The sequence below is a fragment of the Anabrus simplex genome, chromosome 6 (genome assembly GCF_040414725.1).
Source record: "Anabrus simplex isolate iqAnaSimp1 chromosome 6, ASM4041472v1, whole genome shotgun sequence".
NCBI classification, from domain to species: domain Eukaryota; kingdom Metazoa; phylum Arthropoda; class Insecta; order Orthoptera; family Tettigoniidae; genus Anabrus; species Anabrus simplex.
In genome coordinates, this window is record NC_090270.1 from 338,592,743 (window position 1) to 338,664,831 (window position 72,089).

Sequence of the window (72,089 nt, forward strand, 5' to 3'; positions counted from 1 at the left end):
CGGGAATGTATCTAATTGACTAGCCTTCTGTATGACCATTAATAAAGCGCAGGGACAAACTCTTGAAAAAGTGGGTGTCTCCTTACCCTAACCAGTATTCAGCGACGGCCAATTGTACGTTGCACTATCGTTTGAAAATGTTAAGATCCCGATACACCCAATGGTAGAAGCACAGAGAATATTGTAAGGAATCATGTGTTATAAACCACATTCATAAAACTATTGAAAAGTGCAGGGAAAATAATATGAATGCGACAGGGATATTAAGAGGGGTTATCTGACTTATTAATAAGGAATTCTGCGGAACAGTTCGGGTCCAATAGTTATTATGATTATTATTATTAATTCACTCATCGATACGGTCATCTGTGGGCGACGTTTACACAATATTCCTGCCCTTCTGCCACACAGGTGAATGCCCTTCTCTTTGTACTCTCGTCAAACACTTTTTAGTCTTTCGCTCCTTCTTTCTCTTTCATTCCGCCGAGATGTTTCGTGGTTCGGCCTGTGGCTTTTCTTATGCATTTCACACTCCCGCCAAATTTTTCCTAAATATTCTTCTGTCCTCTATTTCTTCCTCCTCTGTTATTATTATTATTATTATTATTATTATTATTATTATTATTATTATTATTATTATTATTTTATTATTATTATTATTATTAAGGCACAGCCTCCGGGGCTCAGGCGGCATCCCGCCTGCCTCTCAACGATGGGTTCCGTGGTTCAAATCCCGGTCACCTCACATGATATTTGTGATGGACAAAGTGGAGACGGGACAGATATTTCTCCGGATACTCCCGTTTCCCCTGTCGTCTTTCACTCCAGCTACACTCACCAGTATCATTTAATTTCATCCGTCAGTCATTCATCATTGCCCCAGAGAAATGTGACAGCCTTAAACAACCGACACAATTCCTATCCAAGCCGCAAGATGCGGGCTTCTTTCATTACATTCCTGACGCAGTCGAATGACTGGAAGCAGGCTGAAGATTTTACGTATTATTTCGAATAGTCAACCATGAATGACCACGGCCAACAATAGTGGTAATATTGAAAGGAGCGTTCTGACAGCTAACACAGGAGGAAGGGCCTACTGTGGTGCCGCTAAGTGGTGTGGCCACAATCCTAGATTCCTTTCTCCTTCTCGCTCTCGTGTTCGTTCAGACCGCTGTATTCTGTTGTAGCGTGCAACAAGAACTAAATGAGAAATGAAAGCTTTGGCAACTCCAGACGGACAGCTGGCACGTCTCCTTGTCGACCGCAATGGTTCCTCTCATATTTCCATGGCAACGATACCCCACTCCCTTGTGTCCAGCCAGGCGGGCAGTAAACGGACGCTCCATGCGCTAGCTGTCAGAACGCTTCTTTTAATATTACGGCTATTGCTCTCTATTTATAAAGTCTCTCTTCTCGTCACAGTAGGTAGTACGACTCGCCGGTATTATCTGGATGGCGACAACCCTGCTTGACAACGAACCTTACTTTCACTTCGTCTCTCAAGTCCAGTCACCCCGCACAGCAGTTGCATGCAGACACCTCAACACACGGCAGCTGTTCCTCGGCTCAACTACGGAGAATTTTCGCCCCTCACGCGGTCAACAGTGACTATTAACGTTGCCGCTCCACACAGTGAACTACTTAACACTCACGACTAAAGAGCGACAGCTCAATAGTACTAACAAGCACTACAGTATTATATAGCTGTTAATGGATCTTACGTTCATTAGCATGAAAAATACAGATAAAGTACATAGCAAAATTATAACACACAGAAATTAGTGCGAACGTGACAAGTCGCATGAAACAGATTGCTCACTGTTGATGGACGCTGATAATTTCTCCCTTCCTGTCCCTTTTCAAAATCACAGATTCACGTGTCAGTGGATCCGTCCTTCGCATAAAGCTGTTGTGTGAATGTACAGTATATCGGGGTTCAAGATCGAAACTACATGCTGTATAGAACACCAGTTTAGGCTGTAATAGGCTAGAATGCAAATATAGCAAAGCAAATAACAAGTATACTCCACCCGGACAAGAGTTCTGCTCTGAATTTGCATAAGCATTAGGGTCCTGGCCTATTACAAGCCCTAAAAGTTATGTTACTCTCACTACATTACGGAGGAGCGGGTGGACGGCAGTTCGTAACAGGTGATTTGCATTCTAACCTACTACTGGCTACACATTCCGGCTCTAATCATAAAAAATAAAGAGACTTAAACTACAATGCAACTGAATTCAGAACAGGCAGGTAGCAAGAGATTTCTGTGGACACCTTGAGAGTTCTGTTCCCCAAGTCTTAACAAGGAAGTTCTTTTCAAACAATTAGGTTAACGTTTTCACTAATCCTTTCAGTTCTCACTTAGGTCTGATTTTTGTTCAAAGATCAGTGTTTTTGTGCCAGTAAGACACTAGTTCATCAAGGGGATTGTGTGGCCTAAAAAAATTAAACAGATCATGTTGACATTACATGAGAAAATACACTGTTGAAAACTACATGAGTAAGCTCTTGATTGTAGATTCTATATATTCCCATTATAAATCCTATGGACATGGTGTACCAATTGTAAAATTAGTGTCGGAATATACTGTGATATACAAGTGCCTAATTATTATCGCAGCCTACTCCTCATAGCGCATCGTCTGAGGTAGAGCCAGTCATGTTTTAGAATGGTAATAGCTCTTTGTTTAGAGAAACAAAGTCCCACTCCACTTTGTATCAACACTGCGACGTATACGGTAAGTGTCGCCTTCTGACGTTTGGAATTTAATTATCACGTTCTCTGTGGCCCCCCACCCCTACCCTCACCTCACGCACTTTCCTTTCGGTAATGTATTCATTGTCGATTAATTCACTCGTAATGTCATCGCCCTGCCCTCTCCCTTCTCATCCAGTTGGTTGCAGGGTAAAACATTTTCTGTGCTCAGCAGTAGTCAGAGATATTTCAATAATTAAAAGGGAAATAAACCTTGGTCAGGAAAATAATTAGCGATTTTGTGATCTGAAGAAGTTAGCTGATTATTTGGAATGTCGTTTGTTAGTTTTGTTGTTCATTTACATGGTTGTATGGTTGCATGCTTAATTACTGGATTGGCTGCTTTCATGGCTTTTTTATTGTTGGTTGGTTGGTTGGTTGGTCGGTCGGTCGGTCGGTCGGTCGGTCGGTCGGTCGGTCGGTCGGTCGGTCGGTCGGTCGGTCGGTCGGTCGGTCGGTCGGTCGGTCGGTCGGTCGGTCGGTCGGTCGGTCGGTCGGTCGGTCGGTCGGTCGGTCGGTCGGTCGGTCGGTCGGTCGGTCGGTCGGTCGGTCGGTCGGTCGGTCGGTCGGTCGGTCGGTCGGTCGGTCGGTCGGTCGGTCGGTCGGTCGGTCGGTCGGTCGGTCGGTCGGTCGGTTGGTCGGTTGGTCGGTCGGTCTTGTGTGTACGGTTACTGTCTGTCTCTTGATCGCTTATTTCTTGGAAGCTAGCTTCCTAGTTGATTTAAATGTGGTTATGTCATGTCTTCGCACATTAACAGAAGTTGAGTACAATAACTAGTTTTTCAGTTACGTAAGAACCTCGTTTACCCGGATTAAGTGGGACCGGAACAGATCCGGATTATCGAAAATCCGGATAATATGTAAAACTAAGAAAATAAGTTCTGTACATGTTATTTATTAACGTAAGTTGTACAGTAATATCTTCCTCAACTGTACAAAAAATATAATGACACTTTTCTTTCATTTACGACTCTGTTTTATGCACTAAAATAATATATAAGTTTTTGTTTTACATTTGTATATCGTTTGCGTACAGCACAATCACGAAGACATTTTACCAACACCCTCAATACATAGCTGACACTTTTGGACTAGATGGGAATTAAACTGGGATCCACAAGGTGAAAAGCGGCAATTTTTCTATTTGACGTAGTCAGAAACAATTTCTGACCTCATTCACCTCAGAAAGGATATCGGTTTTTCGGATGTATTTATAGAAGTAATTACAATGTTATTGATATACTGAAAAGTCAATTTCCAACAATGTAGTACATGAAAATGTAATTACTGTTATTCGCTGAATGTCCCACTTTCTTTTGTTTTTTTTTTGTTTTGTTTTGTTTTGTTTAGGGGACGCTGATATTCTGTGCCGCGGGAGTTCCCCATATGCATCGGAATATCTACCAATACGAGGCTTAATGACAGAAAAGGAAGACAAGAAAAGAGACAAAATGTAAGTTGGCAGATCTTCAAATCTTCTCATCACTCCTTAGGATGTGAAGGTCAGTCGATATTGTATAAACTTAGGAATAGAAATGAGGATGATCGGAATAAAACGGTTAGAAATAAATGAGGAAATAAAGCACCATTGAAGAAATAGATAGATTACTTTTGACTTGTTTTTGACATGTTGAACGAATGGATGCAGGTCCAGGAAGTAAGACTAGATGAATGGTCAGAGGGAGACTCAAGTGTTTTATGTATTATTGAAATAGGTTAAGTGTTTCCTGAGAATGCCCTACATATATAAAGATCTCACGAACTTCAGTAGACTCTCGCTATTCCGACTATTCGTCCAACAGGAGCATACTGAAATAAAGAAAGGGCCGGATTATTAAGTGTGTCTGGGAAGTTTAGTTGAATACCTTCTTTCTCAAATACCTTGTTGCAAGGCTTGAGTGGCCCAGACAGTTGAGGCGCTGGCCTTCTGACACCAGCTTGGCAGGTTCCATAGTGGTTCCGTCCGATGGTATTTGAAGGTGCTGAAATACGTCAGCGTGGCTGTAGATTTACTGGCACGTAAAATAGCTCCTGTGGGACAACATTCCGTGACCTCAGTGTTTCCTAAAAAATGCAGTTAGTGGGACTTAAAAACAATAATATCTGCAGTTTCGGCACCAGAAAAGTGAGACATTCTGTCTACTTCTGCCATGTCCTCTACATCATCACTTTCATCTTTACTTTCCTGCAAACCATTCATTAATTCTTCCTCAGTTAAAATATGGTCCATTTCGCAATTGAATGTATTGGTGTAAAAACCAGATAAGTCCACTTTTCTTCATAAACGAGATAGTGGATGCATAATATATTTAAAATGATGTGCAGATTTGGTGCATGAACCGGACTTGTATGGGCTTACCTGAAGGATAAACACCTATTTATAAACATAGCCGTAGTTGTGTTTGGGACAAGAATCTGGTAGGACAAGAAATTGTCTTGTTTTATTTTCAACTGTTTGTTTTTATGCACCTTATACACTAGACCATATTGAAAATATCTTGTGAAGTGAGTGATTGTTTAGATAATCACTATTTATCCCGCCTGAATCTTACAGATATAAAACATAAATTTTAGATTATTAGTGCAAAACAGAATAAGTCCAATTCCAAATACAATATACTGTATTTCTTATAGAAAATGAATACTTATTTCTGGTTCCATTCCTAGTATAAGCCGCAAGACGTATAGAAATCAATCAGTGCAATTGGTTTTCAAAAATTCCAAGATGTTTGCTACTGACCCTCTTTTATTAATTTTCTCACGAAGTGTTAATTTGGACTTGACTTGTTTTAGCATCAATGCCCTAATTGTCCTCGCTTAGCTACGTAGTAACACATTATCTTCAGCTATATCTCCTCCTGAAAGGCTAGAGTTACTGACAAGTACGTTTCAGGAATTAATCATTACTAATATCCGACTTGTTGGTTGAACGGTCAGCGTACTGGCCTTCGGTTCAAAGGGTCCCGGGTTCGATTCCCGCTCGGGTCGGGGATTTTAACCTTAATTGGTTAATTCCAACAGCACGGGGGCTGGGTGTATGTGTTGTGTTCATCATCATTTCATCCTCACCACGACGGGCAGGTCGCCTACGGGAGTCAAATCAAAAGACCTGCACCTGGCGAGCCGAACCCGGCACTAAAAACCATACGACATTCCATTTCATCATTCCTAATTACATTAATTGGCCCATCACCGTCGCTTTGACTCCAACTTGTCTAAAATTTTCACTTTATGCTTCGGATTATAGGTAACTTGCGGTCTGTGTGGAGGCGTGATGTTACACTGTAACGGAAGCCATAATTTCAACATTCGTTGACAGATTATTGGCGTACCTGCAGCACAGATTTTTATAGTGATTTGTAACAGTATAGTTCATCTCTAACATAGGCCTTCTTACTGGGAGACTGGACTCTTGAAGGTCGGAGTAGAGAGAGTTTAGTCCATTCATATAGATAAACCATACAATAAACCGACTGGAAATTAGGTAGAGGCATGAAAACCTGAACAGACACGAAAGAAGCCGTGAAAAATAGAGGTAATGGATCGAAGAAAGAACATCATGAGGGGACTGGAAAATAAGGAGAAACTTACAGAGAAACTTATTTCTCCCAAGTTTTTGAATTCTAATCCTTTCTTGGTAACTAGATAATGATGCTTTCCCAGATGATGCTTACTTCCTGGAAACTTTTAAAGCCTTACTTTTTCACCCCTTAACAACGAAGCCAAGAGTTACCAATTCTCGGGATAGGTAGTGTGACCGTTCACAACGTCACCTATGGTATGTTATGATATCCAGGAGATGGAAAATGCCGTTTTCCGCGTCATTCTACGATAAAAACTGCCCAAGTTAGAATTTTTCTGCCCGCTCCAGGACTCGATTTGCAGTATTCAGAGTCGCGCGACCCAGCTCTAGTTGCTGGTAATTAGCAGCAAGGCGGTGCAAGAGCGCTTGTACGGGAAGTTTTCTTACTCCAACCGCGAGCGAGATGAAAAGATACGCGTTATCACGTGACAAAGAATCTAGGCCACTAGCTGAGCCCAGAGAGTATATCCAACGTGAAAACTAACATTATACCCTGTTTTCCTCGCTCATCCACCACTGCCAACTTATCGCATTCAGCTGTTTTATTTCTGTTAATTTTTATAAATCGCAAAATACCCAATGGATAATTAAGCGCAAACATTCATTTGAATCAAGGAATTTTACGCATAATTATGAGACCGAGAAGTGCTTTACTTAACTGACAGAGCGGTAACTACGCTGTAAACAAGGGCGCGTCTTAATGACTAACAGATGTTGGACCCTAACCGTGACAGCGAACACAAGGAATCCCCTGTGCTCGCCATCATTCACCGCCAGAGACAAAAGGACGCTTTTGAGATTGCTTGAGAATCTACGAAGCTATTTCAAAAACATTCACTCAGAAGAAATGAGAATGCAAGAGCTACAATTTGATATCCTGTTCGTCACGCTACGTTGCGTATTAACGGACCATCGTGTGAGAAAGTGTTGCATTTTCCCCCCGTCTCTCAGCATCCCGACAGCTCGCCTATATAGGAACGATTGAAGAACAGTCACCACCCAGTGCATTTTCTGTGTAACGCCAGTACGGTAGTATTTCGTCGTGGTTTGTGTGTGAGTCGTTTGTGAAGAAATAATCTTGTAATTTGAGCAGTGTAATGCAGTGATTCATTAAAATCTGTGAGCATGTGGAAATAATCACAATCTGAGTGAGATGTCAGCGCGTACAGTGTGCCGCTAATTAAGAAAATAGGAACGGTACGAAACCGTAACAACCGATGTCCGTGTGTAGAAAAGGTCGTACATCAAGCCTCCTATGTGTCTAAGCTAATACGGCTCAGTTAACATATATAGGAACGTACTTGGCGAAGTGTGTGGAGCGAACGTGCTCGATATAAAATGTGAATTACCAAGAAAGTCAGTGAACGGCTCACTGTCGACCTAATTGAGGACAGTGCCACGTTAAAGTAATCCGTAGTTCAGTTGAGAGCTCGACTCACGGCTAAGTGCATTAGAACAGGCCTGAACTAGTATCATGAAATGCGAGAATGCTAATACATTAGTGGCCTAACCACTGTCGTTTCTAGGGAAACTAGTGAAATTTCTGGGCCTATAATAGCTGCCTACAAGAAGATTAGATAAATGAGAAGGGATTAATGTCGGGTTTCTGGGACATTACCGACATCGTGTTGGAATGCACGTGCTAATGAGTGTATCCAACCATATATTCAAATTGTGATGTGTAATAAACTAACGCATTCACATGAGATAACTTCCCCTCATTTACATGTCTGTGAGAATGTCGACATCCAGCTGAATGCCAGAGTTTTGCCTGTGTACCGGAGAGAACGAGACATCTAGCTGCGTGCCGGAATTTCGCCTGGTAGCCGAGAACGTCTGGAACGTCGCTGTCATGTCCGTGACCTGCCAGGAAGTCATAATGGGTCTTCACATCGCCGATGACGTTATGCAAGCAGCTTAAGCCCATGGTGTGCCCTCCTGTAAAGCTGTGAACGTGGTATCCAGAAGGCTGAGTACATTTCCAAGTACTTATATCTTTGAAGGTCATGTCCCATTGTAAATATGTAGATTTTCCACTTAGATGTAACGTAGACTGCAAGCACGCCATTTCAGAGGGATAATAATAATAATTTCATTTTTATTTGCGTCTTTTATAGAATACTTTCATCATGGTTTTGGGACGACCATATTTTACTTCCATCTTTGTATAAGGGTTCGATAATGCATGACGTAATTATAAGGACCTTGGCTTAATTAAGTGTGAAGCGTTGTCAAGTAGAGAGGGCTTAAATATTCTGTGAAAGTGACTCCAGTTATCATATTTCCATAGCATATACGAGTCATCAAGATTTTTCAGTAATTCATTTTTTTGGTGCGCTTCACCTGGTAGAGATCTCTCCTAATTAGTAACTAAGGCACCTAGAACAAGGCATCGAGACAGTGGGTATCTTACATCGCTAATTAATTAGTTCGCGAATGCGCAAGTTAATTTGGACCCGTGTGGCAGGAGTTCATCAATAAATAGCACGGTATTCGAGGTATCGAGAGGAGAAACGAAACGAGTGAGTAGGCCATAGCCGTGGTATATACTGTGAGATAAAAATGTGTTCCCTTGGAACTCTTTAGTAATGTACACGAAGTGGATCTCGTGTTGTGAATATGTTAATTACGGCCGGACATAGCCGATATTGAATGTGAGGCCATTGTGGCTCGAGAAAAAGAAAGCTAGGTCGTTTACCGCGAAGTCATTATATGAAGGCGGCCCAGTGGCCGCCCTTTAGAAATAGGTCTTGGAAGGCCATCAGCTGAATAGATTTACGAGCCTGGCTGTAGGGACGAAGAAAAGTGTTTTCTACACTGAAAGTAAACAGATACAAGTAGCTATTTCGTGCCTCTCGGTGCAACGATTACGTGCATCGATTTAAGTATTATCAACGTCGCGGTGATTCCAGATGAGCATTAAATGAAGGACCCCTCCAATTTATTTCTTTAATTATTCACAGCGTGTAGGGAATTTCAGGTCAGATATACCCTGTCTCAGAAGGTCCTGAGTTCATTGCAGGAGACAGTAAAGCTTACTGTCACAAGCGGCAGGTGATTAAGGCCACCTTTGATTCATTGTGTGTATGTGAAATGTATTTGTTCTTGCCCCTTTTCTTGCAGGAAGTGTTATAAAGCTATGTTTATAATGTTTTGGTATTGAAGTCGCTAAGTGCTTGTCCATAGGTAGCAACGTTGTGTGAATACTGTCGTGTCATGTGTATTGATAAAAATCGTAATGAAATGAGCGTGTTTATTATATTGCCTATTCGGCAATGATTAACATAGGGAAGTGTTGTAAAACGACTTTCAAAGGCTTGGGAGTGTACACACAAGCAACCATCATATATTTCAGTTTATATGTGTTCGTAGGCCTATATCACAACCTGATATAATTTGAATATATTAATTCTCGGCAAACAAACAGAACTACAGCGGGGTATGCCTATGTTGAATAGATTTGTCTGTAAAGTGATCAGTGTAAGTGTAAAGTGAAATAATTAGAGAGAAAACGCCTCTCTAAGTCTGAGGTAGTGTAATAGTTCGAGAGGGAACGCCTTCTTAAGTTTGAATATTTAAACGTATAATGAAGTGTAGAAAAAGACTACCGAACATTTAAACGTCAAGATCACCCAAATTACTGTATGTAAGGTGTTTGTATGGTATACCCATGTAAATAATGTGTTTCACTAGTATAAGTAAAAATTTGTTATACAAGATATTGTCTCTCTTCTCATTAGTAATGAAATGGTATTCCTCTCATAATTAACTTTTCCCCCTACTATAGAGACTATTACTAAAGAACTTACCGCCCCATCGGACAGTCTACAGACCCGAAAATGCAATACCGACTCGGCTAGCGAATTATTCTAGTAGGTGAGGGTGAGGCTTCGACAAACCGGGCTGAGTTCGAGGCTCACCGATGGTGCTCCATTCTAACGTCATACTTATGAACAATGGTAACTGGTTCATGTGCTGATGCCTTGGAACGGTACAGTAGGTACAAAATCCGATTTACTTCACTATAATTTCACTCTCTATACTATCGCTCCTGCTGTATTTGTTAAGCCTATAATGTGCCACATATTCTTATCTATAGCACCATGACTTACTTTTCCTTGTTAGAGAGAGAGAATTTTGAATTTGAATTTATTGATCATGACTTATATGCCACTGAGGCAGAAAAACCCTTTGTGTAGCGTCTTTTTATAATACAATACAGAGAGAGAGAGAAAGATAATTATTAAAAAGATAAATTAATCGCCCGTCCTGCAAGGAGCGTTTTTAATTTATCGTATGGCTTCATCAATGTAAAATGAATATTTACAATAATTATCTCATCATAAAATTTCAAATTAATTTCCAGGTCGAGAACGTAGTCTATTGATCCCTCCATCAAAACTGGGAACTCGGTTGGATTGGCAGGAAAAGCTCTGAAAGGACATTTTTGAACTGCATGGTGAACAGCCTGCGTTTCAGCGCCACAGTCAAAACTTAGAGAAGTTACTTTCTTCTACTTGTGCAGGAAATTGGAACACCTAACAGTGCTGATTCTTACTCGACCAGATCTTGCGTGGAAATTAAACGCCTGGTGGATAGGCCGATGTGCACGTCATCTTGAGTTCTTCGGTCGTAACATTAATCTGCCATGTCTGTCTGCAGCAGTCATTAGTATTAAACCCCTTGCCAACTAGCATCCTTGCAGATTCCAGGGGTGGGTGACAAGAGTGAAGTCTTACTTTACTGAGGGTTGGGATGTCTGCGTGGTCAGGGAGATGAGGATTTTTCTGGAGTTTTATGTATTCCCGTAAAAGTGCTCTGTCCCACCGCATTCGGATCTGGAATACATTCAGGTTATAATTTCAATAAAATTGCAAATATCATAAGTGGACATTTATAACTGTTACTGCAGTTATTTTCTTCTCTTTTATGGAGAAGTATTTCACCATGATAATGAGCACGTCTCGCAAAAACCAGTTTGTGAGAGTCTAACTGTTAAACAAAATCAAAACTTTAGAACGCCAATAATGTTCTTAATATAACTGATCGCATCTATAGACTCCCACCCGTAGAGGTCCAGTCAGGCTTCAACCAACAGTTTTGATTGGTCTACATCGGCTGAGTTAAAGACATAAAATTTGACAAACTCTCCGATTTACAAGTAACAACTCTCATTATTGTTCCGTACTGAAGGTGACGCTAGGCATAGAACCTCACGGATAATTTAATAAAACCACCTATTGAATACTTTCCATCAATTTTTTAGTTGAAATACCTATTGAAACGGTACTTTGCCTGGTTGGCTACAAAATTACAAGTAACAACTCCCATTATTGTTCCGTATTGAAGATTCAATATGTGGTTTTATTCAATCATCATTAAGATTCTATTCCTAAACTCTCCGATGTTAAGAACAATACCAGCTGTCACTGAATACCTTAATGTTTGTCTCTTGAAATTAAGGCTCCCTCTGCGGGTTATTGGTAGGAAGTTCGTCCCCTAAACCCAATATTTCATATTCAAACCCGGCAGAGGTAATCGAATGTTTGATGGGCAGAGAGGACGATCATCCAGCACTCAATGTCGTACCATGTCGGCATGTGAAATATCTCTGGAGACACACGTGATGTCTCCAACCTAGTAAATTGAAGAAACTCTCAGCCACAGATCACTCAACAGAGTTCTGGTTTCCCCGCCATCTAGTAGAGAAAAAGCGGACGTCAAAACAGACATGGAGGCAGCATAAACGACGTCAGTACGAAATACTTATAACATTGTAGTTCCAAATCAACATCGAAGTTGAAACATACCATTTAATGTTCACACATTTAGTGTTCATATTAACGAGTTCAACAGGGCCTAACAGAGCAAGTTGGCCGTGCGGGTAGGGGCGCGCAGTTGTGACCTTGCACTCGGGAGATAGTGGGTTAGAACCCCATAGTCAGCAACCCTGAAGATGGTTTTCCTTTGCTTCCTAATTCCACAGCAGGCAAGTGCTGGGGGCTGTACCTTAATTAAGACCACGGCCACTTCCTTCCCACTCCTAGCTCTTTCCTATCCCACCATTGTCATAAGACGAAAAGTAAAATGTAAAAGGATAAAATAAAAAAATACCGGGCTTGAGTCCGCCTCTGTGGTGTAGTGGTTAGTGTGATCAGCTGCTACCACCCGGAGGTCTTGGTTAGATTCCCTGCTCAGCCAAGGAACTTGAAAAGTTATACAAGAACGGAAATTGGGTCCAGTCAGGCCTCTGGATGTCAACTGAGTAGAGAGGGTTCTGTTCCCACCTCAGCCACCTTCGGTTTCCCAGTTCTTCTCCAGGTAATTGCCCGTATGGAACACGGTGCTCCATTTCCTAACTCTTCCCATTCTCACAAAGCCCATGTTCAGTTTATCGGGTGATACCGCCTGGGCGAAGTACAGATCCTCCTCCCAAGCTTTTCCCCGAACAAATGTCCTTCGCTCCAGGACACTGTCCTTGAAATGGTAGAGGGGAAACCGTCGCTGAGTTCGGGGGAAAATACAAATGTGGACGGTAAAGGGCTTTATTAAACGGGGATTGAAAGGTATTTTAAGTCATAAGAATCCGTTTGCATGAATTTGCTTTCCTTAGAGGAGGGAAGTGTTATGTATAATGGTGCCGATCTCGCAGAGTATTGCGAACAACGCTGAAATTACAGAGAAATATTTACATAACTCACAGACGTTACCTCTGTCCTTAATATGGTCATTCTATGAGAACTGATTTCTGTGCAATGTGTCCCTTCAATAAACTTACAGTACAAATATACGCTTTTCAATCACGAGGATCGCACGTCACCATTAGCGTACACGTCAATAGAGCAATCAGGAGTCCATGAGTAAAACTGACTTTAGTTGAACCTCCATTGGTATTCTAAGGTGTACTGAGAAATGAAGTAAAGCATTTCGGGCTGGAGGCCCATGATCAGGAAATCATCTTCGTTTAGAAATTTCGTCAGCAAATTTGGCAGATATTTTCGGTCTTGGTTGAAGATTACTTGATGTTATTATTGTAGCGACATGCTTCCACAGTTGTCCAGTTTTAATGATTGTACATAATCTTATGGTGCACAGGTTTCCATTGAGAACAGGTATACGTATGTAAAGTACATTTCACTCACGTATTGTGTACAGTAGCATGGGATGTTTTCTAGTCAATTTACTGCATTGTGGACCTTTTACAATAAACGTGATGTAACACTGAATACTTTATTCATCGTTACACAAGAGACACTATAATAAATTTAGTTTTTGCATCTTTTCATGTTCTCGAGGAAGTTACATTTCTCGTATCAATTACAATTTGTTAGATATACAAGAACTGATTTGTGGACATGACCTGTAGGGTTATCATTATTTTCTTTCCTAATGGTCCAAAGACATTAAAATCCACATTTCCAGGGATACGAACTATGAATTTCAGGTAAATAAAATATAATAAATTGTGAGGTTATATTCTTTATTTATTCCTAAAAATTGCAATACGTTTCTTAATCATCGTTATCCGGTCGATTGGATTAGCAGATTACCTTTTTCTACCCCAACGAGCGCTAATTTTAGTCGTGTCTCTTAAGCCCTCATAAATACATTCCGTGTTGATATTTTTCAAAAATAAGAAAAACGCCTGAAGGTATTGAACCAGGAAACTCATTACAGAATGGATTATGTAAATAAGTTAATTTGGCTTGGATTTGAATAACAAACAGGAATCGAGTAAAGAAACAAGTGATTTTAGGCCGTTTTTCTATATCTGCCGTTAGGCCGGAAGTGATTTTCAATTTTTTAAAAATTTTTACTTTGATACACTCACAATTTGAAAGCTTTCCTGGTCCTTTAGCCGTTAAACTTCCGTCACAATTGAGGAAATCGCTTAATTTTATGTGTTTCGTCGTGTGGGGACCAATACTTTTCCTGCTAAGAATTGTTTTGAACATTAAAACGCTTGGCTTATTAGCTCAGAGAGTAGAGTGACTCCAAGTTGGCAGGTTCGATTCTTGTTCAAGCTGGTGGTATATGAATATGCTCAGATACCAGGTTTCCGCTTTGTACAGGTTCCGTTTTAAACAGGTTTCACTGTCTTTCGATTATCACTGCTCGTGAAAGCTTGCATTCCTTTAATCACTTGAGAATTAATTGCGATTTAAACTCGTGTTACGTTGATCACTCTTTCACCCTCTTCGATTCCCGGATTTCGACTGAAAGAGTGTTTGGCTCCTGTTAACAAGACCTTTGTTATTATCTCTGTATTAGAACTGTGTGGGACATATAAACAATAACAATATTATTGCAGCAGAAAACATGGAATAACGAACTGTTGGTAGCGGAAAACAACAAGTGACAGGCTGAATAGAACACTCGTACCCTGACAAAGTCCATGGTTTTAAACTGTGCTCAAATACGTCAGCCTTGTGGCGATAGATTTACTGACACGTAAGAACTCCTGTGGGAAAAGTATCAGGTACTTAAGCGTATCCGAAATCTGTATAGGTACTGAGCGTGACGTAAAACGAATAGCATTATATTTAAAAAATAAGAACATATTGGGTAGTTATTAAAAGTGATGAATAGGAAAAAATATACGTCAAACCGAAGACGATTTATGAGGAACCGAAAGAATTAGGAAAGAATAATTAATACAAATCATTTTTCCATCTATACCTGAGAACGTGATTAACATTTCTCCTCCACTAACCCTAGAAAAAAGAATATAATAACAATATTAACAATGAAATTTCCAGTTTCTGATGTTTTTAAACTCCACAGAAATTATAACATTCACTGTATTCCGGATCTGAATGGTCACCCTCGTTGGAGGGCGGACGATTTATGTCTTTAATAAATCTCTCTCTCTCTCTCTCTCTCTCTCTCTCTCTCTCTCGCTCTCTATGAAAATGTGAAAGAAATTTTGAAGTAGGATACAGATACGAAGGGTGATAAGGTGCAGATAAGATATGACGGACGTGAATAAGAAGATACAAAAGAAAAAAATGGAATATGATTCGTAAATTGAGAATTTGCAGATTAGATAGGTGTTTAAAGACTAACGCTGGAGAAGGAAGAGTGGAGCAGATGAACGACAGCAATAAGGAAGCAAGGGAATAGATATAAAAGTATTAGTTGTAGTCTATAAATTGATTCGCAAAGCAGAGGAGAACAGAGTGGTTAGATTGTACACCTAACCCTAGCTTCTGTAGCGTAAGTCACTTGCAATTCAATTACTAGAGCTCGTACCGTCTTTGCCGTAGCGTGTGCCGGTCTGCCTCTTCCCATAAGCTGTATGGAGTGGGGAACAAAGTTTATTATTCTCCCTGGATCTGGAGTGCGTACCTCTACAGAGAGAGATATACGATATCCTCAAGCCAAGACGTTTCTCCAAGTTTACGGGAAAGGAAAGTGCAGTCATTTGAGTCTCAAGGAGCAAAAGTATATTGCCATATAACATCATTTGGGGGATGCATAACCGATGTATGTTCGGTTCCCACGAGAAAAAGCGAGTTAGATTCCTCCGAAAACAAGACTACCACATAGCCCTTAGGTCCATTCTGGTTTGATTCGTGCCCGCAACGTTAACCAAGCTTAATACCAATTATTCCATCCCACCTAGAAGTAAGAAAGGTGGAACGCTTTTCACTTGACTGTTGATATTTTGATCACAGCCACGGAGCCTGCAGAAAATTTGAATTTTTTAAATGTACAAACATTACACGGATTTTTGTGATTAATTAGGTGTACGTATATTTAAATTTGGTTGAGTGGAGGTATATTTAATTTAATTTGACTTAGCTGCATAGGGCGCCGGCCCCACGGTGTACGGGTAGTGTGCCTGCCTCTTATTCCGGGTTCTATTCCCGGCCAGGTCAGGAATTTTTACCTGGATCCGAGGGCTAGTTCGAGGTCCACTCTGCCTACATGATCGCAATTGAGGGGCTATCTGACTGTCAGATAGCGTCCCTGGTCTAGAAAAGCAAGATTAACGGCCGAGAGGATTCGTTGTGCTGACCACGCGACCCTTCATAATCTGTAGGTCTTTGGGCTGAGCAACGTTCACTTGGTAGGCCAAGGCCGGGGCTTTTGCGCCATGGGCTTTGGTTTGGTTTGTATAAGGGATTTCTATGATTTGATAAACCATTGGTTAGTTAAAACTTAATATCTCAAGAGCCATAAGGTGTACAACTCTATGTTTTGGTTTAAATTCTAGTGAAGACATTGCTTCATAAGTTGGTAGGACTGCATAACAGTTGTGATCCTCGTTTAATGCGATATTCTTGATATGACTTGTGTACTTTTTAAAATTCTTTGTGCTGTTGTGATCTTGCTTCTTAACCTATCTTCTTTCAAAGAAAAACCCCGTTGTCACTATTGTAACAGTAGCAGAATTTAGACCGTTTCATAGTCTTAGTTATTAGAAGTGAAAGACAAATATTATGTGGACAATACGTTTCATTAAAACGCGGAAATAAATCGGTGTAGTATGGTTCTGTGATGTGAGAAATAGGAGACGTAATTTAAGGCGTGAATCTTTCTTTTCCAGTATTACATTTGTTATTCCATACAAGTGACCACGATGTATTCACGACGACAGCTAACCTCCAACTGAGAGCGTGAGTCAACATAGCGCAGAGTAAGTTATGCGTGCGACGTCAGAAATTTAGCGCAAATTCTGCCTTAATTTGAAGCGCTATATCACGAAAACTTCCAGATTTTCAATATATTGTTAGATATTCTCGGTGATCTACGCGAAACACTGAGGGCGTAGCCGTGAGGAGGACATGAAGTTCATTATCAGTTGCATTGTATAGTACCGCATGTTGAAATTTGACATACCGTCATTGAAGAAACAAAACCTCGCATCTAGCAATGCTCTTCATTTCCATCATCCTCCGTAAGACACGTCACACCTTCCCGCCACATATAGATATGCAGGTCATCTAGATACATTGTGCTTTTGTTAATTTTCCTATGCATGTGTGTAAAGGAGAATGATCCTTACTGTACCCTACAGTAAAAATGTCACGTGTTTACGCAATTCTACACTTCATTTAATGTTCATTATTATTTACACCTTCACAAGGTACATTGTTCTGATGGACTCCATATCCATATGTGGCTGGGAGGTGCGACATGTCTTACGGATAATATTGGATAAGAAGAGCATTTGTGACATAGCAGGTATTGTTTCTTCACCAGCGATAGTTTGTTCATAAGTACGGTAATAAAAACATACTACTACTACTACTACTACTACTAATAATAAGAATAATAATACTGGCTTTAGGTCCCACTAACAAATTTTACGGTTTTCGGAGACAACAGGATGCAAGAATTTAATCCCGCAGGAGTTCCTTTACGTGCTAGTAAATTTAACGACAAGGGGCTGACGTATTTTAGGCACCTTCAAATACCAGCGAACAGAGCTAGGATCGAACCTGCCAAGTTCGGATCAGAAGGCCAGCACCTCAACTGTCCGAGACAATCAGAACGCTGGTAAGAATACCCAGGGTGTAATGCTGATCTAAAGACTACTCTATCTTATGCGAAAAAATACACTAAATTTGGAAACTAGAGACTTTGTGCTTATTCAACTACTTCGCAAACAGTAGAATACCATACCAAATATTGACTTTATACAGTTGTGTAACAAAAGTGACTCTATACTCCTGAATATAGTCTTCAAGGCTGGCGTGTTGAACATCTCAAATATTCTCTTCTCTCCGTTCTGAGTGGCTCAAGCGTTTGAAGCATTGGACTTCTGACCCCAACTTAGCAGGTTCCATCCTGGCTCAGTCCGGTGGTATTTGAAGGTGCTCAAATACGTCAGCTTCGGGTCGGTAGATTTACTGGCACTTAAAAGAACCCCTGAGGGACTAAATTCAGGCAACTCGGCCTTTCCAAAAACCGTAAAAGTAGTTAGCGGGACGTACAGTAAATCAAATAACATTATATTATTATTATTTTCTCAATCCCATTAGAAAAAATACTCCATGATGATTTCATCAGGTTTTGGTGCACATTACAAGCCAATTCCCGCTGGAATAAGGGAAAACCATTGTAGAAAATACGATTATTCTGAATTTTCAGCTCCTGTATTAGCGTTATGTCGTAAGAGACAGTTTATGAGAATCAATCGGCACAATACAATTCGTTCAATCATTGCTGGATATAGGAAATAATATCCGCATCCGCTCCGCATCAGCAACAGCGAATGGTTATCCGCATCCGCAAAATGTTTATCCGCGGATATTGTAAATATTTAACTACAGTATATTACACCCAAGATATTGAAACGGATAGATCTGTTAACATAATACAATGGACCTGACACCAGAACCCCTACAGTCACAGGTTCATAAGGGACTTCCTCTTGCGAAAACAACCGACGTATTGACTTGTGTTCCCTACTTCCGTTAACTGAGGACCTAAGGTCAGATTTTCTGGTTTATGTTCTCAAGTGATGGTAGAATGAGTTCTTGGTTCAGGGTACTCACAGGCGTTAGACAAGGCTGTAACCTTTCACCTTTGCTGTTCGTAGTTTACATGGATCATCTTCTGAAAGGTATAAAATGGCAGATTATTCCGAAAGCCTGCAGTCTAATATCTTGGAACTTGGAAATAGGTGCAATGAGTATGGTATGAAAATTACCCTCTCGAAGACTAAATTGATGTCAGTAGGTAAGAAATTCAACAGAAATGAATGTCAGATTGGTGATACAAAGCTAGAACAGGTCGATAATTTCAAGTATTTAGGTTGTGTGTTCTCCCATGATGGTAATATAGTAAGTGAGATTGAATCAAGGTGTCGTAATGCTAATGCAGTGAGCTCGCAGTTGCGATCAGCAGTATTCTGTAAGAAGGAAGTGAGCTCCCAGACGAAACTATCTTTATATCGGTCTATTTTCAGACCAACTTTGCTTTACGGGAGCGAAAGCTGGGTGGACTCAGGATATCTTATTCATAAGTTAGAAGTAATAGACATGAAAGCAGCAAGAATGATTGCTGGTACAAACAGGTGGGAACAATGGTAGCAGGGTACTGGGAATGAGGAGATAAAGGCTAATTTAGGAATGAACTCGATGGATGAAGCTGTACGCATAAATCAGCTTCGGTGGTAGGATCATGTGAGGCGAATGGAGGAGGATAGGTAACCTAGAAGAATAATGGGCTGTGCTATGGAGGGTAAGCAAAGTAGAGGTATACCAAGATGACGATGATTAGAATCAGTTTCTAACGATTTAAAGGTAAGAGGTATAGAACTAAATGAGGCCACAACACTAGTTGAAAATCGAGGATTGTGGCGACGTTTAGTAAATTCACAGAGGCTTGCAGACTGAACGCTGAAAGGCATAACAGTCTATAATGATAATGTATGTATGTATGCATGTATGTATGTATGTACGTATGTATGTATGTATGTTTGTTCTCAGGGCTCTTTATATATCACTATTCTCCCCCACCATTGTCAAGGGCTGCCTAACTCCAAGAAAAAATAAGAGTATACCTGAGTGAAAGTCAATAAACCTCATTATTTAGAAATTATCAGCAAAATTATACACACTGCCATAGAGTTTGTATATATGAGCCATGCTCTGACAATCTCGGGAAGAAATATGGAATTAAAAGTAGGAATTCAATGGGATTGTGATTATCGAAAGAGAGACAGTTCCGACAAAGACTCTAGACTTCCTAAAACAAAAATTACTGGACACCATTATCCAGCCAACAGCGAACTCTCTGCTGAAAAACTCTGTAATCATAATAATAATTAAAATAATTTATTGGCCTCATGTCCCACTAACTAGTTTTATAGTTTATGGACACGACGAGGTGCCGGAATTTAGTCCCGTAGTTCTGTTACGTGCGAGTAAATCTACCGACATGTGGCTGACGTATTTGAGCACCTTCAAATAGCACCGAACTGAGCGAAGGTTAAACCTATCAATTTAGGGTCAGGAGACCAGCGCTTCAACTCTCTGAGCCACTCAGCCCGGCATTTGGATTTTCTTCTCTTTTTTTAATCAGAAAAAGAAAATCCACCTAATGGTTTTCAAATTCAATGTTGAATCATTACTCCAATCCAGGTTACATATGACTAAAGCAACAGATAAAATTAATTAAATTATTGTTCATATGGATTGATTAGGAGGATAAGAACTTATATTGCCTTTTAGGAGCAGCTATCAAGTGGATTTACTCTCTGCAGACGGACGGACATGCTACTGTATCTACCGACACAAAGACGACACATTTGAGCACATTCAAAAACTATCGGACTTAGCTAGAATCGAAGCCAGTGCCCTGACAGTCTGAGCTAATCAACCCGGTGTAGATGTACGAATGTATTCATGTATGTGATTTTCTCAATGCAGATTACAGGGGTCATCGTTTGTACACCAAGGATCTTCTGTTAATTCATGCACTGTTGAATATTTGTTGAACGAAATCTGTGAGATCTGATTCTTGTTAATGGTAACTTTGGCAGGGAGAATGGTTGACGTCTTTAATGCATTTCTATAACAAAAGGACAATACTAATACTACTTTATTCTTTCTTTCTTTCATCCTTTATTTCTTGCTTTTGATCTAGGAAGGATAATGTTTGTAGTATATTCTTTATATATATTTTTCATCTCTTTCTTGGACGTCGGAACAGATATGCAGGAAGCCTAAGTGGCGTCGATTTCATATGTCCATAACACGCTTGCTGAGGCCACACGACAAATATTATTATTATTATTATTATTATTATTATTATTATTATTATTATTATTATTATTATTATTATTATTATTATTATTATTTCAAACATCCATCTGTGCAAACAATTTGATAATTGTCTGATTATTCTTGAAATATTAGTTGGAGATCATGCAGAGTAGTACCTGGTAACACAAATCTCACAGGGAATATGAGATGAGGCTTGCATTAACAATGCTCTTTCTATAGCGTTTCCTTGATCAAAGTGGATCTCATTTTTATTGTCACCATTAGGAGATGAAGTATGAACGTGCGTAATGAATGATTAACAATTCATACATTGCATCTCCTTTAACAATCATTTCAACGAAGGGGTGAGATAACAGCGGGAATGAGGAAGGTTAATAACTTTGAGAGAAGTAATCGCAGCATTTCTGGGTGTATCGCGCATGGTTAGAACTGCCTTTTCTCATTAAAGGAAACTTTGTTTATTGCGAACTGTTACTGCATTTAATGGATATCGCTCTCGTCTTATCAGACACAGTAGCGGCCATTCGCACAAAATGGCTTTCCCCATTAAATGAAACATTGGCATGAAGCATCTTTCGTCCTTAAACCTATACGATAACATTTGAGGGTAATTATTCCTTCTACAGAGTGAAATCACATCAAATCAAAGGTCATAATCGTTTGGAGATGAAAAGAGTGTAATATAAGATTCTTAAATAGTGACGAAATTAGGTGCTGCCTCGAACAACGAGAAGGGAGAAACTTTGGAACTTTGAGTGACTTCTGATGCTGAGATTATGATAATTTTCAACGGTACAGCAGCTTGTTAGTCCTAATGATTGGGTAATTCCACCTTTACAATACTGTATAATATTAATCCATTTTGTTTAGTTTTAAAAAGGGGCATGTTTCGTCTCTTCCATGTAAGACATCTTAAGCCTAGATATAATTATAATAAAAGTCACATGATATTCTTGGAGAGAGAGAGAGAAACGGGGCGGAGAAGTAAGTACCGAGAGGCTGTAATAACCTGGTGTACCTTAGAATTTGTACAAGTCCCTTATATTTTTCTTTTCTTTCCTATTTAGTATGTTTTACATACCCACAGTATATGGACAATCCGATTTGTCCCACCGGACGAGTTGGCCGTGCGGTTAGAGGCGCGCGGTTGTAAGCTTGCATCCGGGCGGTAGTGGGTTCGAATCCCACTGTCGGCAGCCCTGAAGATGGTTTTCCGTGGTTTCCCCATTTTCACACCAGGCAAATGCTGGGCCTGTACCTTAATTAAGGCCAGGGCCACTTCCTTCCAACTCCTATCTCATCGTCGCCATAAGACCTATCTGTGTCGGTGTGACGTAAAGCCACTAGCAAAAAAAAAAAAAGATTTATTCGGCTACACAACCAGTATATTGAGAAATTCCACCTAGGAAAAGCAAGCACTGTTCAACCAGATACATATGGACTGAAGCATCCACAAACTTGAGACGACATCAACTTAATTTTCACTTTTAGAACATCTTGATTTTCAAATCGACTTTTCATTTCAAGAATCAAAACTCAATGTAACTTTTATCATCTAGTAATTTGTTCCTATGACTCAAAATATTTTAAAAACAACAAATGCTTTTTAACCGTGCCCGCATATGATAGACGGGGTAATTTTGACTTAATTTTTTATGGATAAGTCATATATACAACCTTGTCAGTCATTCAAAGTCAATCAGATTTCCTATCAGTTCATAAACCTCTCCCTTTTTGAATTATTCTTATTCCTAATTCATCTTCCTATAAATGATCATTTGCCTCAACTTGTGCTCTTCAACTCAAACTTCTTCTTCATGTTATGATATTTTCTATTTTTTAAATAACTCCACTGAATCATTCGTCTATTAATAACATTCCACGTCATCTCTCCACTGACATCTCGACCTCGTTGTCTACCTGCTCCCAAGTATATCCACCGCAGAGTTTGCGACGTTTTCGTAACACTACTATTTGATCGTAAATCGCCCAGAACAGATCGTGCTGTTTTTCTTTTGGGTATTTTCCACTTCTCGAACAAGCAATCCTGGTGAGGGTCCGATACTCTGAAACCATTCTCTAACTGACGTCTTGCCTAGAACTTATAAGCCATCTCCTCTACATCATTATCACAACCCCCAAGTACCCTAATAATCACATGAACATATCTCTACCCCTATAGTGATCCCCACGAGAACAGTATTCTACTTACGACCGCTCTATCGAAAAGACTATTTACAACATAGATGTACGTATGGTAACTTGGAGGTGACAACTGTACACAAGAAACAATATGGCTATTCTGGTCAGCCACTCATAGCGTGCCTGCCTTTTACTCGGAAGCCCCGTGTTCGATTCTCGGCCAGGTTGGGGATGAGTTATCTGAACGTAGGGCTAGTTTGAGGACCAGTGAGCATACGTGATTACAATTGAGGAGCTATCTGATGGTGGGATAGTGGTGCCGGTCTATAAAGCCACGAAGAACGGCCGCTAGGATTCGTTGTACCGACCACACGATAGCTCGTAATCTGCAGGCCTTCGGGCTGAGCAGCGGTCGCTTGGAAAACCAAGACCCTTCAGGGCTGTTACACCATGGTTTTCTTTGTTCTTATATTAAAGTGAAATTGTTTCATTTTCATGTGACAGATAATCCATAATGTAGTAAAATAGAAAACATATTAGTTCCTTCACAACACAACAAAATACATTACGCAACATACGATATTATGAAGTAGTATATACCTCATTCAACTTCATGATAATAACTTGTTAGAAAACGGTGAGAGACTGAAAATTTCAGAGTGGCACAAACCCATTACCATACATTGTGTGAGTTTCTTATGTACCCACGTCACTTTCGTGTTCCCAAACATATCGATCGCCTAGCTTTAATACCACGTATCTGACAATATTTTCTTTAAGGCTGGTCACGACGCCTCCCAGCCGCATATCGATATGCTGTCCATCAGAACCGTGCCGTACCGTAGGAAAGTATGTTTGCATGACGTACTCACGCACTTTTACTCTATAATATATTTAAGGTTCGTTTTTCTTAATCAACGCACGGAAAATTGTACTTACACATACGCCCCTTGAACTGCATCTGAATGTTTTTAGAAATTATCGTCGACAATTTATGGTTTGAATAATATTTATGATTTCATTTTACACACACATTTTGGGAGAACGTTTGTTGTATAAGTGACTCCAATTCGGTTATAAAGAAACATTTTACTACCACTTAGGATTGGTAACGAGTTTTAATTGTCTTAAAATATTGATGAAAATGACTAAATGATGTGTTCAGCCGTTTATGCGATATAGGTCGATAACGTAGTGACAATTCCAGATACTGGAAACCATATTCGTCCATTAGTAACATGCCTTAGTTACATGTCATTAGGGATTGTCTACAGGCTGTGCTTGAAACACATGTTTAATTGATAACAATCAATCCATGGACAAGTGTAGCTTCAAAGTTCATTTATGGAGATAGCTCAAATTTAATTCAAAACAACTCGAAGTAATATAACATTTTATTCAAGATCGTCCTTGAGATTCAGTCCGCATATTAATATCATTTAATGCAATGGAATAGAGTATTATATTTAAGACTGCTTTTTGGAGTCTATCCTGATGTGGTGATCAGAAGCGGCTACGAGCAGTTACGAAACTTTGTACCTACTGCCCTGGAAACGTTATTACCATGAATCCACGTGGTGATACTCGCAATGCTATCACGAATATCAGAAACTAAATCATTTCATTTAAACTTAGGAATGCATTTTCATACGCTCCTTGATTATCTTGCCGAATTTTATGAATATCTTCTCTCTTCTAAATGAAACCAGAATTCAATATTCTCTTCTAAACTTTGTTCATGTACCCGGTATAAATTTATTCCGTTTGCCACCCACATCAAAATAACATTCAAAAGGTGAATATAGGAAGTTAATGAACCTCTTATGCTTTGCCTAATTAGTTATGAGGTCGTCGTAAAGGTGTAAGCTCTATGAATACAGTCCACAAGTTAAATTTTATATCAAACAACATCCACACATTAAGTACTCGTTTACGTTTTGGCTAGCCAGTAATGATATTGGATGTATTCACTGATAGTAAATATAACGAATTAAAACACAACGAAACCTTAATTTGCACATTTTTGTGAAGTTATCAGAAAGGCATTACAAGAATATTTTTCTGTTATAAAATTGTGTGTAGGGTTATTTTTAAATCCGATGGAGAACTGGTCTGATCTAATCTCATAATGTGCAGATCGTCGTTGAGGAAATAAAACCTCGTGTGTCTCAGTGCTCTTCCTCTCCATTACGTTCCTTAAGACTGCCACATATGGATATGTAGTCGATAAGAACGATGTCCGCTGTGTTCGTTTTCCTATGCGACTGTTTTCGTTATGTTTTTTGTATTTTAATATGTTTCTTTAAATTTTACAAGTAATCAGGTTCATATTGGTTCGTATTGACTTTATAACTTGAGAACAATATATACATACAGTTTAACCACCTAATCAATACACGATATTATAATCTAAAAATATTATTTATGAAACAAAAGTGGCCATGTTTCGGCTCTTGGATACATCATCACTACACGAACACTTAAATGAGATTAAAATCACATTATAATATAGATATATGAATCGATTGTAACATAAATACATTTTAAAGAAAGATCATGAATACAGTATTGCTGCTGTGGCAATAAATAATGTTTTTAGATTACAATATTGTCTACTAATTAGGTGGTTAAAGCATATATATTTCTCTCATGTGCTTTCTAACTTATAATTTGAATTATTTACGTTGAAAAATGAAATGGCGTATGGCTTTTAGTGCCGGGAGTGTCCGAGGACATGTTCGGCTCGCCAGGTGCAGGTCTTTCGATTTGACACCCGTAGGTGACCTGCGCGTCGGGATGAGGATGAAATGATGATGAAGACGACACATACACCCAGCCCCAGTGCCAGTGAAATTAACCAATGATGGTTAAAATTCCCGACCCTGCCGGGAATCGAACCCGGGACCTCTCTGACCAAAGGCCAGCACGCTAACCATTTAGCCATGGAGCCGGACATTATTTACGTTATTTTACTCAAAGACATGCCTTATTCTATTTTAATATATGTTTATATTATTATATAATAATATAAGATATTTCGAATGAAATTCATAACCACCTTGTCATCATCATTATTGTTTTACACTCTAGTCAGTGGATACATTTGAAAATTTTAATTATTATTATATTTCGTTTCCCCTCGAATCATTAGGGGCCGATTACCTAGATGTTAAGCCCTTTAAACAACAACCGTGATCATGATCATCATCATTTTCCTATGCATATGTCTGAAGCATAATGAACCTTACAGTACGGTCTTGTAAGAATGCAAGTTCAAGTGATTCATTTACGGACTCGTACGGAATACCTGTTTAAGGTTCATTTTTAGTTACACTTACACAGAGGAAAATGATGACAGTGAATCCTGTTATGATGGACTGCACATCCATGTGTGGCTGGGAGGTGTGACAAGTCTTAAGGAAAATAATGGATAGGAAAAGTAATGACATACGAGGTGTTCTTTCTTCTCCGTAGAAATGATGATCCTAAAAGTTGTCGTGATTATAAACTCCAGAGGTGCAATTACGGACAAAATTACAAATGGGAACGAAGCACAATGTTAACTTACTATTCAAAATCACAAATTCTATGAAGACCATGATTTATATATGTACGTCTAATGAACAAAATAAGCTTTAAACATTATATACTTTAATACGATAATTAATTATATTTATATTGACATTTTCCCACTTGAAGTTGAAACACAATTGACTTAGCGACATTATTATTATTATTATTATTATTATTATTATTATTATTATTATTATTATTATTATTATTATTATTATGTCCGGATCCATGGCTAAATGGTTAGCGTGCTGGCCTTTGGTCACAGGGGTCCGGGGTTCGACTCCCGACAGGGTCGAGAAATTTAACCATAATTGGTTAATTTCCCTGGCACGGGGACTGGGTGTATGTGTAGTCTTCATCATCATTTCATCCTCGCGACGACGGACAGGTCACCTACGGGAGTCAAATGAAAATACCTGCACCTGGAAAGCCGAAATTTTCGGACACATCCCGGCACTAAAAGCCATACGCCATTTCATTGCATTATTATTTATTCCACAAGGAAGGTAGCCGTGTTTTACCTAAAAGTATGTTAGGGATATAGTTTATAAAAATATGAAATAAATGTTGATAATGCATTATTTAGTAGAACAAAATACCGGAATGAATACTACAATGAGTTAACGACATTTTCTAAGACAAAGACAAAAGCTGAAGTGAAACATCTTTTGACAAATACATCAGAAACTGGCGAAAAAATATTTACATTACAGAAATTCTGGTATCCTAACAAATTATTCCTTTTGTGTAGTGGACAATAGGTAGTTAAATGATCTACTGTTTGTTTTAATTGACACTTATAAATGTATCCCTCCGGTGATTGTATTTTAAAGCGTTGAGAATAACTTCTAAATTGACCGTGTTCAGTAATAATCTAAAAGAGAGTTCTAAAAATAATTAAGTTAAACGTTGATGAACGGTTAGAACTCCTGCGTGAATGTCCCTTCATGCTATTTATCCATGTAAAGTTCTAACTCTCTTCCATTTCATTTCTAAATATCTTCTTGAGATGAGATACTGGACACGTGGAGAAGCTGGAATCTGCATCCCATCGAGCTGAGGATCTCGCTAACATGTCCGCCCTCTCATTTCCAACAGTTCTAGCATGACCTTGTACTCAGCTAAAGTAGATAAGCAAGTTGCTGGATAAGATTCAATTCCTAATGTTGAGACCGATGGGTGTAGATTTATTCATTTCTTATGGCCGTGATGGAACATATAGAATCACTGGATATTTGAGCACAATAATTGCTTAGTAAGCACCACCTTACTGCCTATTTCATAGCAAAGAGTTCTGCTTTGAAAATGTCAGTAATTACTAGAGATTATTTAATCTCCATTTTTTCACTTTAAACTAAATAACGAGCCCAGATCAATTTCTTATGAGACATACTGTTTAGAGTGCACAATTCGTTTGGCTAGGTAAAACACTTTTACTTTCATTGATGGTCTCATCCGTTGCTTGGCGATAAGGAAGTGTCTGAGCAATGCTAGTGATTGTGCAGTCAGTTCGTATTATGAAGATAATGAAAGTGTTTTCATAGGATTGATTGGTATGTGCCTTTCAGTGCGCTAAGTAGAGTGATATGTAACAGCACTTTCTCGCTCAATGAGCAAAGACGGGAACTACCTCACTTCTCTTTTACTGAGCACGCCTCTTCAGTGATACCTATGGCAGCTGTTAGTGGAGCTGGTGTGGAACCAGGACCGAGGTCTCAACGTACACTAAATAATAAATGAGGGTCAGAGCTGTCCTATCACCGCTGGGTTCCGTGGTCCAAATCCCTATTACTTCATGTGAGATTTGTGCTAGAAAAAATGGAGGCGGGACAGGATTTTCACCGGGTACTCCGGTTTCTCCTGTCATCTTTCACTCCAGCAACACTCTCCAATATTATTTCATTTTATCCGTCAGTCATTAATCATTGCCCCAGCGGAGTGCGACAAACCTCGGCAGCCGGGACAATTCCTATCCTAGCCTTCTCATTCATTCCATTTCTGACCCCGTCGAATGACTGGAAACAGGCTGTGGATTTTCAAAATATATGTTCATTAAATAGAACTAGATGTGAGCTTCTCCATGGGGTATCAAGTGGAATAAATTTTCGTGGCGAGTTTTTACGACGAAATGCCATTCCTGACGCAGAGGAGTTGATGACATGAAATTAATGACGTGAAATATGATAGTAGGAAGGGAGAGGGTAAAACCCGGTGCCGGCACATAGCCTACTCATTTAGAGTAGCAGCAAAGGGTCTGCTCAAAACTTTACGTCCCCATCCAACGGATGAATTACTACGAACAACGTCAAATTCCCTAACTCGATATGAGCATTGCGGAAGGATTTGAAATGTAATTCAGACTTTTCGCACGCAGTCTGTTGATGGTGTACCACCACCTCTTCTGCCCTGTAGGCCAACATTCAGATGGTGAAAACATTTTAGAATCCGCTAACCATGGTGTCAGATCATACAGACTTAATGCCTTAACGGTCATGACTACCAGGCGGGCTTTATAAAATGAATATTCTCATGATTATGAACCCCAGAGTTACCATTATTTACTTCTCTTACCATATTAACGTTCCCCTGGATTTTTAGTCCTGGAATATTACTGGACAATGCAGATTTCAAGTCCTGTGTTGTACATGTTTAACGTATAACGATAAAATATTGAAGCTGAATTTAAAAAAAATATTAACACAGTTCTTATTCACGTCAAATACAAGGGAATGATGAAGTGCAAATTATTATTTTGATACGAGACAATTAAAACGCCAAAAGTCAAATATTAAGAATATACGGGTAAAATTTCGAACCGTGACCTGTTGCCAGAAACCTTGAACTCCTGATCTCTTAATGAGAAAGTTGGTGGTATCTATTGCAAAAGCTTATCTGCCTTCGCATCACGTATTAGCCTATTAATATACATATCCTGTCGCCGTAACGCAATTATCCTGGCCGGATACGGAAGGGGTAGGCCGAGGTAACCCACCCCGGCTGCTTAATCGACTCTTATTTGGCAATATCCGTAGGGAGGTATAACGCAGATTATATATAACTCAGTTAGGGAGGATGTCAACCAACATCACCAGCACCACCAATCAAGACTTCAGCGATATGAAAAATGTTAAACTGCATTCCAAATACGGGAGAGTAGCCAAATATGGATTGGTTGTTTAATATACTTTACCACTGTTCTACTAAGTTAACAAATCAATACGATACAATACTCCTTTTCACTTGTTGTGGATTACCAGCAGCTGAGGAGAATTTAATAGTTTATTGTAACCCAAATATTTTTATCACACTTTTCTTTACAAGTTACTTTACGTCGCACCAACACAGATAAGTCTTACGACGACCAAGGGACAGAAAAGGGCTAGGAGTCAAGAAACAAGAATCAAGAACCTTTATTTGCCATAGATCATGTAGAATGAAACAGGCTTCGTCAGATGATAATAATTTAGTACTTAATATTAAGAAGGCTAAATGTACAAACAACTTTTATTAAAACTTAGTGGTAACATTATGCATTTCTAAGAATTCAGAGGAATTACAAAATGGACCTTCTATTAACCAATCATACAATTTTCTTTTAAATTTTTTAAATAGGAATATACCGAGCAGAATATGGTTATTTATTAAATAATCTTAAACAACTGAATTAAAGTGAGTGAGCAATTTTTGACAGCCTGTGAATTGGGATGTCAATGTATGTATTGGCCAGAATATCATCAGGGGCTTGAAGCGGAAAGCAACAAGGAGAATGGAGTGCAAGGGTAATTTGGGAAGCATGAGAGAAGTGGTATTGGTGGCAGTTTTACTAGTTATTGGGGACGTGGAAATCAATCCCGGCCCGAATACAAATGGAAATATCAGTTGGGATGACATAGAAGCATTAATAGCTTTAATGGCTAATGAGATGGTTAAAGAAGCATGTCAAATGGGCCAAATCAAGGAAATGATACAGGATCAATCAAAAGAGTTTGATTACATGAAGACGTTGATCCAACAAAAAATATGTGAGTCACTGTCCAAGGTGTGAAGTAATGAGGAAGAAATTGTGCTATTGAGGAAGGAGGTAAAAAATCTGGAAGAATAAGTGGTTAAGTTGATGAAGGAGGAAGCAATTAGTAGCCAGGAACGTACGAGGAAATGTATATTTATATATCGTGTTGTGAAGGAAGCGAACGGGAATAAAGTGGACACAGTATACAAGGTGTTGGAAGTGAAATTTTTCCTAGTACCGAATGATGTTGTTTTTAACATATTTCAAAGCGACAAAAATATACAAATTTATAATTGCCAGTATTCTAAGCTTAATGAAGAGAAGTTGACAATGGTCAATTGCACCAGCCTAATACATTGTGCGGACAACCTTTTTCTGTATTAGAAGAATATTATATACGTAAAAAGAATGGTCCCCATAATAACAGCTTATAAGTAATGTGTGACTGGAAGAGACCAAAATATGCCATCCTTAGGTAGTCACTGCTAACGAAATCCCTCAATTTCCATATCAGCCACTCGTGATAATTTTGTCAAACAGGATCAATGTGTGCTTCCCAGTTCAATTTTTCATCAATTTGGAAACGCAAAAGTTGACTCTCAAATTCTTTGGTTAAACCTAGTCAGTCCGAGAAATTGAGTTTTATCCTGACTGCACAAGAGACTATTGGATGAAAACCAATGCATTGCAGTTACAAGAACTCCCTGTGGCATCTGATGTAGACCTGAGATTTTCTGGTGTTTTGTAATAACGTTGTACCGTTAAGTGGGAAGGAAGTGGCCGTTGGCTTAACTAAGGTACAGCCCCAGCATTTCTCTGGTGTGAAAATTTCCCTAAACGTCATTTGTCACTATTGTTTCGGAGAAATTGTCATAAAAGAATAAAATTCGAAATATTTTATTAGGAAATACCAGTACGTACAAAGAACGAAGTTCAACACTGATTCATGCATTCAGTTTCGGTGTCAGGGAGTGTAATCCTGTAACGGAAACTCATTATATAAATTCTTATAAAAAATTAAACACATCATCTTTGTATTATACTCTTTGTATTTTCCTCTACAAACTGGTCTCTCCACAATCCATTCTTTTCCTAATCACACAGACTGATTGAAGGTTTTTAATGCTTTTTTATTACAATTACCTTTCCGTCGCACCGACACAGATAGGTTTTATAGCGACGATCCGATAGGGAAGGCCTAGGAGTAAAAAGGAAGCGACCGTATCCTTAATTTAGGTACAGCCTCAGCATTTGCCTGGAGTGAAAATGGAAACCACGGAAGATCATTTTCAGTGCTGCTGGCAGCGGGGTTCGGACCCAGTATCTCCCGGATGCAAGCTCACAGCTGTGCTGCCCTAACCGCACGGTTAACTCGCCCGCTCGAGTAAAGTTAAACTGATCATCTCTGCTAATCATGTTTAAAATCTCACGGAGAGGAGTGATGTGCATACTATACTTCAATAAATGGTAAAAAAATTGGTTGTTTTGAGAGGAGATTCTCTAGGGAATACCCATGTGAACACAGGACTGACTTAATGTACTTTATATTTTTCACAAGTTGCTTTACGTTACACCGACACAATAAGTCTTATGGCCACAAGGGGATAAGAAAGGCTTAGGAGTGGGAAGTGGCCGTGGCCTTAGTTAAGATACAGCCCAAGCACTTTATCAGCGTAGAAATGGAAAACCACAGAAAACCATCTTCAGAGCTACTGACATTGATGTTCGAACCCACTATCTCCCGAATGAAAGCTCACAAATGCACGACTCTAACTGTCGAGCTAACTCACTAGGTACTGAATCTACTAATGCCTTATCCCAATATACAGGATGGCAGGAATCGACCGACCACACTCCAGACAATTCGTTATATGTTAGCTGAAACTGTGTAGGATGTTAGATATGCCAATCGTGCAGAGGTAACAAATAGCCGTCCAAGGCTAACAGACAGCATCGCCTATCATACTGGCTCTAATAAGGGCAATACATTGGATCGAACAGTGCGAATCGAAACCAGCTTCAACCAGCCACACAGTGTGGAATAGGACAAAAGTACTATCTACGAACCAACGACCCCTTCTTACAAGGAAAATAATGAGTTAGATTAAACAGATATAATCGCACTTATGTTCTATAGCATCTCCAACATTGTGGTAGAGTATCATTTCCATGGATACACTTCAAGGGTGAAACATCATCTTGAGAAATAGCCATTGTGTTGCTTAGAACGTGGTTTAAATTCTATAGTACTTTTTCTTTATTTTTCTGTGAAGCAATCTATGAATCTTCTTCGAATTTAGAGTACTATGAACCAAAATATGCAACTGGTTTCATGGTTATTCTTTCCCTCTCTTCCCAAAATTTCTTTCTCTGATATTTGACTTTCTTCCCTCTGATCAGATTTTCATGAAAATTATACTTCTTGTTTTCTTTAATCCCTTTACTACCTTCTTGATTTTTTCTTGTTTCCTCGACCCATTTTGAAATTTCCTTTACTTTCATGATGTAATTGAAGATTTTATCCGCCAATAATAATAATAATAATAATAATTTCATATCAACAGTGATAAGCTTGCAGCCTCTGGGATACGAAAAGTAGATCGGATCCTCGGAAGTCTGGAAGTTTAATTACGGCACTATAATAACTTTATGAAGTCACGTAAAATAAAAAAAAGTTTGCTTACATATCCGACTTATAGCTCCAAGTTTATGGTTTGCGTCCTGGCCGGGAAAAGCATGGCTTTTAAGGACGCTCTTAAAATAAGACGCTCCCTACCAAAATTGTTGACATTAAACACTGGACATCTGGTGGCGAACTGTGTAGATGAGGTCAAGCTAATTTTTCGTGACTTTTCCCCCCAAATATCTGGGATCGGCACTAAAGTGAATTAAGTTCAGTATTACGGAAGTGGAGGGGTTACCGTTCCTGGAGGGATGCACTCACTGTGGTTGTGGGTAGTATCGTGTCTTGTGTGTTAAGAAGATGAGAATCACCCAGGCCTCGAGGAATTAATTAAACGTGACTAAAAACCTCTGGCCCGACCGAAAATTGACCCAAGACCCTATTATACTGACCATTCAGTAAAGGAGTTAGGCTACATGAGAAGAAATAACTACGATTATTATTATTATTATTATTATTATTATTATTATTATTATTATTATTATTATTATTAGAATGAATAAGCCCATTATTACAAATTTACGCAAAGTACTTAGAGGCGCGAATATGCCTTCCTCTGTGCCCATTCTCTTACTGTGAGCTTCCTTTCTGTCTTCAGAAAAGGTTGTTCCAGGCTTGTTCATTGATCTTTCCCCTTGGTCAACTTGCCGTTTGTGAATTCTGGATCTGGACATCTGCTGGTGTATTTCCTCTCTGTTTCAGATAGGTTTAGATTTCGCCATATCCATGTCATTGCGTTTGGTTTAGCCTTACTCTTGTTTTCATAGAATTCGATTGTTTGTTTTGTAAATTTGTCTGAGCGCACTCCTTTAATAGGTCCATATAATCTTAACCTGCGTTTGCTAATGTCAAGGTGAATATCTGGGTATTGTTTAATTTCGTGTCTGCCTTTAATTCGGCATTGTCCGTCGGCAAGTTTTAGGTCTAGAATATTTCTTATGATTTTGAGTTCTTTCTTCTCAGTGTTTTCATTGTCAGCTTATCTGTTTAAAATTAACGTTTCTGATCAATAAATACATTCTGCTTTAATGCCTGTAATGTATTGTATTAGTTTTGTGTGTTTGGAGATAGAGTTTTTTGTTGTAGATATTTTTGATTAGTCGGTTTGCAGTTTCCATCTTTTGGCATTATTTTCATGGACTTCTGTTTGGAGTCCATTTTCCTGATTTGATTCACTAAGGTACTTAAATTGTGATACCCGTTTAATTTTGCAATACCTTGTTTTCATAAATTTTATTGCTTGTTTGTCGCGGGTCATATATTCTGTATTTTCAAAAGATATCTGATGACCGACTTTTATCGCAATTTCTTTCGGGAGTTCAATCTGATTGTGAGCAATTGAAATCATTATTGTCGGCACGGCAATTATTACCATACAATCAGGACTTCTATACTAAGGGAATGCTAGTTGGTATTAATGGACTATATAATATTTTCAAAGTTAGTAAGGGACCAAATATTAACTTGGTTAGAGAATTCACAGCCAGGGCCTGGGTTGAGAATATGAAATTCCCTGCCGCAACGGGAAGCCATATTAATTGGCTCCTGCGATAGCTGTATCTTGCACAAGCCGTCAATTGTTTTATCTCGTCCGTCATTGCAATATTATTTGCTGGAAAGGGCACACAAATAATTTATTGGCCGAGAGATTATCCCTACGTTTGACAGTCATCCACTAATTCTCCATTCACTACAATAATTCATGTGGCAATACGCGCTCGTCAATATAAGGGACCGAGAGGGAGGACTCTCTCTACGATTACTTTATTCCCTTCAATTATGGATGGAAATGGATACAGAAACAATAACATAAAACTTGAATATTTTATAGATAGTAATAAAAACAGATATTAATGAAGCTGCGAAACAAAATTAATATCTACAGTTGCTGAATTAACAATGAAATGAAAAGCAGTATTTTATCACGAACAAATTATTATAAAGTAGGAACAATTTAATTATCGATGAACTAATTTCATTCATGGTATCATTCAGCCTACAATACTATGTTCTATTGGATTTTGTAGCAAATTACTAACACAATTTTATTGTCCTCAAGTTATTATGTTTAAGACAATAACTCTAAAGTGACATTCATTGTAATGCGTTTATTCAGTTTTTAAAATGAATAATCAAATTGAATAGTGACAGCCAAAATGTTTCAATTACGTATCCGTCCTTTCGAGAGAACCATGAATATGTCATATGTGTTCAAAAATATTACTAACCAAAAGTTATCTTACAATTCCATCTCATCAGCAAAAATAATTTTCTCGAAGGCCAACAAACATTTCAAATATGTAGGATAAATATAATGGATTTTAATGACTAAATCTTTTAAACTCTGTCCCTGCTCAATGTATCTTCTTAAATAATAATAATAATAATAATAATAATAATAATAATAATAATAATAATAATAATAATAATAATAATAATAATAATAATAATAATAATAATAATAATAATAATAATAAATTATTTAAACTTAATTGTCTAGTAATGCTTTGTCCATTGTGACAAATTTTAAGTAATGATGATGATGATGAGGATGATTTCCCTTTAAAAGTGCTAACAGGTGGGTTATCGCCTCTAATGGTATGGGGTTCAACGAAATGAAACGTTAATTAAAGCTTCAAATTGTATGCAATGACTGGAATCTAGAAAGAATTATGATGCAAAATGAGCAGTAATCCAAAACAATCAGTGGATCCAATTCACAATGCCCTATTTTCAGGGATGATGCTTGTATTCCGAAGGGGTTCAAAATCCACGTCACCGGCCCTTCATAATAGTACTAATCACTGGTAAAGCAGAAACGTTGTGTTCCTCCTATACTGGTACTAATCGCAGGTAATATAGACCCATAGTACGTCACGCATGACACCATTCGAAGGCAACACAGCCCCATGGTGTTTCTCACCTATTGCTACCGTCTCTGCAGCCGAGCGTCCATTCCGCCGCCTAGGTGGAATGCACACGAGGGTACTAATCACATGAAACGACCGGACCCGTGGTGTTTCTCACATAATGGTACTGCTCCTAGGTAACGTAGGCCCATGGTGTTCCTACATCGTGGTACTAACCGCAAATAACATCGACCCATGGTGTTTCTCACGTTATGGCTTTAATTGCAAGTAGTCTAATAGTTCTAATTCCATCATCGCTTGGTCACCACTTTCAGTAGCCTCTTATGGCAGGCTGGGGATACAGGGCTGTATTCTTCATCTGCATCCCCCACCCACAGGCGGTCTGAGGGAAGTTAAGCACAACATCCTCATATAAGGCAGAAGCTACACTAATAGCATATTATTCACACCAGTTAGCTTAAAGCGAGCTTCTCAGCCATGGAAGAGTTTTATTTCCCAACTACATAATTTCCAGCTGTACCATGAGCGATAAAAGATTCCGCACAAATGAAACAACTTTTATATACTGCATAAACAAAGTCAGCTTCAATCTCTTTCCGGTAAACATGAAGCTCATTTCCCATAGCTTTAAAACATTCAATTACCCTTTGCAAATACAAAGATCACATGAGTGAAAAGAGAACGAAATAAAGTGGAGAGGGAATGGTTTATTATTCAGTTCGAATATGTGTTCACCGATATACATGTTCCTCTGCGAGTGAACATCACAAGTTCAACAAGCTCCATATTTAATTTCTTATCATTTTGAACGCGGAAATATAGTGTGCACACTGTGTTACTCTAGTGATTGGCATATGTGTAATAATACTGTACTTAGAGAATATATAGCCACATCATCAAAGGCGTCTATTATTAGAGTTAATTTACAGGAACGAAGTACTGCATAGTTTTAACTTCACTGTAACAAGTCGCTCGTTTTCGTAGGAACCTGTTCGGACAGTTTGGGCAACGGAATATAGAGATTTAATAAACAGCTCTAACGTCCATCTTTTTTATTTTTTATTTTAACAATTTGCTTTATGTCACAGCGACACAGGCAAGTCTTATGGTGACGATGGGATAGGAAAGGGGTAGGAGTGAGAAGGATGCGGCAATGGCCGTAATTAAGTTACAGCCCCAGCTGTGGAAATAGGAAACCTAGGAAAACCATCTTCAGTGCTGCCGACAGTGGGATTCGAACCGACCAGCACCCGAATGCTGACAGCTGCGTGCCCCTAATCACACGCCCTACATACTAGGTTATTTATAATCATTTTATTTTGGAGTTTTCTACAGTATAGTATTTTTTCTCCAACTCATAGGGCTATACCCTTTCTTCTTTCACATTTATCTCCCTTCATCTTCGTCACTACTCAAACCCCTTCAGGCCACATTCATTCCATTTATTCCTCAGTTTTCTCCGTTTCTTATTGCCGTCAGCTCTCCATTTTGGAATCATTTCGAATATTCGATCATCAAATGGATATTTTCACGTGTCTAAACCATTTTTCGATTCTACCTTCAGTTACACCCATCACATTCTTCTTCCCAACCTCCGTAACTTCTGACTTTACTGCCCGTTTCTTTATTCAGTATGGGTTTTTTCTAGACGTCCTACTCCAGAACTCCACCTCTCGCTTGTTGTCCGTGCTGATGCTCCATACAGTAACATACTCTGCTTCATAGAATGGCAGATGAGTTGCTTTGTTTAGGTGAAAATGTTTCCATTCGTCGAAGCTTGGATATTAGCTGACACCTTGTGCACGGGACTGGATGCATTTTCGGTGTGGACACACCGAAGTATTCTCAAAATACCTTTTGTCCTATCTTCCGTTTTACCTTCAAACAGAGTAGCGCACAAGTCAGAATGACGAAGCAAGCGGAAAATAAGTTATTTCTTCTTTCGTTTCAAGCAATGTGCATGTCTCCATTTGCTCTTTTGAGCACGTTCTCGATTGTGACTTCATCAGTCCATGTTATTCTTAGGAGTCGATTCCAGCACCACATCTCAAATGCCTGTTATTGGAGACTGACCAGGGAGGTTGAAGCCTTGGTTCAACTGTAAAGACATAAGTTTGATCGCCCCTCAAAAATCGAAACATTTACGAACAGTGCTGTCTTTTCTGGAGTGGCCTGAAGTTCTCAGTCTAAGCCAGAAATGAATAGCAGATTAATTCCAGGGGACATTGGTGGCCTGTCATTATCCCACTATTTCACTTCCTTCTAGCATTTCTATAACTACCCCAGTGCAGAGAAAACCATAAAAAATATATCCAAATCAATCAATCAATCAATCAATCAATCAATCAATCAATCAATCAATCAATCAATCAATCAATCAATCAATCAATCAATCAATCAATCAATCAATCAATCAATCAATCAATCAAACAAACAAACAAACAAACAAACAAACAAACAAACAAACAAACAAACAAACAAACAAACAAACAAACAAACAAACAAACAAACAAACAAACAAACAAACAAACAAACAAACAAACAAACAAACAAACAAACAAACAAACAAACAATCAATCAATCAATCAATCAATCAATCAATCAATCAATCAATCAATCAATCAATCAATCAATCAATCAAACAAACAAACAAACAAACAAACAAACAAACAAACAAACAAACAAACAAACAAACAAACAAACAAACAAACAAACAAACAAACAAACAAACAAACAAACAAACAAACAAACAAACAAACAAACAAACAAACAAACAAACAAACAAACAATCAATCAATCAATCAATCAATCAATCAATCAATCAAACAAACAAACAAACAAACAAACAAACAAACAAACAAACAAACAAACAAACAAACAAACAAACAAACAAACAAACAATCAATCAATCAATCAATCAATCAATCAATCAATCAATCAATCAATCAAACAAACAAACAAACAAACAAACAAACAAACAAACAATCAATCAATCAATCAATCAATCAATCAATCAATCAATCAATCAATCAATCAATCAATCAATCAATCAATATATTTAGGATGTCAGAGTCCAGAGCTCCACTAATTGTTATTTCCGCAACACGGCGTTTGCTATAGGGTCTATCTCACAATGTACCAAGGTCAGATTCTTGTTGTTACACGCATTGGTCCTTTTTAATTCTAATGACCTATCAAACAGTCATCCCATGTGTTGTGTACTGTGAATTTTGAAACTTGCATGTACCACTCATTGGAGAATTACGGTTCCAAAACAGACTATTCTACGTCAAAAGTTGTTTATTAAGTATTCGATCCCTCATTCTTCTTCAGAAAACCACCTCACTACTCACTGTAACCAAACGAGAGTTGAGGTAAACGGCTGAAGATCTCATATGTTTCTTTAGTCCTATTATCGAGCAGCCGTCAGTGATCTGACAAGAATCAATTATATGCAGGTATCAAGTTTCTATGTGATGGTGTCTGTCATATTTTAATGTAACGCTCAATCCAATGTAAATTCTAGTATTAAAGCAGCCGAATTATTTGAAGTATGTGTGAATTTGTATATGATAATGCTGGATTTAGAATGTTAAACTAGTAGTTTTTTCATGTACAATTTTCTTTCCATTTGTTGTACTGTTGTTGTTGTAATTGTTGTTGTTGTTGTTGACGTTGTTGGATAATTATGTTTTAACTTTATTATCTCTCTACTGTAAGTGACCATTGACACCGGGTATTTCCCAACCGCGATGTATTTGTTAATAATAAGAAAATAGGAATCCACGGCTGATTTAAGTAATTAATTAAAATCTAATAAATAATCGAAGTAATTCTTTCAGATAAACAATAAAAACTTCATCCCTTTATCAGCTCATGTAATTAGAGAGCTCGATTACGTTATTAAACATGTGTTTACTTGCTGGCATAATTATATGAGAATATATTATGGATTCATAATGTGATAACATGTTTGTAGATATAAGGGCAGACCTCAAATATTAGCTATCGGGTATGTTACGGTAAAGGACCAGCTATATTCAATTACGTACAATAGTAATTAACAGGTTACGTGCGGTCGGAGCAGCAGTTGAGTTGTGGTTGAACATACAGTAGAGTCATCATCATCATCATCATCATCATCATCAGTAATTCGATCGTGTTATAATGGACTATGTGGTAATGTCATCTGTTGTTTTTCTATGCTCTGCCATTACAACGAACTTCTGATTTCAAGTGCCAGTGTATTCAGTTCTTGATACCACCTTCTCGAAAGTTCGGTTATTCCCTGATAGTCCACGACTGGGCCATAACAACAAGGCGCGCACTGCTTGAAGCGACTGAAGAAGTACTGATAACTGATCTGTTTGTATCAGCAGGACACTTCCGAAAGTGGAGACTCAGACCTAACGCACCTAAAACTGAAATGTCTTGTTTTCATTTTAATAATATGGAATCCATTAGAACAATGGAAGTGTATATGAATGGTACACGCCTTCGCTATTATAAAGAATCGCATTCTTTTGGGTGTCACACTATATAGGACTCTGTCTTATAAATCACACGTCACAAAAACTGCCGCTAAACTGAGAATAAGGAAGAATATCATTCAAAAACTTTGTGAAATCACATGATGATCATTTGTGACAACAATACGGACTTCTTAATTGAGCTGGTGTACTCTGCGGTGGAATATTGTGCACCAGTATGGTTGAACAGTGCCATGTAAACAAAATTGACGTCCAAATTAATAACACTATGACTAATATTTCAGGAACAATCAGGTCTACACCCATCATCTGGCTGCCTGTACTAAGTCACATACCACGCCAAAACCTTCGAAGAAAAGAATTGATGAGGGAATACCACAAGATGTTACCAAACGCGGGACTCCCACTGCATTCTGATATTGCCTACTTCAGAATCAACAGACTTTGTTCAAGACACCCTCCTCTCCTACATGGAAATAATCACACTAGATTTAACATAATTGATTCTTAGACAAGCGAATTGCTTCAAAATGCTCCAGAAACATGTCAACTGTTAGCTTGCGTCTCTAAGACGATCCCTGGGTTTGATCTACTTCGCTAGGTATGGAGAACAATTGGTTGAGTACATGGCATGGAAGATGTGTATACTCATTCTTGAAGCGGGGAGTGAAATCCTCACCCGCATTTGATTGCGGTGCACCACGGCAGACCATTCAACTGTTAAGGAAGATTGCAGAAATAGAGCTTGTGGAGGAGAGTATGACGTATTCTAAAGAAATGAAATGTCGTATGGCTTTTAGTGCCGGGATATCCCAGAACGGGTTCGGCTCGCCAGGTGCAGGTCTTTCCATTTGACTCCCGTAGGCGACCTGCGCGTCATGATGAGGATGAAATGATGATGAAGACAACAAATACCCCAGCCCCCGTGCCAGTGGAATTAACCAATTAAGGTTAAAATCCCCGACCCGGCCGGGAATCGAACCCGGAACCCTCTGAACCGAAGGCCAGTACCCTGACCGTTCAGCCAACGAGTCGGACTCGTATTCTAACTATCAACCCCGAATTCCATCAGATAGATCCAAAAAACTGCAAGTTTGATTATAATAGAGTGATAAATACTTAAGTTGTGTGTGAATTTGTAAATGATGTTGCTGGATTTAGAATGTTAACCTAGTAGCATATCTTGTAATATTTTCTTTCCATAGATTTACTTTTTATACCTTTTTTTTGTTTGTTGCTTTTTTCTACAATTGTCTTTACGTCACACCGACACAGATAAGTCTTATGGCGACGATGAGATAAAAAAGGTCTGTGAGCGGGAAGGAAGCGGCCGTGCTCTTAATTAAGGTGCAGTCCCAGCATTTGCCTGGTGTGAAAATGGGAAACCACAGAAAACCATCTTCAGGCCTGCCGATAGTGGGGTTCGAAACCACTATCTCCCGGATGCAAGCCCACAGCTGGGCGGCTATAACCGCATGGCCAAATTGCCCGATTTTTGTTTGTTGTTTTTGTTAGGTAATTATGGTAAATTTACTTTAATATTACACTATTACCATGGGAATATTCCCCATTTGCGATGTGTTTGCGAATAATAATAATAATAATAATAATAATAATAATAATAATAATAATAATAATAATAATAATAATAATACGTTTCCCAGAATGTATGCGAAAAGCCTTACGTTAAATAAATACAAAAACCATCTCTTCTTTCGTGATTCTTTGCTTCATCATTGCACTAAATCCTGTTTCCAGAATAATCTTTCTCATTCTTCCAAAAGTCCAAGTTATTCTCAGCTATTTTTATATATAGTCAGTTGTAAAGGCACAAATATCATTCGCAATGTGTACCATTCGGATGCATGCAGGAAATTGAGAGACAGAGCTGGATAGCTGCAGTCGCTTAAGTGCGGCCAGTGTCCAGTATTCGGTAGATGCTAGGTTCGAACCCCACTGTCGGCAGTCCTGAAAATGGATTTCCGTGGTTTCCCATTTTCACACCAGGCAATTGCTGGGGCTGTACCTTAATTAAGGCCATGGCCGCTTCCTTCCCACTCCTAGCCATTTCCTGTCCCATCGTCGCTATAAGACCTATCTGTGTCGGCGCGACGTAAAGCAACTAGCAAAAAAAAAAAAAAAAAAAAAAGAAAAAGAAAAAAAAGAGGAAATTGAGATACACTAGAGCATTAACAAAGAGATATAATAGTATCTAATCCGATTTCATTGCTCCATGTTACCCTCGATAACAACCAAGACAAACTAGTACGTACACAAAACGCCTGTGATTGCTATATACAGGGTCTATCAAAACCATGCCGACAAAAAGAACCCAGGGATGCTCTTCGTGTTAAGTTGACAATAAGATTGACGGAAAAAAGTTTCCTTTCCTAGAAAATGAGGTTACTTTTACTCCCGGACGCACGATCACATTATACAACATTTCATTCAGCAGAGTCCAAATAATTTCATGAGAAAACGTTTAGAGAAAGTCGTTTCACAAAAATTCTTTCCCATGCCCCTTATAACAAATCTGCTAATATCAACACTTCATACGAAAAGTTAGCATTTCTATCTACAGTGTTTTGTTTCACATAATATAATTGTCAGTATCATATCTTCAATGTTTATTCATTGTAGTGTGGTTGATATTTCTGGCAATGTTCCTGTTTAGTTATGTTACTTATGACTTTATATATTATCACGAGTAGAGGTAATGTTATGTGAGTCTATGGAAACTTAAACTGTTGGCACTATACCGTCATTCCGTAATTGTTTCAGAGGGAAATTATTAGGCGTAAATCGTAAATGTGCCCTAATTTATCACACCGGACAACGGCATGCTTATCAATACATAACGAAAAATAATTCGTGGTGCGATGAGTTGGTATCGAGAAGCTTGTATTCGTTGGTGTTCCGAATCTTTGGTTGGGTGAGAGGAGGTGAAATCGACAGTACAAGTAGGAAGGTGGTCCTGTGGTGGATATTCGATAAATAAGACATAAAGCATGAAGATTACGGCGGTGTTTGAGTTTCCGCCAACCAATTGCATCGTGGGCAGGTTGTAGTAATGTAGGTCACACACAGGGTCTATCAGAACTATTCCGACACAAAAATCAGGGACTCACTTCGTGTTACGTTAAGGTTGATGGTGTAATCGGATTGGCGGTAAACGTTCTTCTTTTCGAGAACATGTGTTCACTTCTTTACATCCGGGTTCGCGATTCAAACTGACGGACTCGCCGTGTTTACTATAACAGAGCACAGGCCGATATCGTGGCAGGGAAGATAAGCGGAGGGATGGGAAGTGGTATGTATGATGGAGACGGAGATAATGTTCAGCACGTACGCACAAGTGACTTCGTTCAACTCGCACAGGATTTTCCTTGTCTCTTACATACAATACGCACAGCTCGTTTATCAAACAGCCATAACTGCACACACAGTATAAGATAGTACACACTTGTCAGTCAGGGAATGCCCCAGATCGTTTCTCCTCTCGTATGTTGTTTGGAGTAACTTTCTTTATTATTTAACACGCTCGAAGATGTTACGCTGCCGCGCCACGATTGTGTATTCCTTCACTCACAACATTGTAAATTGGATGAAATACTGAACGAAGGAAACAGGTTTCATTACAGTAGATGTTCAGTATGCCCGCTTCCTACTTTCAAACACAGTTCACAACGGTGTAGCAGTGACCTTAGGACTCTGCTCAGGATGTGTGGTGTGTCGCGAACGACCTGGAAAACTGCCTCTATTCTTGATACGAGTTCATCTTCGTACAGTATTCAGATTGTAAAGAAGAAACTGCAAATTGTCTACTGGGGCTGGGAAGCGATTATGCGAAACGAACGATAAACTTGTGCATTCACGCCTCTGTCTACCACTTCCCAATTCCCCTCCCTTCCCTCCTCTAACGCACAGCAACAGACAGCGGCTGGCTCTCTGGAATAGCAAACATGATATCTACCCTTAAATCATTTTAACAAATTAATGCGCAAGTGAGAAATTGTACAACTTCGAGCACGCTTCTCTTTGAAGTTATCTATTTCTGTAACCGTTTGACCTAGTAGGCTGTGGTTTTCACTAAACTGTTCCAGAATTATGTGTAAAGAAGATGTTGGCACTGCCATAACACACACTCAGATAATACTGACTATGGACCAGGCTGTTTTAAAGTGCTGACATGGGTGAATGTGTGAGTGAACGTTGTGTCTTACATTGAACTCAGTTACTTATTTCACATCTCTGCCCCTTTATTTCATGAATTATATAATCTAAGTATATCATTTCTTCAGAGCGTTATTTTATGCCTTAATGAAGCTACTGAACTATTTTTTTTTTTTTTTTTTTTTAATTTATTTAAATGACCTTTGTTGGTACAACATTTGGCCATCCTCTATGTACAAGGAACACTCACTGCACACATATAAAAAATAAATTGTCAGTGTAAAGGACATACAAGAATGAAAATCAGATTGTCACAGTCTTCAAGTAGAGAACACGACACTTAAGCTCTCTTCCGGAAGAAGAGGGGGAGAACAAACAAAACACAAAACAAAACAAAACACAACACAAAATACTACCCAACTCTGGCAACAATGCGGAAAGCACAAAGTCAAATTCTTATTTCCGCGGTTCTCAAAAAGTTCATCACAGCATTGAGAACTGAATTGTTTTCACCGTGCAACACCAATGCAGCGCTGGTCGGGAACGGCACTTGTAGAGCAGATAGTTCAGATAAAAAGCGGCTGCGAGAAGCTTCATAAAGGCCACACTTAAACAAAATGTGGTTGAGATCGCCATCCTCCGCATACTGACATCGACAGCGTGGTGAAGCCAAAACTCCTATGCGATAGAGATGTGAAGGGAAGGATCCATGATTGAGCCGCATTCGGATGACGGATACCGTTAGACCTCGTGACCGATGAAACTTATAATACCATGGCTTAGGAGGAATGTTGGGTTGTACGAGAGCATAGGCTCTACCTTTATGCAGTTGAGATGTTTCCCATTCCGTAGACCATTTGTGACGAATTTGTTGTCGAATAGTGGGAATAAAATCCATCCATGGAAGTTGCAGCGCTGTAAATAGCCCTTCCGATGCACCACGTTTGGCTAGTACATCAGCTTTTTCATTGCCGAAAATTCCACTATGTCCTTTGACCCAAAGAAATGCTATGGAGCAACCAGACGAGTAGATGTTAACAGCTCGCTCCACGATGTCATACAAGTAACCATGCGTTTGGAGATTCCACTTGAGATTTTGTAATTTCTGCAGAACACTTTGGGAGTCCGTAATGATGAGAGCAGAATCAAATCGCTTGTTTTGACAAAAACGAAGTGCAGCACATATAGCTAAAATTTCCGCTGTATATATAGAGGTTTCGGGCGGCAGTTTGAAGCTACCACATTCTCCCGTTTGTTGGCAGTAATATGCATATCCTACCGAGTCGGCGAATTTGGAACCATCCGTAAAGATATAAGTACTATTGGGCCACATGGAGCGAAGCAGAGCCGGAATGCAGTTCTGTGTACGAGGTTCTGTGGTGAGATATCTAGGTAGATAGTATATCGGCAGTCGATATGAAGAACACTGAAAGCTGGCTTCAAATCCGGGCATGGTTCGTGTTTTGAGAGTTAGTGCGAAAATCATGTTCAGTTCGTTGTAGCAGCATAACAGAAGCTGTGGCTTGTATCGTGAGCGTCGACCATGTCTCTCCGCGATAACGGTCAATCGTTGAAGTGCAATAAGAATGGGATGCTGTGAAATAGCAGAACGTTGTAAAAGAAATTTCTTGCCTAGCATTTCTCGGCGCATTTGCAAAGATAATTCTCCAGCTTCTATTAAGAGAGCATTTGTTGGTGTGGATCTCATAACACCCAAACAGATGCGGATCGCCCGAAATTGTATGGTGTCGAGTTTCTTCGTGACGTATGCAGGAGCATTCCCATACAAAAAACACCCATAATCAATCATGGAGCGTATCATAGAACGATACAAAGTCAAAAGTATTACAGGATCTGCTCCCCACCAGGTACGGGTCACAAAGCGGAGAATATTAATCGCTCGTTCAATTTTTGGAAGAAGGTGAGCAATATGGCAACTCCAATTTAGTCGACTATCAAAGTGCATACCCAAGAGGCGGAATGATGATTTCACTGGAAATGTGAATGGTCCTAAATGGATATCACCAAGCTGAGGTAAAGTCCTCTTCCGGGTAAAAGTCACCACAGTAGATTTCGATGGAGACAATTCAAGTCCATTATTATGCAACCATTTTGCCAGTTCGCAGGCCACGTAATGTAAACGGAGAGATGTAACCTCGAAGCTAGAGGAAGTAGTGTAAATACAGACATCATCCGCATATTGTAAAACGTGAATCGAGGGGCTGAACAGATGCTCAAGATCAGCAGTATAAATTGTATACAAAAGCGGGCTGAGCACAGCACCCTGTGGGAGACCTTTACACACGCGACGAGGGCCATGTAAACGACTGTGTCCATCTCGTACGTAGATATATCGTTCGTGTAGCAATGTCTGAAGACCATATATAAAAGCTGGAGGGATATGGAATGCTTCAAGCTTACTGAAGAGAACCGGAATACTGACGTTATCATAAGCTGAGCTGATATCCAGTGAAAGAGCCGTAAGATATCCATTAATCGCAAAAGCATGTTCTATTGCAGAAGTGAAGATACTGAGAGGGTCCAATGTTCCTCTCCCACGGCGGAATCCATACTGCGACTGAGGAAGCAGCTGCTGGTGTTCTAACCACCACTCAAGTCGTGTTTTCACCATCCTTTCCAGAGTCTTTACCACACACGAGGAAAGAGCTATTGCTCTGTAAGAAGAAGGGTCACTAGGGTCCTTTCCAGGCTTCAGAATAGGGATGACAATTTGAGTAATCCAGTCCAAAGGTAATTCTTCCCGTGTCCAAATGTTGTTAAAAATGTCTAGTAATAGAACATGGGCTGTGCGAGGGAGATGGGATAACATCGAATACTGGATGTAGTCCTTACCAGGGGCAGTGTTATTGTTACATTTTAACGCCTGTTGGAGTTCCGTATAAGTAAATGGCCGTAACAGAAAATGAGTGCGATCCCAGTTCGGTGAAAAGCGCCAACCGGGCAACTGCGGTACAGTCGGTGGAGCAATGTGACTATGAAAAGTCTCGACGCAATCAGACGGAAACGAAGAACGTGGGGAGCTACTCCCCACCCCTTTCAAGGATCTTACTTTATTCCAGATTGTAGTAAGTGGGGTTTCTCTGCTAATTTCTTCACAGTATCTTCGCCAACTGGATCGCTTTTTCTGTTTTAAAAATCTTTTGACCTGTGCGTTGATACGTTGATAATTAGAATAATTCTCCCAGGAAGAAAGGCGTCGATATTGTTTAAAAGCAAGTTTCCTTCTTGCAATCATTCGGGAACATTCTGTGTCCCACCACGGCGTAGGGGGATGTTTTGGAAAACAAGTAGGCTGTTTCACTGGGATACTAACCGAAGCTGCCGCATTTATGATGTGTATTAAACTGGCGTACCTTGGAAGTGTGTCTTTAGGGAGAGTTGCAGTACGAAGTTCGGAGTCTATGTTCTCGCTGAAGGCAATCCAATTCGCTCGTTTGGTGTTCCATTTTGTGGTTGGGTAGAAGGTTGTAGGTAAGGCGTAGCTATTTTGTAAATGAATTTCGATAGGAAGATGATCAGATCCCAGGGAGTATCGTCGTGCTTCCCAGGTTAGGTTGGCAGCGATGGCTGGAGAACAAATAGTTACATCTACTGCCGAAGGTCGATGTCCAGGCCGAGATATTAGGGTAGGACTACCGTCGTTGAGTATCACCAGGTTGTAGTCATCCATCATATTTTGCAGGGCTATTCCAGCACGGTCCGTATAAGCACATCCCCAAGCTACACTATGGGCGTTCAGATCTCCACATATAATGTATGGAGGCTCCAGTTGGTTCATTAAACCGTCCCATTCGCCTGGTTGAATTACAATACGTGATGGGCAATAGATAGATATTAATGTAAATGCCACCGTAGGGAGGAAGATACGAGCCGCTACCACTTGGAATGAAAGAGCTCCGGGAAATGTAAGGGGTATTGCTCTGTGACGAATATTGTTGCCTATTAACAGACCACTTCCTCCATATCCATCATCTCTGTCTGAACGCAGAACACTATATCCAGGAAACCGAACTGGTATACCAGCGCGAAACCAAGTCTCGGATAAAGCTGCCAAGTTGATGTGCCGATCATGTAATTCTTTTTGAAGACTGTGTTTATGAGCCAGCGCTGATTGGCTATTCCACTGTAATATTTTAAAAGCTTCCATGAATGTTCTGTGTTATCATTTCGCGAAGTTCCGATGCCGAAGGGATACCACGATTGGATAGGAGAATTCCGTGTAGAAGCTGTGTAACTAGGTTAAGGATACCAGTAATAAGGGATTCTGATGAAGTAAGTGGTGGTTGAGAAGAGCTGCCAGGCAAGGGACTTGCACTGCGGGGTGCTATTAAGTGCGGCTGAGGTGGGTAAGGGTTGGGGCCCACTGGACCCCCACTAACTTCATGGGGATGGTAAAATACTGGTGGGTGGGGGATAGATGGTCTGGGTAACGTCGGAGGAGTTCGCCTAGGTTGGAACACGGTAATTTTGTGATTTTGGTGTCTTGGTAATGGCGGAAAAGCTTGCTCATGTGTGAGAGGTAATGGCTGAACGACTTCAGCATATGACTTTTTCATAACAGCTTCCTTAGCTTCCTTGAATGGCATGTTATATTTGGCCGAAACCTCGTTTATCTCTAATCGTTTGTTATACTCCGGGCACTCTTTACTGAGGGCACTGTGTTGACCTTGACAATGTACGCATTGAGGCTGAGGCAATGAGCAGGGGTTTGGAGTATGCGACACACCACAGTTACTGCATCTGCCCTGTGAACGACAGTGTTTACTTATGTGGCCGAAGCGCAAGCAATTATAGCAAATACGTACTGGAGCCACATATGGAGAAACCTCACAACGTGCCCCATATATTGATACACTGTCTGGCAGCGTCTGAGAGTCAAAAGTAACCACACAAGTCCGTATTGGAACAGCAGTTGAAACATTGTCCTTCATTGTGCGCCTGAACATACGACGAACTCGTCTGATTTTAACAGAAGAATCTATCACTTGTAACAGTTCGTCTTCCTCTATTTCTGTATGTACGTCACGAATGACACCCTGTCGAGTTATGACATGAGACGGAATGTAACCTTCTAATTGATGTTTGGAAAAGAAAGTAGAACTAACGAACCAGTTTGCTGCCTCTGCTGAATGAAATTCCATTTTAAGACGATTTTTCCCGATGGAATAAATATCTTTGATATTTCGACGTTGAGATGGACACTCCCGATAAATGATTTTACCAAACGCCATCGGATGTAGTTTACCTATGTTTCCTTCTTTCCCTTCCACATAGATGTAGTAAGGCCCTGAAGAGTCAATGTGATACCGGTTAGCCTTGTTATATTCATATGAACTGAGCCGAGGCTGTGCCCCGCTATTTTGAGGAGGAAGCACAGCTGGTTCCACATTCATATCAGAAACACTATCACCTTGACTAGAAGCTGAGCTAGACCCTGAATCACTGGGAGAAGATATCTGTTGTGAAACATTACCTGTAGCATTTTCTGGTGTTACTGCTTGCTTCTTATCGATGTTACCTGAAGGTTCTTCTAATGCACGCTTATTTGCCGCTGCCACAGATGGAAAACTTGCCTCCACATTACAGTCGTAGGTAGGTGGTAGATTTAGAACCGCCAAAGCACTCCCGACACTACGAGACACCTGCTGTATACTGCTCGGTATGAGCACATTTGACTGTGATATGGGGGGAGGACCGCCCTCCCCATATGGGCCTCCTTCCATAGCACTAACTGCTAATTAAACTGCTAGTTATTTCATGAGGCTACACACCAGTAGACGAAGTCACTGAAAGGCACGGATAAATGTCCACACAACTAAGTCCGTACGTACGTACGATAAGTGAGCGTGAGTCACACAGAGCGAACACACAAGCAACTGCACGCCACGAAGGCTACAAGCACGAGCTACTGAACTAGAAAAAAGCATTTAGCTCGACTGGTTGCTAATTTAGAACAATTCTAATTACATTTTTTGGATAAAATATGGAATATTAAAAATTAATAAACTTCATTCCAGTTCAGTACCTACAGGAATATTATAATTATCAGCCGTAAAAATTTCAAAACTTAAACCTTAATAGTTCCTACGATATCGGGATATATTTTCGTTTCTGTGAAATTAACATTGCCAAAAGTGGGATTTCCCACTCCCTTTGATTCTCAGTTTTTCACATTGATAGACAAGTGCATGAGGAAAATTCCCTTGAAATATGAACATGTCCGTTTGGGGATTTCATGCTGTGACGGGTTGTGATGTTGTGTCTCCTCCACGCGTATCACCCGCAACAGTTCCGTGTGGTCATGTCACACGGCCCAATTATTTGCATACACCAGATAATTTTCCAATTGCAAATTTATACCGGACATAACACAGAGAGAGTGTGTGTTCCGGATTACGGAACTGCGACATATAATGACGTGTAAGCTAAAACATACAGCTCTAATCATATTTACACAAATACCGAAGGTGAGAAGCATTCAGAACTTGTGAATTGTTCAAATGTTGAAAGTATTATTTAGCCACGAACAAGAAATGTTCTGATCAGCATTTTGACACAACTCTTCCCGTAGAAAAAAAACAAAGAATTGAAGATCAGTGCATTTTCCTCGGTAAAAATTCTATGACCAGTTTTATGTAAGCTTCTTTACCAGAACAAATTAGATTGTGAAGTGTTGAAGGAAAGTACTGTATTTCGTTGTCCTGTTCTCAGGTAGTGTTATTAACATAATGAAAATCAGGTATAATCAATAGGTAGGTACACTGAAGAAAATGGAAATTGCAACACCCAGAAGGAGTGGTGCTACATTGCTGCAATTGTACATGCAGGACGAGTGTTCGGTTGTGATTCGATGATTACGCTTTCAGGTCTCTCTGACCGCAAGTTTGGACAACAATCAATACAGTATGTGCCCACAACGAGCTGCAATACATTGATGAATTCGTCGAGGAATGGAATGAATAAAGCCCTGGATCGCTTCCTGAAGAATTGTGGCCCATGATTGGTGCACTGCACGGGTCAGTTCTTCCAGAGTTGTGGGTGGCTGAGGACGGTTGGCCAGTTGTCGACCCATCATGTGCCACACATGCTCAATAGGACTGAGGTCCGGGGATCTGGCGGGCCATTCTAAGGTTGTGATGTCGTGGAGAGCTTCTCTGGAGATGCGTGCAGTGTGAACCCGGGCATTGTCCTGCTGAAACATCCCATTAGCAATGTTCGCCATCATAGGGACAACCACTGGATTGAGTACCCTATCAACGTACTGTCGAGCAGTCATAGTGCCCTCAACAAGCACTAATTGTGATTTCACATTAAAGCCAATAGCTCCCCAGATCATAATGCTTGGTGTTGGCCCTGTGTGCCTATCGACAATAAGATCTGGGCGGCCCCTCTCCCCGGTACGTCGGCGCACACGATTCCGGCGATCACTGCGGGCAAGACAGAAGCGCGATTCATCACTAAAGACGACCCTATGCCATTCGTCGACCAACGTCCATCTTTCTCGACACCAGGCCACCCTTACACGTCGCTGTTGTGGGGTCAATGGAACACCTTCTGCAGGGACACGGGATCGTAAGCCAGCTGCACGCTAGCGATTACCAACTGTTTGTTGTGTAAGGTGGGGTGCCACAGCTGCTAGAATTTGCGCTGCTGTTGCATGGAGTTTCATCCGGTCCATCTGAATGATGCGGCGATCCTCTCTCACAGTTGTCAGTCACGCTGGGCCTGTGCCAGATCTACGAGTGTGGGTACTTTCATTTGACCACTGCTGCCGGACACGTTGTACCGTAGATGCCTGTCGGCCAACACGTGCAGCGACAATCCTTAGCGATAATCCAGCCTCACACAGCCCAATTATCCGAGCCCTCTCAAACAGCGACAGTTGTTGATAGCGTGCTCTTCTCTATCGTCGAGGCATGTTTGACGGGGAACACTTCACTGCACAGACTGCAATTCAACTACGCTACACCAGAGTCCGTATACTGGAGTAGATTCCTCCGCGACCAATCACGTGGGGAGACCTGTAGCAACAATCCAATGGGTCTGAAACTTTGATCGTTTACATACCTACATGGCATCGTTCCATATCTTGAAAATCAACACAAACGACCAATGCATTCATGTTGTTGCAATTTCCATTTTCTTAAGTGTATATTTACAAATGAGTTTAGTAAGTATTCTCATTTCAAATATCACTGTTCTACAAATGTTCTATTTCTGGGATGAAGGTATGTAATATTAAGGGAATTTACATTGATAAATTCAATTCTGAAAACAGAGTTCCACTACCAGGGATAGTTTTCCAGTACTCTAAACATATATATCATAATACAGTACGTGGTATCATTTTTGCGGCAAATATGGTACTTTTATTTTAAGAAATTAAATAGCTTGCATCATTAACTTTACTATTTCTGATTCTTTTTCAGATATCGATGTTATTGTTTAGATAACGTGACATGTAAACCTCAAAATAACAGTATGAATGCAACGAGTACTACAAATTTAAAATGTATTTATTGGGCTTCAGATATACCAAGTGAGTATTTTTGTGAATATTCTCTTCTTATGTATTTCTACTCGATATGTCTCTATGTCTAATAAAGAAAAGCGAGCCTGGGTATGTTTCAGGAAAGTAACACAAAACTTCCTTGGAAGTAGAAGAGACCGTAAATATAAAGAGTTGTGAAGGAAATGATCGAAGCTTATGAAGATTTAGGACGCAATATGTCCTTCAAAGTACATTTCATGGAGTCGCGTCAAGACTTCTTTCCAGAGAGCTGTAGTGATGTATCAGATGAGTTTGGAGAAAGATTTCATAAAGACGGAGAAACGTTATGAAGGGAATTGAATTCCCACAATGTTAGCTGATTATTGCTGGAGTATAATTTGGGATAAGAAGGATGATCAATACGAAAGAAAGAAATAATACGTGGAAATTTGTGGTAGCAAATTTTCCATTTCTTATACACATTTGTAAAGCTTCTTTTGAATGACTCTTAAAAAGTGAGCATTTCAACTATCACCTTCTGTTACTCTCCGTATATTTATAGGCCCCATGAATTGAATGAAAATATGAAAATAAATTAAGAATCTGATTACTCTTTATCTGTCCCCGATGTGTGAAAAATAAAACCGGATTCGAATTTAGCGTTAAAATATCTATAAGAATCAAACATTTTTTCGTCCAGAAATAGGGTGGTTTTTGTACAACAGTTTTATTCCTTCCATTTACCATTTATGATATAACATTACGTTTAGTGACAGAACTTAAGTTGGAAAGTATTTTCTACATACGCTCAAGAGTATAACTACACTTTCCCTATGCTACTGTGGATATATTACTTAGTTAGCGTATTATATTAACTGCTGTATTATCAAAATATAAAGCATCATTCAGATTTTATACTATATACATAAATATTTTGTTTGGCACGCCAGTATTCATAAAATCATGTCGTCATTTTGTCAAAGTCTGAAAAAGGGCTTGTTTACAAATCCTAGTTTCTTAAGGATTCAAGAAATAAAAATATAACTCATTGTTCGAAATTTTGAAACGTATTTATTTTGTTACCGGCCACTTCACCGTGGTCGCTAAACTGTTTGCTTTGTGAGTTTGTCACGGTGTCGGTAAACATTTATCAGCTGTTTCTATTTTAACAGTGAACTTGTGTAAATTTTTTGATTTCCAAATTTTATCTGGCGTAACAATGGCTTTCTTCATATTACCAACCATTATATTCAAAACGATCATTTCATTCCCATTAGACTCACAGCTCAGTAGAGATTTAAAAGAACGTCCTTCAACAAGTACAAACTAATTTTTGTCCAGATTACCAACGTTACAGATCAACATCAAACTCATCCTTAACGCAAAATTGCTTTCATTATTCCCTTTACCATCTAGGCGTGTGTATGCAGGATTTTAATCAGACATTCACAGTATAATCCTTGCGCTGAGTTACTAATTCTAATACGTCAACACTTTGGAGATACATCATTTTTACTTCTCTCATTACAGACTGAATACAGCTAATTCCCCTTAATGGATTTCCTGCTCTTCCGAGAGGGAGTGTTGGTGTCGTACAATAATTAATTGCACAGCGCCACCCGCACTGAATTGGAATCTCAGGTCTGAATGTAAAGCCGAGCAGATACCATAGGCAGAGCTTAGTTCCTAACTGGTTCGAATTCATTTAATGAAAAAGGAAAATTTAAGTGAGCAACTTTGATCTACCTTCAATAACGCTGTGTATTTAATTCCTATCATACTTTTTCAAATACTTCTTTTCACTGGTTGCACACAGACCTGTCTTAACAAGTACATTTAACACGTCATACCTTCAAAATTTACGACATAAAAAGAAGCGAGCATTCCTGATCCCATTTTTAATATTTTTTATGTCCGCTGGTGGTGATAACTATTTAAAGAGGAAGTGCATCTAGACAACCATCCTCTATACAACACCTATCAGAGGGAATAAGTGGAAGGGATCTGACACTTCTAAATATGAGCCTATCGGCCAAGAAAGACAAGGGCCACGAAGGGCGTCAAAATGAAAGGCACCCTAGCACTCGCAATCTAATAAGGTTGGGGTTGGAGAAGAACAAGAGTTGACCAAGGGATGTCCGATAGCATAGATTAACGTGAAGATCCTGGCATGAGTAAGTAGATGAAACGCCAGGACCCAGATAAGAACCCCTTGGTCGCCAACCCACGCACACAATTTAAGAGCCCCTGGGGCCCATTTTAGTCACCTCTTACGAGATTTCACGTCTCAGTAATTAGTTGCTGATGGTTTGTGGAGGCGCTGGAGTCAATTATCCGTTTACAGGTAAGATAGCTTCCAACATGAATGAGCAGATTAATTATTAGAGGTAACCAACAACTATCAATAATGACCAATTTTATTTATTTATTTATGTATTTATTTATTTATTTATTTATTTATTTATTTATTTATTTATTTACCTATGTGGTAATGTACTAATTTACTAATTTAAAGTGATTTAATGAAATCTGAGTATGTTCTTGTAGAACGAAGTATGTCATCCATTGCTTAATAGTTTGTATTCTTTAAGGTACATGTTATAGTGTTATTTATTTTATTTAACTCGTATTTCCAACAGACTGACTCGTTTTTAAGTTACATTTAACCTAGTCGATGATGGAAGGTATAGACTTCCTTCTTAACAAATTAAAGGCTTAAACCAATAATTGGAAGTATTTCAACGAACCGGTTTGAAGATAACTGCTAACTGCCTAGTTTACATTTAAAGATGATTATTTCCTAATTGCAAGAATGGAAATATGCAGTAATGAAGGTGGTTAGTTCGTGGATGGGCTGAAACTGAACTACTATAGTGACTCGGAGTTAAGTATTTTTACGTATCCACCAGAAAACTGCAATCAATTCACACACCAGAGAGAATTCCTCCGTCGCTGAGAGAAAAGAGTGTGTTCGAGGACAGTACGGCCGTAGTTACTAGAAGAGCTACTGTGCCCCGGGAGCTCGAAGAGTCAAATAATGAGGGGACTCTTCACTTCACATTACAGGTAAATGTTGGTGTAACTGACCAACGTACAGCCATAAACATTTCTGTTCATACATCACATTAAGGAGTAGGTCATGTAGATCACGATGGCACAATTTAAAATAACGTAGGATATTAAGGGGGTATGAGAGATCAAAATTAAATTTCACTATATCTATATATACTGAAGAGAGTGCGAGGCAAATAATCATATCCCGTGCACCCACCGATCTTCGTTATACCATTACTAAAAACCAGGATAACATATATACTATTAAATTTAATACTTGTTATTTGTGAGGGGCTGCCTGTCCGAGGCGGTAAAGGCGTGCTCGGTTCGCCCGGAAGGACGTGGGTTCAAATCCCCGTCAGAAAGTCGTAAAATTTTAGAAACGAGATTTCCACTTCCGGAGGTGCACATGGCCGTGAGGTTCACCCATCCTACACCAAAAATGAGTACCAGGTTAATTCCTGGGGGCATAGGCGGCCTGGCGTGGAGCTGATCACTATATCCCATCAAGTGCCGAGGTTACGGTTAGTGGAAGCCTTTACCTTCCACCCCTCTAAGGGCCTTCACTTTGCTTTACTACTTATTTGTGTTTTTATCAATATGTATCTGTCTTTTGGTGCTATCTCTACAATTGCACACATTACAAAACCATGCTGTAAATTAGTAAAGACGTTATAAAGTTTTGTCTAACGCTATTTCTTTGGAAATTTGAAATCCTGCAAGACAATTAAGTATCATAGAAATTACATTGACTTTATTATCGTATTTACAGAAAACAATTGTTTCCATGTTTTGTTAACAAACAGAAAATGCTGGCGTAGCAGCCGATTTAACAAACCTGTGAAACTATGTCTCAAAACGCTATAAAGTATATTTTCACCAGCACCACTTTTCACACTTCCCTTAAGCATTCTGGCTTATTTATAAAAATAATTACAGAGATATAAATAGGTGCTAGTTTACAAGGGAACAAATATAATATGGTTTGAAATGTAGTTAGACATGTAAATAAAATATAAAATATTCATATCGAATTATGCTTAAATACACTTGATGCTATGAAACTTCTCCATATGATTACCTCTGTAAGGCAACCACAGCCATTCCTGACCACTTCTATCAGGCACAACATGATATTCCCATGAGACCTATGTATGTTTGCCCTATTTAAGATGACCACCCCTTCGCCCGAACAGCAACCAAGAATTTTTGCAATAAATCAACAATAGAACTCCTTTCAGATAAGCAGAAAACTGAAATAATATATTTACAGTGCGGCATTGTACACCCCTGTACGGATTTTTTCTTGCAAAGTCTAATTTTTTATTTCTATGGAGCAGTGAGTGTTTGTAAGAGAAGAATGAATGTTCTGACACTGTAATAAAAAATGTCGTATGGCTTTTAGTGCCGGGATATCCCAGGACGGGTTCGGCTCGTCAGGTGCAGGTCCTTCTATTTGACTCCCGTAGGCGACCTGCGTCTCGTGATGAGGATGAAATGATGATGAAGACAACACATACACCCTGCCCCCGTGCCATTGGAATTAACCAATTAAGGTTAAAATCCCCGATCCGGCCGGGAATCGAAACCAGAACCCTCTGAACCGACTGTAATAAAGTAGATCAATAGAAGACAGTGATGAATGATGATCTTGGTGTGATATAGTAAACATACTAAAGTGTGGAAAAAGTCTAAACCAAAACTGTACTACACATCACCTCCAGCTCCATGGCTAAATGGTTAGCGTGCCGACCTTTGGTCACAGGGAATCCGGGTTCGATTCCTGGCAAGGTCGCGAATTTTAACCATAATTGGTTAATTCCCGTGGCACGGGGTCTGGGTGTATGTGCCGGCTTCATCATTGTTTCATCCTCATCGCAACGCGCAGGTCGCCTACGGGAGACAAATCAGAAACCTGCACCAGACCTCTCCGGAGGCCACATGCAATTAATTTAAACTGCACATCGTGATCGTTACAGGATGAAAATATACATTATGACATCAAGAAAAGTTGGTATCAGCCATTCGAAAAAAATTAACAATGTGGCGTTTGGTTGGTTAAATCCAATCCATGCTAAGGTATTACCAGTAAGCGGGAAATTGTTGCAGGGAAAAGCCCTCAACTTTGCTTCCGAGGAAGGTACAGTTAATTTCACCACAAGAAAGGGATGGTTTTGTTACCGACACAATGTCATATTGTGAGCAGTTTGAGGAATATTTCAACGCACAGTAGAATGTAGTCGTACTGCTAGTAGTTACTAGTTTTATATCCCCTTCAAAATGAACCCCTCCCTCTCTCTAAAAGACCGATTTGTTGTCGTATCGCCGACTTAAAAATGATTCACTGTACTTTCTTTTAGTTTTCATTACATAAATCATATTGCAATACATACTTTATAATACAAATATGCGTTATTAAAATTCCACATAAATACTAAGCTGAACTCACCAGAAACGAAATCCAGCAGGTGACATCCCTTACCTGAAACAAATAAAACAAAAATATTATGATTTGTATTTAGTCATATAAACATTTTTAATACGTAAATCCATCAAACGTTTATTAAAACGTATGAACATTTTAAGGAATAAGAACATTATTTCAAAAATTTAAAAATATAATCTTTCGAATTGTCTCATATTTTAAATACCAGAATATTTGTCAGCCCAGAAAATGAGTGGGAGGTTAACTCCTGGGGCTAAAGGACGCCGGTAAACAAGCTAACCACTCTCTCCCACTTAGTGCCGAGGTGAGGGACGGTGGAAGACTCTATTCCTCACGCCTCCAAGATTTTTCATGGTCTGTGTGGAAACAGCTTCTTTTTCTGAAGCAAGTATTAAGTAAATAATATTATTAATATTTAAAAACGAAGTTTTTGATCTACATGTCCCCCATTTTTCCAGGTCAAAATCCTCTCTTCTTTTTGCAATAAACTAGGCCGGAAGCTTAGTTACAAACCTATCTTATCACCTGCCCCAATTTTTATTTTAGTTACTTGGACTCGCTAATTGGATTAGTAAGCTGGAATAAGGAATTGAACCTTGAAATAAGGATCTGCATGGCACGGATACAGTGTAAAAGGAAAAAAAGGATCTCTCAATGCTCTGGGATGTCAAACGCCGCAGTATCCCAGTTTTATATCGGAACAGACATTACGCTGATCTGTGAATACAGTCCCCGTGTGAAGTGTGGTTGTGCGAATTGAAATGTTAAGGAAGGGACCAGAGCAGAGTGATTGATGGATTTCGTTCTCCAGCTGTCCACAGCCACCAATGTTGACAAACTCCAACGTGCTGCCTTGCATTTCGCTATAAATCACCTGGCCGAGGTCCTCTGGGAGATTCTGAGAGGCTGTCACTTCCCCATTGAATTATCAACCAGCGACGAGCGCAAGTACTTTCTGTGAAGAAGGGAAATTACAAGAGATGAAGCAGCAAATGTGGAAAAATAATAATTTACTGTATTACTTAAAGTATGGTTGATACATTATTAAAACTTGGGTCTTGGGATCCAATGTTCACGAGTCATCTGTGCTTAGTCAGGAAATAAATACACTATCGTAATTTTACGTGTCTGTTGATATCATGGTCATGACCAGGAAATCTTCGACTTTTCCTGAAATCCATAATACAGATTTGTTTCAAAAATCACAAATGCACTCGACGGGATTTGAGTCGTGGTTGTCTATTTCCTTAAGGATAAGTACATTCCAAATCATTGATGATGTACCTATTATTATTATTATTATTATTATTATTATTATTATTATTATTATTATTATTATTATTATTATTATTTATTATTTTATAAAATGCGCATTTGCTTAACCCTTGAAATGACAAAAAATGTCACTGTGTTTAAATAATCTAAACTTATTTTGTTTTATATTTGCCCATGAGTCGTAAATACAAATCATTCATAGGCCCTATTTGCTCTGTTACACAGCAGAATATATTATCCTTTGACTGAACAGTCAGCGACGAGGCCTTCGGTACAGACGTCCCCGAATTCGATTTCCGATCGGATCGGATATTTCCACCACGTTTGATTAAGTTCTTTGACAATGGGTTTGGATTAATAAAATCGTTCCAGTACCGCCCTCTTCATGCACACAAGTCAAACCACACTACCAGTCACCAAAGACAAACCCAATAATGAATACATTCCCCCCCATAGGGTTGGAATCACGAGAGGCATCAAGCCGTAACACTTGGCCAAGTTTGCATCCTCAACTCCATCAGCCACTAAACCAATAATTTAACCACATCCTTCCATTCTTATCATATATGGAAACAATCATCTTATAAAGTAAGGTAGGTAGTCAGCAAGTGTCATCAAACTATTTCGTTCCAATAGCTCCAGTTACTATGTTATGCCATTAAAACAACTGCCCAATATTATACTGCGAAATTGCATGAAACAATAATTGCTAAATGAACTTTTTTTTGTAAGAATGGAAATTAACCTCATTTCGAAATATATCCTGAAGAACTCGGAATCAGACGTAATTACAACCTGGACAATGCCTCAAACAAGCATTACATACTTTCTAGGGAACATCGAAGCTAAATAACAGGAAATGCACGGACACAGGACAGAAAGGAACAACGCGAACAACGAATGCGGAAGTTCTGGGGAATATCAAAGGCCAGAGAAGGACACAGATACAATGACCTGGTCCGTAGTTGACCGAAACGAGATGAATGAATGAATAGATCCTTTGATTGAGTAAACGGGAAGGAATATCCTGAAGAGGTCTTTACAGCCAAAGAAAGTTTCAGACGGGTTTACGTTCCCATTGCGGTCCAACAAAAAGGTTATGAGTTCGAGCCCAGATGTTTAAGTAGCAATAAGTTGGAATGCAAATCAATTTACCTGATAGGAACTGTAGTCCACCCGCTCTTCCGTAATGTAGCGAGAGTAACATAACCCTTAGGGCACAACAGCCCTTGAAGGGCTTTGGCCTACCAAGCGACCGCTGCTCAGCCCGAAAGTCTGCAGATTACGAAGTGTCGTGTGGTCAGCACGACGAATCCTCTCGTCCGTTATTCTTGGCTTTCTAGACCGGGGCCGCCATCTCACCGTCAAATAGCTCCTCAATTCTAATCATGTAGGCTGAGTAGAACTCGAACCAGCGCTCAGGTCCAGGTAAAAGTCCCTGAATTGTCCGGGAATCGAACCCGGGGCCTCCGGGTAAGAGGCGGGCACGCTACCCCTACACCAATATTTGAAAATTGAGTCTTAAAGGCAGTAGACGAATATTGTTCCTGGAGTAGTAAGGTAATTAATGGTGGCAGAAGTAAGGTCTTTAGAGCCAAAGAAAATTTCAGATGGGTTTACGTTCCCATTGCGGTCCAACAAAAAGGTTATGAGTTCGAGCCCAAATGTTTAAATAGCAATAAGTTAGAATGCAAATCAATTTACCCGATAGGAATTGTAGTCTACCCGCTCTTCCGTAATGTAGTGAGAGGAACATAACCCTTAGGGCACAACAGCCCTTGAAGAGCCTTGGCCTACTAAGAGACCGCTGGTCATCCCGAAGGCCTGCAGATTACGAGGTGTCGTGTGGTCAGCCGTTATTCTTGGCTTTCTAGACCGGGGCCGCCATTCCGCCGTCAGATAGCTCCTCAATTATAATCACGTAGGCTGAATGGACTAGTTCACATTGAACATTGATGTAGGAATCAATAAGATGTTTTAGAAGAAATTCAACTGGAGCGTGGCGTTGTATCGAAGTGAAACATGAGCGATATCTAATTCAGAATGAAATAAAATAGAAGTTTTTTAAATGTGGTGTCATAGAAGAATGCTAAAGGTGAGATGGATAGATCGAATCACGAACGAAGAGATACTGAATAGAAGTGGTGATAGGAGATCGATTTGGCTAAATTTGATGAGAAGAAGAGATAGAATGATAGAACACATCTTAAGATACCACTTAAAATGATAAGCAGATTTAAGCAGATGCAGGATGTAGCAATTACGTAGATATTTAAACTTTAGCACATGATAGGGTGGCATGGAGGGCTGCATGAAGGCTGTCTATGAACTCATGACCCAAACAATAACAAAAGCAGGTTGTGTGATGTGTTGCGAGCATATGATGTTATGAGTACTAGTAAGTTTCCGAACAAGAATAATTAGTCAGACACGGCCAAAATCACCGGCAGGACTTGGGATCAAAGACTGGACTGTCTAACCGTAGGCTGCTACATTAATCATTTTAGTAAAGAGTCGGACTGTGCTACTACTACGAATAATAATAATAATAATAATAATAATAATAATAATAATAATAATAATAATAATAATAATAATAATAATAATAATGTGTCATCAGAGGATTTGAGTCACGGCTGTTATCGCTGTACTTATCCATCGTACAGGATCAGCGCGGATTTGTTGTACGGCACCAACGTCACACAAACACAGTACATTGAGCACCTTCATGCATGGACAATTCACCTGCACGGATCATCGCCACTTAGTAGTGCAACGAACCAGAGAAATCGTTTTCCATGAAATGTCCATCGCATTAAAACTCTCATCATTTTCGAAATATTAATTCGCAGTCTTTAATTAGGACACGAATTAATTCCATTTCGACCTACTGTGTGTTATATAAAACATTAAAAGACACCAATGGAATGGAAGATATAGCTTACCTCAGTTTTTTAAAATACGGCAGGAATCTTTGGAGAAACATCGCCATTTGGAAATGTTCAAGAAATTCAGTGCACTATAAAAATGCACGTACGAGCGGGCCTAATATTCAACAAGTTCCTTCAATATGGAACACCTTGAAGGAAGTTAATGAAAAAATCTTCTATGGCAGCTCCACTGCTGGAAGGCAACCCATGGGGTCATCAAATGCACAAAAGCTCTGACATTATCAGGAATGGAGTATTGCTTTCCGAATATCTCGGTAATAACAGCAGTGCACACCTCCAGACGGACTTTCCTAGTATCGTACTGCTCTTTGAAAATGTGCTGAAGGAGTTGGCATGCAATGTCGCTGATGGAGTGCATCATTATGATTCTTCTTCCTGATGATACATGTGCCCACAATGTAGAGAGTCACGAGTAGCACTCAGAATGGGTTCTTCTGATCCGAAGAGAATATTTCCCCGTCTCGACTTATGGGATATCTTTTTTCCACAAGGCGGTTTTAACTGTTCACCAACACGCTGCTCTTCGACCTCGCTAACCTCTTCTTGGTTCAACGACTGCAAGAGTTTTCTGAAGCTATTTGAGGTGCCTCCTCCAGATTCTCACCGGTAACACTAATAATGAAACATAGAATTTCTTAGAGGACGTGTAGCAGGTCTCTGTAAGGCCAAGGCCATATCAGTACACCACAGAGTCGTGAAACGTTGGAAATGAAGTGCTAATAGTTGGCGTTGCTCAGAGGAAGTTGCACATTTAGGACGCCTGGTTCTGGACAGCAACAACATACAGACTGCATAGTGGATCGCACAGCAACTCTTGAGCACAATTGAGATAGTATAGAACCAGGAGTATCGCCTAGGATCATCCGTGACCGTTTGCTAATTGGTGCTCTGTAGCCTGATATCCAGCCCACATCACTATTATGCTCCCCAGCTACAACGAAGTTATGAAAGCATTGTCAAGAAGATAATGACGAAGCTTGTGTTCACTGACGAGAATAGACTGTGTCCTGACAATGGTTGTCGGCTTGTACGGCATCGATAAAATACGATATAATTTCCGCAGTGTATACAGCTGGGGCACATGAAACCAAAATTCATTTTTAGACTCTCACGCTTGTATATTGAAATTTTTTATGACCCCGGGTACTAGCATATTTTCAGTGAGATTTCTTGGTTAGTTAATGCATGAATGTTACTCTACTGTCTGCGAATAAGAGAATATACCTATAAGCTTTTAGAACGAGTTTAAATGAGAGAATTCGCTAAAGTCTGCCGTAATTGCTGCTGACATAGACTAATAGAAGTAGGAAAGCTTACTGGAAAAGTATTTCATGGACAAACGTGTATTAAAGTGTAAATCAAGACTTGCTTAAATATGAAATAAGACGAGCTGAACAAAAATGTTCCCACTGACATTTTCTATACCATACTCTACTCAGTTTTCGTGTCAGGGTTCTGTAACTGAGTTACATCTAGGTATCATTTGGCCAATACACTTGTTTCAATAAAATCCTTTATTTCTATTATGTTATAAAATGACCAACAGCATATAGGGAGATTTCTGGTGAAAATTCTAATTTAAATTTGCTCTGAAGTGCAATTTTTCTAGGCAAAGAGCAGATGAAACTCCACATATTAATCCATTCAGACGTAATGTCCATCATAGCCAGAGTTTACAGCTTTTGAAGTGTCTTCGAAGTATTCATGGACTCCTTCGACTTTGATAACATACTCCCATCTATCAGGATTTACTCGAATTGGAAGAATGAATATTGCCTTGCAAACATTGCAGTACATCAATCACAATGTTTTACATTCTATAAGATGTTTTCTTTTACAGTTATTTGCTTTACGTCACACCGACACAGATAGGTCTTACGGCGACAATGGGTAAGAAAGGGCTAAGACTGGGAAGGAAGCGGTCATGGCCTTAATTAAGGTACAGCCCTAGCATTTGCCTAGTGTGAAAATAGGAAACCACGGAAGACCAGTTACTGGTCTCTCGGCAGTTTCTTCGATCTCACTATCTGCCGGATACAAGCTCACAGCTCCGCACCATTAACCGCACAGCCAACTCGCCAGGTCAATGTATATACATTTTGTTTTGAAATGAAGGAAGACGAGTTAAACAAATGACGGCGACTTTTGAATAGAAGGGAATATCCAGTTTTCGTGTCAGCAGTTGTACATACTGCGTGGTTACATGGAACGGTATCTTAGATTCTGAAACTGAGTTAAAACTACGATTAATTTTTCCAATAAAACTGTGTACTACTACTTTGTTAATATGTTTTATTCCTTCCCTGAAGGGGAAGGCGGGCCTCTTAGACAGCGACGCCGTATCTCAGACCTGGAGATTTATTACTATGAAGGTGATGTGCGGAGAAGGTGGGAGGATCGGCGGCCGTGGCCTTTACTAGGAACTGTCCTGGCATTCGCCTTAGTGCAGGATAATGGAAAACCACGGAAAACCATTCTCAGGACAGCCGACGGTGGGGACCAGCCCCTCGCCTTCTCCCGAATGCAGAGGTGTCGAGGTGCGGCTCGGTTGGTCGCTCGGAGTGTAGAGCCGTCGGACCAGCCGACCTCTATAGAATTGTGTAGTTCTATTACGTTATAAAAGTGACCAGCAACATTTACGGAGATCACTAGTGAATATTCTAATTTAAATTTGTTCTCAAGTGCAATGCAGATGAAACTCCATACATTCAGACCGAGTGTCCATCATTCTAATGTTTTGCTAAGGTTTATAGCTTCTTTGGTTTTGGTAATATACTGCTGGAATTGCCTTGCAAACATGGCTGAAGATGTACCACGTACATCAATCTCAATTTCTTATAATCTTTAAGGAAATACTTTTTTCGTTTTTTACACTTGGCTTTACGTCGCACCGACACAGATAAGTCTTCTGGCGACGATGAGATAGGAAAGGCCTAAGAGTGGAAAGGAAGTGGCCATGGCCTTAATTAAGGTACAGCCCCAGCATTTTGCATAGTGTGAAAATGGCTGACTACTGAAAACCATCATCAGGGTTGCTGACAGTGGGATTCGAACCCACTGTCTCTCGAACACACGCTGACAGCTACGTAACTCAAATCCCTCAGCCACTTGCCCGGTGCATGGTACTAGATGCCCCTAGCACTTAATATTTCATCACACTAAGTTTCAATTATCATGAAACCGGGTGAGTTGGCCGTGCGGTTAGGGGCGCGTGGCTGTGAGCTAGCATCTGGGAGATAATGGGTTCGAATCCCACAGTCACCAGCCCTGAAGATGATTTTCCGTTGTTTCCTATTTCACACCAGGCAAATGTACAATTAATTAAGGCCATGGCCGCTTCCTTCAAACACTTACGCCTTTCCTATCCCATCGTCGCCATAAGACCTATCTGTGTCGGTGCGACGTATATCCACTAGCAAAAAAACTGTTATGAAAATACAATTAACCTCACAAGTACAATTAAGTTCAAACGCTGTGGATACCAAAACAAGCATTATATCTGCAAGTTCAATTGCTCCTAAGAGAGGCGTTCCTGGCATGTGCTCATTCATTTTTTGAGTGACTGTACATATTAAATGTCAATGAGTAGTGTTTCAATCCTTAATTGCATAGGATTGCATATTAAATGCAAAGGAGAATTTTTCTTCTTTGTTATTTACTTCTACCTTGCAGACAAACTCGCTAGGGCTCACTAGTATATTAAAATGAACAATCATTTAAAATTTATATTGCTAATCAGAGCCTCCGTGGCTCAGGCGGAAGCGCGTCGGCCTCTCACCTCTGGGTTCCGTGCTTCAAATCCCCGTCACTCCATGTGAGATTTGTGCTGGACAAAGCGGAGGTGGGACAGGTTTTTCTGCGGGTACTCCGGTTTCCCCTGTCATCATTAATTCCAGGAACACTCTCCAATATCATTTCATTTAATTTCATCTGTCAGTCATTAATCATTGCCCCAGAGGAGTGCGACAGGCCTCGGCAGCCGGCACAATTCCCATCCTCGCCGCTAGATAGGGGCTTCATTCATCATCCCTGACCCGGTCACTGACTGGAAAACAGGTTGTAGGTTTTCATTTTTTCGTTCATTGCTAATCAGCTGAAGTGATGTGTAAACTTTAAACAGGTACGGTAAAATTAATGTTCTTTTTACCTTAGAGAATTCGAGAGTAAGGACATGTTTAATACTGAAGTGCGAGAGCACTTGCAAAAACCTCTCAGTTACAGCCTCCAAAGCTGCAGGCCGAGCGGCCGAAGACACCAAATATCAATTCTAAGAGAATTGTACATCATAACCGTTTTCCTCAAACTCATGACTGTTACGGGAATTCAGGCAGCAAGTAATATTTCCTCAAGCGGACATTCCTTATCACATGTAAAGAGTGATTTAAGATGTTATTATGTACTCCACTGTATGTTTCCTCATATTACCATGTGATCTTTCGGAAAGCCGACCTTCTCTATCATGTGTAAATATGAGATTAAAATGTTACTGTAAAGTCAACTTCAAAGCCATGTTTATTTAGGCAGGGTAGTGACCAACCTGTATTTATCAATGTATGCATTTAGTAACCCATTACCTTGTTATTTCCGCCAAACGACTGGCGACATTCTAAACCGACATAATATCTACTGTGAAACAAACAAGCTGTTTCATTCTCTATATTCATAACTTCCTTTTTATTTGTTTTACGTCGCACGGCCCACATATAAGTCTTATGGGAGACGTTGAGATAGGAAAGACCTAAGAATGGAAAGGAAGCGGCCGTGGCCTGAAGGTACAGCCCAAGAATTTGTCTGGTGTGAAAATGAGAAACCACGGAACACCATCTTGAGGGCTGTCGACAGTGGGGCTCGAACCCACTATCTCCCGGATGCAAGATCACAGCTGCCCGCCCCTAACCGCATGGCCAACTCACCCGGTAAATTGATAGCTGACGGGTACCCTAACCGAACTGTATTGATGTTCACAACGTAGCATTACGGTGTGGAGTTAAAACCGACAAGGTCATGTCAGACTTGAGAATAAAGTCATTTGTTAGACCTTCTTGTCCGGTGACTTCGTTTCTGAGAAGTCTGGAACCGGACAAGTTGGCCGTACGGTTAGGGACCCGCAGCTATGAGCTTGCATCCGAGAGATAGTGGGTTCGATCCCCATTGTCGACAGCCCTGAAGATGTTTTTTCCGTGGTTTCTCATTTGCACACCAGGCAAATACTGGGACTGCACCTTAATTAAAGCGACGGCCGCTTCCTTCCGACTCCTAGGGCTTTCCTCTCCCATCGTACCAATAAGACCTATCTGTGTCGGTGCGACGTAAAACAAATTCTAGAAAAAGAAAGGAATAATGGAGAGCAGTTCGCACGGTTAATCCAAGATCATAAAAGGAATGCAAAACATCAAACATTCAAAATTTTTAACATTTGACAGATTCAAATAAATACATACTATAAACTACATACAAAAACAAAAACCCCATGGCTCTACAACCCTTGAAGGGCCTTGGACTACCAAGCGGCCGCTGCTCAGCCCGAAGGCCTGCAGATTACGAGGTGTCGTGTAGTCAGCGCGACGAATCCTCTCGGCCGTTATTCTTGGCTTTCTAGACCGGGGCCGCTTTCTCACCGTCAGATAGCTCCTCAATTCTAATCACGTAGGCTGAGTGGACCTCAAACCAGCCCTCAGGTCCAGGTAAAAATCCCTGAGCTGGCCAAGGATCCAACCCGGGGCCTCCGGGTTAGAGGCAGACACGCTACCCCTACAGCACGGGGCTGGCACTATAAACTATAAAATGTCTCCGTATTGTCCCTCCATCACACCTGCAATACATTCAGTTTATCACAGGACACCCTCTACAGGAAGACCTGGATAAACGAACTTCAGCCAGCGAGGATGTAAGTTGCTTATCTGTCGCTTTTCATCCCATATTTTCTGTCCCCACCACCGACACACTTTTGTCTCTCAGTGCGTACAGCTTTTTCCTGTTTGTTAAAGATATGTTCTTTCAGTGCCTTAACTTTTAACAACCTGGCTTGAGCATTATTTCACACAACGTCCAACAGAGCACAAGTCAAGATGTTCTCCAAACTCAAAAGATGGTATTACAAACATACTTCGTTATATACAGTACTCTTGAGCCTTTCAGCGTTCAGTCTGTAAGCCTCTCTGAATTTACTAAACGTCCCCACAATCCTCTATTTAAGACTAGTGGTTTGGCCTTGTTCATTTCTATATCTCCTATTTTTGAATCATTAGAAACTGAGTCTAACCATCCTCGTCTTGGTCTTCCTCTACTTCTCTTACCCGCAAAAACCTATCTCCTTCCATTCGCCTCACACGAAACTGGTTTATGCCTACAGCTTCATCCATCGAGTTCATTCCTAACTTAGTCTTTACCTCCTAATTCCGAGTACCCTTCTACCATTGTTCCCACCTCACTACGTTTAAATCAACATGATGTATTGATATTTTGGCCGTTATATAAATATACCCATTTCTCGTTATGTGATACTTTTTTCATTTAGTTTTCAATGCATTTAAGCTATGCAGTACCTGATGATGTCCACGATACAGGGAGGATGGTTGCCTAGTTGTACTTCCTCTTAAAACAATAATCACCACCATCACCACCACGATACAAGGACGAATCATGAAATTGTCGATTTTTATTTTCCATATTTCTATTTGCTTTTCGTCGCACCGACACAGATAGGTCTAATGGCGATGATGGAACAGGAAAGGCTTAGGAGTGGGAAGGAAGCGGCCATGGCCTCAATTAAGGTACAGCCCAACATTTGCTTGGTGTGAAAATAGGAAACAACGGAAAACCATCTCCAGGGCTGCCGACAGTGGGGTTAGAACCCACTATCCTGGATACAAACTCACAGCTGCACGCTGCTGAGCGCACGGCCAACTCGCCTGGTGCTAGTCGATTTTAATTAAATTGATATTTGTATTGCAAGGTGGGACTTCAGCCCGCCTGGTGGCCATGATAGTTAAGGCGCTGAAGTCTAAAAACGATCTAACACCGAGGTTAGCCGGTTCGAGTCCCGTTGGTCGAAAAAATTTTCACCATCAGAATGTTGGCCGGCAGGGTAGGGGAGGTGGTGGTATACAATTTCTAATCACTAGATTGCGTGCCAAAAGCCTGGATTAAATTCCAAACCTCTCCGCTGTGCTCATATGGAGTGAGGGCATATCACGCTGTTGATGGTGATTCATCCGTCGGATGGGGACGTTAAGCCTTGAGCAGACCCCTTGGTGCTATTCGACAAGAGTAGGCTATGTACCGGCACCGGGTTTCACCCTCTCCCTACTATCATATATCACGTCATTCATTTCATCTCTCATTAACTCCTGTGATGAGGCTGACGTCAGGAAGGGCATCCGGTCATAAAAACCCGCCACGACAAATTCATCTCACCTCATACCCGACCCCGTAGGGAAACGGGACAAGGGTTGGACAAACAAACATTGCAAGGTGGGACTTCCAGATGTAAATAGTGATTAACATGTTATTATGTATAGCACAAATATTTCCTCATATTACCATGTGATCTTTCAGCAAGCCGAACTTTCCTATCATAACATCCAAACAATATGACAAATAAAACATTCTGATAATAATGCATTTATTACTTTGGGAACGAAAAAAGTGAAATGGCGTATGGCTTTTAGTGCCGGAATGTGTCCCAGAATTTCGGCTCGCCAGGCGCAGGTCTTTTGGTTTGGCACCCGTAGGGAACCTGCACGTCGTGATGAGGAGAAAATGATGATGAAGACGACACATACATCCATCCCCGTGCCTGTGAAATTAACCAGCGAGGTTGAAATTCACGACTCTGTTGGAAATCGAACCCGGGACTCCTGTGACCAAAGGCTAGCACGTTAACCGTTTAGCCATGGATCCGGAAAATCAGATGTGGTTACAACACTTGACTCGGTTGGGAATCGAACCCGGGATCCTTATGAAGAAAGGCTAGCACGCTAACCGTTTAGCCATGCAGCCGCCACTTTGGAAATGAAAAGTAAGTAACACATAGCACGTTCAAGGGTTAATATTTCAAGAATTCTTCCAGTTTTGTATCCATTCACTAAGTCACTTTTAATTAGATTTTTTTTATTGCTGAGGATAATACTCAGATGGGAAGGATTAATTAACCAATACATCTCTATGAGAATGTGCCGCATTCTTTCACTCGCCCAAATCACTTGTCGTTTTTATGTTCGAATTCGTCTCTGTCGAATATTGACGTTTGTTCCCCAATTCATTCTTTATCCATGGGCAGTTGGATTGTGTAACTCTGCAGCGCGGAGAAATGGCACAATCCACTTTGCTGCATTGCTTTATTGCGGTAAATTTGTTATTATTAGCCGTTTCACCTGACTAGATAAGGGCACATTATGAATTGTCCTCATACGTATGGCGTGACTCACAGTCGAGCTATTTCTCACATAAGTCCGCCTGCAGCGAGAGGGAGTAATTACAGCGAAGTTGTAGCCAACTATGCTGCATACATCTCTCATGGGGAGTGCGGAGTATCGACAGTTGCTTCCTTCCGCTTCGCTCTGGTACAGCCAACGACAAGAGTGCTACTGTCTCATGTCAGGCTTGGTGACTTTTACTGCAGCAGTGCTGACAGTCTATTTTAACACCTGTTAGCGACAACTGGGCAGACTGGATACAGAGTCCGTGTCAGTGTTGCCAATTTAGCTTTTTTCAAGCTAAATCTAGCGTATTTTAACCAACGTTTGGCGGCAAAAAATCAATATTCCCGCTGTAGCCTTTTCCCCGCTAAATCTAGCTTATTTCATCCAACGTGCCTCATGTGACTTGGT